Raw genomic sequence first — 72,089 nt, forward strand, 5'->3', positions numbered from 1 at the left:
TCATTTGACTAAGTCACTACAAACTTGAAGGTATAAAATGAGACTTTGAAATTCTTGTGCTTTTTGACCCAAGATATTTTCTTTATATTTTCTCTCTTTGTAAGGCCAGCTATTGAGCCACAGGGAACAATAAATGGGAACTTAATAAATATACATGCTTGGTTCAATTCTGTCCTTAACTTCTCTATGATAATGGGCAAAATATGTCATCAGGTTGGCCCTAATTATCTCATATTTAAAGGAATAAACAACTGAAAGAAAACAGCAGTTGTAAAATATTTCAAAACTGCAGAATCCTATCATCAAATAGAAGCTAATAAGGAATCCTATTAGGTAGAAAAGAAGCTGCTTTGGCCAAACAGGATTCACTAGGGAGCCCCAAGTTCTGTCCATCTGTCCATCCCACGAGTCACCAGGGCCCTGAGTGAAGTACATGCAGGATACCTATGTTGTCAAACAGTGTAAAGCTCAAACTTTACACTACTCAAACAGCAGGGTTTGGAAAAAATCTTCTCGGTCTCTGTAACTTTGCTAGACAGTCAAACTGAAAATCTGACTTGAAAAAACCTGTGCTGCCCAAGAACAAGTCACGCATTGCATCTTGCTGTGGATGCAAACGGGTGATCCTTTAGGCTAAAACTTATTGTGTTTAGATGTTTAGGGGTTAGAAAATGAATTTATAAGTGCAATGTTTATTTGGAATAATTATTTAGTTTTCCATTTCTTCTTCTTCCTCCTTCTCCTCCTCCTCCTCCTCCTCCTCCTCCTCCGTACTGGGACTCAAACTCAGCACTTTTCACTTGCCAGGTAGGCCTGGTGCCACTGAGCTACATCCCTGGCCATTCATTATTTCTTATGGGGAAAAAACATGTTCTCAAACATTTTGGTGTTCACAATGCATTTGTAACAAATTGAGTTTGAACTGAGGTTTTACTGTATTGTGAAACAGGTACCATCCAGTTCTAACATTCTAGGATTTGGAGGGTAGGGGAAAGGAGGAGAAGAGAGAATAAATTTTCTTTCAAAGCTGACCTGCTCAGTAAAACAGCAGTGTAATGTGGAATTGATGAATGATTGAAAGAAAATGAGAAATGGAGCTGCTCAAATTCTTATATCAGAAATGGTTGCAACTATTGGCTCACCAGCCCCACCTTTATCTGAACCAAACAGCTAAGTTTTGAGTTGCTCCTGCATGAAACCAGATTATGTAGAGGCTATATTTGGTTAGAAGGGGACTGTAAATTTCTGGGGTGGGGAACATACACCATACATAAAGAATGCCTTTTAGCAGCAGGACCAGACTACAAAAGGTAGTAGGAGAAGAAGTTTCAGAACTGTTCTGTGATTGCATGTCATTATTATAACTCTCACCCACAAAGAGGTGGAGAAAAATGAGCAAAAGGAAACTTCATTGATGAAAAGAATTCTGTGGCTACAGAAAAACAAAAACCACCCTGTTCTTATCTACAATCTAAACTTCACTTAATCTTGAGTAGTTTGAGATTGGCCTCTGCCCCTTAAAACTGCTTATCTTCAGCAATCACAAACTGTGATCCTATCCTTCTGCATCTCTTCCTAAACTGTGGTGCCCTGGGCCTCTCTGGCCTTCTCTATCTCCCTGCAGGAAATCTAACATGGTGGCACTTGAAAACCAACTGCAGAGCATCTCTTTTCATGGGCTCTCTACATGCACCTACCAAGGTCCCATGGCCCTTATGTGGCTTGGGCCCCTTCTTCCTTCCACAGCTGACCACAGGGAGCTGACCACAGGGAGCTGACCACACTGGAAGCTGGAAGGGGCTGACACAGAAGGGCTGGAGGGGCTACATTACCTTCTGCCTTTGGAATACATGAGTGAGTGGAGCCACCTGGCAGTCCTTGTGAGCACCAAACACTTTGCACAGGGAGCAGGTGGGCACTTCGCAGTTCAGACAGTAGATGTTGATGCGCTCTTCTTCATGCTCCTCACACATGGGCTGATCAGACTTCTTTTCTGGCCTGGGAGGAGAGTAAAGCAGATAAATGCCTGTTAACTTCTATTGGGGCAGAGCGAAATTTGCAAATCCCAGCTCATCTTGAACCCCCACCAATAATATTCCAAAAGACTCCCAGAGCCCTTATATGTGGCCAGAACTCTCCCAGCTCAGTTTCTCTACAAGTTTAATGGTGGGTATGGACAGATCTTTCACAAGTTGCTTAAGGTGGGGCTTGGATCATAGAGACACTGCTTCATCAATTTTCTGTAGTGTATTTCCATCATGGTTAGTCAAGGTATTAAAATCTGGCTAGTCATACTCTTGAAAGTTGAACACTGGGCTCTGGTCAGCAGTCAGGAGCCTGCTCCAGTTCCATGTTCATAAGCTTACAAATCACCCATGTGACACCTTTTTATGATGGGTAAAAAAGGGAAAGTTGCTAATAATTGTTTCAATTTTACACCAGTGGAGAAACTCCAACCTACCCCTCCAGCCTCTGGCCCCAGCAAACACTTTTCCCCTTACAAGAGTATGTCTAGAGAGACCTGAAAATTTCTCTGGTAAATCTGTGTGCTGGTTAAAATTAGCCATAGGTAGGAATGAGATGTTGGTGTAGCCTTCTTATACAAAACCCAGGGATTGTTATACATCCTATCTAAAAAGTATTGTGAAAACTAAAATTCAAATCCAAAAGCTTTCCTCATATTACCAAACATGAAATTATTTAGGAGCATCTTAGATATGGGACTACATTTTTTCAATTGTTATGGATATATGTTTCTTCAAAATCATAGGTTTTAGTGAAATAAAATTAATTTAGGGGATCAAGACCAGCACTATTAAAGTAAAAATAAAGTAAAATAACAAATATTGTTAATTACATATAATAAGTATTCATATGTAAAATTTTTGTTTCAGAAGCACATTTACAAATATAAGCATATGTATATATTTGTATATATGTTTCAGGTATACATTTGTATACATATGCATACATAGATATGAAACAAAAGCATATTCTATATGTATCCATCTATATATGTAAGTGGTCATTGTATTACAATATAAAACACACTTCCTTCTGTGAGTAATAAAAATGTTTGAACACCATTAATATTGATGTATGGTATCACATACTGCATTGCCAGAACTCAGAGAAAGGCAGAGAATATGCCAATATACTTAAGTCCCTAGGAGAAGTCAAGTACTTGACATGGAGAGAACTAAATGTTGGGAAAGGATTGGGTCTGGTAAGGAGGTTGCATGGATTTCCAGCTTCAAGATTTTGTAATCTGGTATTTGCAAAAGGCATTTTGGTCTGGTTCAGTAGTACTATATTTTCAAAAAAAAAATCTATGACCTCCTGACTTAACCATATGATTAGAATTCAAAAAAGAAAGTAACCCAGTAACTTGGAAGATCCTCTCCCTTACAGGCCTGTTTCCTCCATTAGAGTGTGAGCTCCTTGAGTGTAGGTGCCGTGGTCTTAATTTTTGCTGCCTCCCCAGTGCCCAGAAGAGTGCCTGACAAAAAGGGGAGGGCTCCTTAAGTATTTTTTTCTATTAAGTTTATTGGTACATTTTAGGTATACAATACAGTTACATTCATCATTAGGATCTTGTACCTTTCTTTACTTGATGTATCTTTGGTTCTTATTGTTTCCTCATTCTCCTGCCCTCCCCTCACCCCCTCCACCCTTCCCTATTTATAGACACTTTGTTTCCATGTTTTTCCATTTCCTCAAGTATTTGTTGAATGAATGAGTGAGAAAGTAAGAGAATTTGCCTAATGTACAGTATTCCAAATGCTCTAACATAACACAGCCCAGCTGGAAAAAGCATGGGAAATATGGGAAAACCCAGGGTCACATGGCACTCATGATTGGCAAGGAAGAGATCAGACAACAAAGACTACCTCAGAAGATTGTTGTGAGAATTAAAGAATTGTATATGATTCACCTGTAAAGCACCCTGAATGGTGGTATCACATATCACATAGTTTTGCTTATTATATTTTAAATTACTGTTATGTTCATTATTTATGTTAATAAAATTAATGCCTTCTCTTGCCATTCAGAATTCTAGATAAGTGCAGGGTTTGTAGAGACCTATAATCTCTAGTAGTTCTGCAAGAGATCAGAGTTGACCAGTATCTCATAGCCTATTATTGACATCCCTTCCTTTTCTATTGTTATCTCCAACAAATAGAGCTGAGCTCATCTCCCTCTATCTGAACAAGGTATATCCAAAGTTATTACAGGGTTGTCTGGTATGATCTGAAGATCAAGGTTCTATTCTATTAAGGCTGCCAGCCTCTAGAGGACAACTGGCTTTATATCCAGACATATGGCTAAGTTCTCTGGGCAACTTGTGGCTTTGCCCTCAAGTAAAAATGTACCAAAGGCAAGTCTCAAATTTAAGAAAAAGCATAAGAAGAATCTGCTAATCACAAAACACTCTAGTCCACTTAGTTATGAACTCTATTATTGGAAATTTGGTTCATTGCTTTTACGTAATTTACTTCCCAGCCCCTGGATATTGTTTTTTGCAATTGCACCAAAAATAAAAAATAAAGATTCAATACTTAAAGTAAGAACATGTCTTGTATAGTTTTACTATTGCTACACATTTTAACATCAGCTCTCCTCTGGATTTCATAACAAGTATTGTTATTTTTTCATGGTTGAAGTTCCCACTGTGACAGTGAGACAAAATGATTGCAATAAATAGAACACAGAAGAATATTTATGGAGTTGTTTAAATAGCTGCCACTATGGAGCAGCTGTTCTGTAAAAGGTACAGGTACTGAAAAAATTGTCACATAAACTTTTAATAATTGTTTGGTTATTAATTGGCTGATAAATTTTTGAAGAGACTGTGTGTGCAGTGTTTCCACTTTAAAATGATGAAATTCAATGAGATCAGACCTGTGAAGTACTGTGAATACAAGGAAAGCAAATCTGTGAACACAATGAGATCAGATCTATGATATAGTACTTTCCTTTCTTTTGTTCAGAGATTTTGGAAGCAAGGGAAACAGGTGCCTGCAGTATGTCATCAGCAATGCTTCCCTAATCCCATCTATATCCTGGTACTATCTAATTTAGTTGTGAATCTTAAGCAGAAACTAATAGCCATAATAATTGCAATAATTGCATGTTAGATTTATAGAGCAGCTTTCCTTGTAAGAGCGCAAGACTCTTAGAGCCCTGCAGATGTTCCATAAATACAAGTGCCCTAGTGAGAACGATTATGGGGCCATTTCTTCATGGCATTTATGTTGCTCCCAAATTTGTGGACCAGACTGACCTGAGAACAATTGTAAAGGGCTCTTCGCATCATGTCTTCTAAGAATATATTCCTGTAGTGTCATCTCTAGGAAAGGAAATGTACAGCCAATGTGGTTCAATGAAAATTTAATGAATGGATGTATATACTGCATATCAGTCACCCAATTAATCAGCAAGTGAATGCTAAGTGTATGCAATAAATACAATCTAGGAAACAGAGAAACATAACCTGAAATCCATCTTTTAAAAAAATCTCCCAAGTCTCTTAAACTGTAAATGTCTAAAGGCAAGATTACAGATTATACCTTGCTTTGAATTTCCCAGAGTCAATACAGTGACAAACTATGCCAGGGAATTTTGTTTTTTATTATTACCTACACAATTCTAAGGCAAAACTGACTGAATTAGGTACTGGACTATTTTGGGAGATGCCATTTCTGTTAACTTTCTATAAAGTTTTGTGCTAGAATTTTTCTCTGCTGTATAGGATCTGGAATCACAAAAGAACCATGAAGTCAAAAAATTTCTAAAACATATGTAATACGTACGTGGCTTTCAGGGGAGGACATTGCCATTTGGGATGGATTAGTTTGAGTGAATTACTTCATTCTTAAAATAAAAATATAAGGATTAGCTCCCTTTTTGCCTCCCATTGAGAAAGACTGACTTAGAAAAACTTTTTCATAAAATAATTAATTTGTGATTGATAAACAAACAATGGAGCAACTCACTAAAATATACAAACACAAGAACCACTGCAAAAAGATTTGGAAGAACTACCTGATGGACTCCTGCTTGTAGATGTCGATGATGTTTTCCACCAGAAGGTTTCTCTGAAGTCCATACACACCATGTCTGTCCAAAACCACTTCATGTCTACAGGAGGGGCAGCGGAATCGGCCCCCGGATGCCACAGTGGTACCTCCTCTTGTAGGCAAGTATGGGTTAGAGGCCTGTTCTTGCCAAGCAAGAAAAGAGTAATTGAGGAATGTGACAGAGAGCTTTTCTGAGACTTATATTCACTCTGAGACTATGAACAATATGAACCATTTTAACCCTGTCATAAGATAATCCCTTTGTGCCTAACTGCCAGTGGTCCTGAAACAGTGGACTAGCCCTTATCCACAATGTACCACTTTCAGAATGAGGTACCTTTCCTCCAGTGTTTTTATTAAAAAGTTCCATCCAGAAATTCCAATATTCATGACTTGGAAAGTAATTCATTTTCAACTTTGAAAGAGATTCAATGATTTGGGTTTCATTAAAAACAAATGTGTGGGCCAGGGATTTAGCTCAGTGGTGCTGCTGCCTGCCTCGCGAGCGCAAGAACCCGAATTTGATCCCCAGTAACAACAACAACAACAACAACAAAAAAGTGATTCTTAGAATTAAAATACCACTAGACTGGGGAGTAAGGAGGAGCATGATAGCAAATCACAAAGCAAATTATTCAAATAAACTGAAAATAAATGCAAGCTTACGAAGTTTTCCACAAGAATTGACTTCAATATTGACCACTTGATTCAGAGAAGAGGAATCTTTTCCATTTCCCAAATTCCAAATAAACCTACCTGGAAAATGTCACTGGCACATTTCCTACACAGGTTATGCTGACAGGGGAGAATGACAACTGGTTTTGTGAACATCTCTAGGCAGATGGGACAGATAAGTTGTTTCTCCAAGTTATCCATGGTCTGCTGCTCTTTGGAAAAAGACTTGTAATTCAGAGATGCACTCATCTCCTGGCCGTCCCTGAGTGCACTGCCAGGGGAAGGATGCTCCAAATGGCTTCTTGCAAGTGTTTCCTGGAAATAATTCCAAGGATTGTATGATCAAGTGTCCTTTATGTTTCTCTCGGTGGAGGACATTGTTTCAGGCCCTGGTTTGGAGCGGGTGCTAGAGCTGTTTTTAGCAGCCCAGGGTCACGTGACAGTGGGCTGACTTATCCATATAAGCCAGTGACAGGAGGATGGATCCTGACAGGTGACAGAGAGCAGAAGTCAGCATTCTTATCCCAGGGAGTGAAGAGAGTGGATGGGAAGGAGGATTACAAACCCCATTTAGATGGGGGTTGTGGAGGGGAAGGAGGTCGAAGCTGGCAGTTGTCAACAACAAATGCAAATATGCATTCCTGGTCTCTGAGCCAGGCCCTCCGTGAGCACTCAGTAAGAACTTGGTGACAAGCTTCTCCAGAAAGAGACAGTATGCAGCTCGAGCCTGACTGTATAATGAAGTTCATTTCTGTTTTAAGAGTTTAGGAAGCAAGGCATGATGGTACCTGCTTAAATGAAAACAAACAGAACATGTTTTAGAAATCATTTTATTGGTTTCACCAGGGAAGCCATTTAGAAAGACCTGCTTAATATTAAATATTTCATCTTTGCCAGCCTTTGCAGTCCGGAAAAAAATTCCAATTAAGAGCTGAATTCAAATACTTTCATTATAAAGGAATCTACCAATCAGTGACACAATTTTTAAAAAATGAGTAATAAAACTCTAGTATACTTTTTTCCTTCCATATTGGTTTACCTCTTCCCTGTCTTTCATCCTGTACCCCTGATCGGCACATGTACCCCCAAAACACAAAATAAATTTGACAGACTTTAAAATTGTAATTTAGAACAATAATCCTTCCAGGGGTACTATCTGGCATGTGGCTAGCAGACTCATGAATGCATTTTGCTGTTTATCGAGGGACATATACCAGGCCACTGACAACTGAAGTGCAGAGTCCTTCTATTCCTATGTGATCTGCTTCTGAAATACCTGTGCACTTGCTTCTTCCTCCAAAGTTGTGTTTAAAGCAATAGCTTCCTGTTGAATTCTGGTATTCATGGTCTGCTATTAAGTCATAAATGTAGATTCTGACATTGACCAGGTTTTTGTGAAAAAACTGTTTAACCAATTTGCATTACATGTAAAATTTTTGAATCAGATAAAAAAATGAAAGAAATCTGTTTTTATGTGATGAATTTGCATTTTATTTTTCCTTGATTTAAAAAATCTTAAACAAAAAACACATTCTGTTAACAATCCCTAGTGTGCACTTAATTACCAGTAAAAGGTAGGTCAGTGTGACTGGTTATGTGTGGTCTTAACACCGTGTGCACTGACAGGTTACTGACAATCTAATAAGCTTTATTACCTTATAATAAGTTCTATGTATTCATAAGCATTTCAGGAGGCTTTGGACGACTCTCTTAATACTTTCAATATTTATTTAGCAACCACATTAGAGAAAGGGATCAGTGATTTTGTTTTACTGCATTTATTGCCGGTTGCCTAGCTTTGGCAGTTAATTCTGTCTAACATTACTTCAGCAATGGAGTATGAGCATAATATGTAGATATTTTCTAGAGAAGATGAAATTTCTATTGTAAAAGATTTTGCAAACCAAAGAAAATTACTTCTATTCATTAAGATTCTTCAGAGGATCAAAACCAATAGAATGTACATATAATTCTAAGAGAGATTTATTAGATTGGCTTAGGCTATTGGAGGCTAAATAGCCCCACAATAACTATCTGCAGTCTAAGAAGTTGGAAGCCTCAGAACAAGGTAGATTAAAAATTCAGCCCCCCATCTGAGGCTGATGGCCTGGAAACTCCCTGGAGAATAGGTCCACATCCAAAAGCTAAAGTACCTGGAGTCTGATGTTCAAGATGACGGCAGCAGAAAAAAAAAAAAAAAAAGCACCTGTACAAAAAGGGTCTAGTGCGCATGAGAATACAATCTTCCTTCTGCTTTTTGTTATATTTGGGTCGTCAGTCTGTTGGATGGTGCCACCACATTCAGGGCAGGTCTTTCTTTCTGTTTGCTTACCCACATGCAGATTGTCTTAAAGACACCCTCATGTATTACCTAGAAGTGGGCTTTACCAATTTTCTAGGTGTCTCTTAATCTAGTCAGGCTGACAGCTAAGATCAATCATCACAGCATAAACTATTAAGTCAGTCATGAGTTGCTTAATGTCAAGGATACATTCTGAGAAACGTATTATTGTTGTGCTAACATCATTGTATACTTACACAAACCTGGTTGGTGTAGCCTGCTATACATGGAGACTATATGGCATGGTATGTGTTCCTAGGCCTGTTCAGCATGTTAGTTATATTTGTAGGAGGAATATTGTAGGCAAAATTTTGGTATTTCATTGTATTTAAACATAGAAAAGGTATAATGAAAATATAGTTAAAAGGATTTAAAAATTGAAACACAATGATATAGGATACTGTCTTACTTACTTTTCTCATTGCTGGGACAAAATACCCGACACCCACAAGTTAAAGAGAAAAAGTTTATTTTAGCTCACAGTTTGTGCTGGTATCAGTCCATAGCCAGCTGGCTCTGTCATGTGGCCATAGCACAAGACAAACAGTCCATGGCAAGGTGTGGCCGCAGGAAGCAGCAGACCTCCTTCTTTTGTTTTTTATTCCATTCAGGCCAGATACCTATTGTTTGGTGCCACACACCCAAAATGGGTCTTCTCTCTTTAGTAAATCTGTCATTCACCCTGAGAACTATGCTAAACCAATCAGCTGACTAATATCACACACCCATGATCCAGTCACCTCCCAAAAGTTCTACCTATGAGGGCATGTGGCTTTCGGGGGACACCTAGACCATAATAGGCATTAACTGTGAATGAAGCTTTCAGGACTAGAAGTTGCTGTGGGTGAGTCAGTGGTAAGTGAATGCGAAAGCCTAGGGCTGTAGATCTTACAAACACCACACACTAAGGCTGCACTAAATTTATAAAAGAAAAAAAATTCTTCAATAAATAAATTGATCTTATCTTACATCATTTTATTTTAAAAACAATTTTTAGACTTAATAATCAGCTTATTAAACACATTGTATAGCAGTAGAAAAATACTTTAAATACCCTTATTCTATAAACTTTTTCTATTTTTAATTTCATTTAAAATATTTTTGATAAAAGTTAAGAAACAAACACACACATTAATCTGAGTTTCTTTACAATAACACCACCACAGACGTATGTAACGTGTTGCTCATGATATTATGATGGCTAATACATCACTAATTGACATAATCTTATGGAAAGCTGCTCTATATGTATTGACCTATCAGACTGGACAAGTTGTTATGTAGTATTATACAGTGACAGTGTTATTGTACACTACATAATAATGATTGGACATTGTAGCAGAGTGTATTCTTATAGCAAGAATTCCTTCCTTCCAAAAGCATTCATGGAGTATTTACTACATGTCTCTACTATGCATAGCTCTGGGAACTGAAAGGTAAACAAAGACACAAGCCATCATCCTCCATAAACTCAGTCGAATAGAGCTAATATATGCATATACATATCCATAGTTCAAAATAAAATCTGATAAAGAGCTACAGAATTTCAAAGTGGGAGGAATGAGAAAAGGTTCACATTTGGAATAGCTTTTGAATTTTATCCACTGAGAAGCTTGGACAAATGGACATTTAGCTATGTGCTTTCCAGGGAAGGCACAGAAGCAGAGGTATGGAGGCAGAGGCATTCAGGGCATCTGGCAACATATGGTGGTTTAGTCTAGAGTGCAGGACACACTGCTGATGCTTTGGCAGGCTAAAGATTTTCTAAACATTTAATAAATTAGATAGCAGGAAATAATTAATATTTATTAAGTAGATGTGCTTCCATAGATCATGTGTTGGTAAGGTTAACCTTGGAGTGGTGATGGGGACAGATGAGTGTGCAGGCAACTTGGCTAATGAACAGATTAGAGGCTGTTGCCAAAGTCCAGGCAAGAGGTCACAAAGCCCTGGCATGGTGATGGGGAAGGAAGTAGGAAACAGACTCTAGGGTGTTATAGAAGTAGAATCCACAGAGATGACTCAGATGCCTTCAGTGTGAGCCACCAGTGATGATGCAGCGAGGGCTAGAGAGTGACTCAGGATGCAGGGTTCTCTCTAACTTCTGTGTCTGTCTCATTTTGCGGTCTTGGGAAAGTGACTTCACTTAAGTGGATTTCAGTTCTTTTTACTTATAAGTGAGTGGCATTCATAATTTAGCAATATTTGTAAGGGAAAATATCTCTGAAAAAGTATCTTTTGACATTAAAAAATTCCAAATTTTGTTATTTGATGTTCCTTCTTGCTCTCTGCCTTTCACTTTTTCCTAGGGCAGTTCCTGGAGGCTACACAGGAATCCAGAAAGAATTCTATAGTAATATGTTCCATGATGCTGAATAATACTCATCTTCCCATCCTTGTTCTCTTTGCCATTTCTTACTCTTTCCTCCTCTCAGAAAATGAGTCGGAAGTGGGACTCAAGGAGAGCTCTCTGTTCTAGGGAGCAACCAGAAAATGTAAGTCTACTGCCAAATTCTTCAAAGTCTGAGACAGACTATTCTGTAATTGAATCAGGATTTAAATAATCAAGGCTCTGGGATTAGTAGTTGACCTGAACTTCTGCAGAATCATGAAAACCAGCACAGTTTCTGCAGTTGTCCTGCACTATTCAGAAGGGGTACACTACTTACTTTCCTTCTGCTTTCACTCTCCTCACACACATTAGCACAGTGATTAAAATCAGTCAAGAACAGTTACACAGAGAAGTGCAATTTCCCTTCATTCCTGAGTCCACTCACTTGGACCAGGGATATGTTTAGACACAATGAGAAATTGAAACAAAACCACTGCCACTCTGTTCCTTAACCAGCTTCTCAATCCCCAGATAAGTCTGGGGACATGCCATATCCCTAAGAACCTGAGAGATGACAACAGAAAGCAGATTTCTATTTTTACAGCCTCTGGCTGCTAGGCCAGCTGGAAGCAGGCTTCAGGGGTAGGGTGTGGGAAGACATGGAGGCCTGGAGTCGTTCTGACACTACCTGGAGTTAGGCCAAACTTCACAAGTCAAGGCCACAGCGCTCCTTAAGACTGCCCTCCCTTCAGAATCCACCAGCAAACTCAGGGGTTTCCAGGTTCCTGCAATCTGACCAACTGGCAATAAATTGGGGTTCCCATTGCCTCTTTTAGTTTGCTAGAGTGGCACAGAATTTAAGAAAGCATTATAGTTATGAATCCAATTTTATTAGAGAAAAAATAAGTGTATGAGTCAAAAGACAAAACAAATAGCAAGGTCTGGGTAGAGCTCAAAAATGTGAACTTTCTCATCCTCTCCCAGTGAAGTCAGAATGAATCGCTCCCTGGCACAGAGTACTGTTTACCAGGGAAGATCACCAAGCTTCGGCATCCAGATTTTTATCTGGCTTTCATTACATAGGGGTGACTGATTGAATTATTGGCCATGGGATTGAACCTTCTCCAGCCCTCTTTGCCTCCTAGGAGGCTGAGCAGATATTTCATGGCTAAAAATCCCAACATCCTAATCACATGGTTGTTCTTTTTGTCCTGCTCAGGCCCCTACTTTGTCACCTTATTTGCATAAATTATCAAGGCCCTCACTGAATAACAAAGATAAAGTCATGCTTATCACTCAGGAAATTCTAAAGATTTTGAGGCTCTGACCCAGAAAACTTAGGATAAAGGCCAGACAAATTCTTTATTATACAATAAAATCTCATTATATTCTCTATCTCATGAAAGGAGAAAAGGAGATTCTAAAATTGCTTTTACTTCTATATCAGTGCAATGCAAATAATGAACAAGTATCGCATACCAACTGTTTTGTGTAATCGCTCCCTATAATCGGTGTTATTATGGTCATGGAGCCAGCTGTGGCTGAGCAAAGTAGTTGTCCAGAGTCACATGGTTGTAAAATTGTGATGCAGACTTAAGAGACCATCTTATAACTGCAGAGCCCATAATCTCACCCACTAAACTGGCACGATACACTAGAATGGCACATTATGAGAGAATTTTCTGTGATGATGGAAATATTCTGTATCTGCAGTGTACAACCTTTAGCTATATGTGGCTGCTTAGTACTTGCAGTGGGCACAATACACTAGAATGGCACATTATGAGGAAATTTTCTGTGATGATGGAAATATTCTGTATCTGCAGTGTACAACCTTTAGCTATATGTGGCTGCTTAGTACTTGCAGTGTGTACAGAGCAAGTCTGGAAATGACTTTTCATTTTCATTTAGTTTCAACTTATGTTTAAATGGCCACATGTGGAGCGTGGTTACCATTCTGGACAGCAAGTTCTATAACATAGATTAAAAAAAAACTTGGGAGAAAAGTAAAATGTATGTGAAGGATTCTCCAATAGGAACTGGGTCACTCTTTTTATGGATTCTGTACTCTGTAGCTAGAGTGATGTGAACCTACACTCACCTCCTAATAGTTAGAAGAGCAATACAAATTATTCCTCCTAACTTCCAAAATAGAAGAAATGCCTCAATGAATCAGTATTAGGAGCGCTAATTTCCCCAAAGATTCCAGAATGTCCTTGGCCTTTTATTCACACATGTTGTCTTTTGTCTCTATAGCATAGGTAAAGGCAAACGCAAGTTTACGTACTTGAAAATAATAGAGGCTTTGCTCAACAAATACGTTTTTCAAATCCAACAGGACATCTAGTCAGATGAGGGTGAAGCTGAAGGCAACGACAACAACAACAAAAAAGTAGATACACCTTAAAGCAGTGATGCAGAGTACAGACATGGTTGGAAAGAAAGCAACAATTGGAAAATTGGTCTTGCTTGTAGTTCAGCCTTTAAAGGACGAAGGAGAGTTCTAGTTTTCTTGTGTCCAATGACGTGAGAAAATTGGTGGCAGGTTAAATTCTCAAAACAAAGGGAGAATAAAAGATAATGTGGATATAGAGGCAAAAAGGTGGGTGACTGCTGAAGGAGTTCTGGAAACGATAGAAGACTAGGAAAGGCATAACCCAAGACTTTCAGGTTAAATTCCAGCCTCAGTTAAATCTACTGAAAATTATTTTAATCTCGTGCTAAATTTGAAATTTAGGTGAACTGGTGTTCCAAGTACCAAGCTCTGTTTATTAGTCCTATCAGATATAATGCGTCTCCCCATAATACATAGTTGGAGTATCATATTATTTTCACTGGATACAACTCAGGGGGTTCTTAGGGGATACTTCAAAACAATACTTTTTAACTATTGTCTTAGGAATTTGCCTCCACAGAACAACTTCAAAAGCTACTGAAGCTGAGGATATAGCCCACTGGTACAGCATTTGCCTAGCGTGTGCAAGGCCTCTGCTTTAATCCCTAGTACTAAAAGTTACTGAAAAAAATATAACCAAAAACACTCTCTCCAGTAAAAATGAGTTGTGCCATCTCCTTACACCAGAGATGTAACTCATACAATGCACAAAATACTTAACAGTTTCTGTCTACATTGCCAATGCTTTCAATTTAGCTGTCTTTTGGTAATAGACAGCTTAGATAGATAATTTAAAAGGTTTTAATGAAAAAACATTTTATGAAATTGAAAATCACAGAGAAATGAACTAATTTATGAAGCACTTAGCAGAAGATAACACTGGCATTTCTTTTATTAAATAGTTTATAAATTGAGATTGAAAGCTTTTTTTTAACTGCTCCTTCAAATCTGTTGTTTATAAATTTTACTTCATCATAAAGATCTCCGAGGAATTGTTAGAAAACTAACATATTGTACTTTCTTCTGAACACTTCTTGGCATAATTCACATGCCAGAATTAAACAGCAATAGTCACATTACGTAGCAAATACTTCAACCCAAGTTCTTTCCAATGGCAAGTGTCTGAAGTCCTCTCCTGGGTCCACGCCCTCCTTACCTCTGCCCTAGCCCCCCACCACACCGTATACCACTTTTCTCAATACCCCAGCCTCCTATGTGATTTCCCTAATACACTCTTGCCTTTTGCCATCTATTTCTCACATGTCAATCATTGTGTAAATTCCATAAATGGTCACATTATACTTAGGATAAAGCTGATAATCACTGATCTCAATGGCTTGATGTGATCTGGCCCCTGTCTATCTCTTTAAGCTTACTGCTCAAATAATTAAGATGATAAATATAAGTAAATGAGTGACAAATATGAAATATGTATGATTTTTCAATTTTCTAGCAGTCACATTAAAAAAAGTTGCAAAGAAACCTAGGTTTGGTGATGCATGCCTATAATCCTAGCACTCTGAGAAGCTGAGGCAGGAGGACTGCAAGCTTGAGTTCAAACTGGGCAATTCAGGAACTTAGGGAGATCCTGACTCATGGTGAAAAATAAAAATCAGGCTGGAGATGTAGCTCAGTGTAAAGGCTGTGCATTTAATTCCCAGTGCTGAAAAACAAACAAAAAAATTAAAAAGAAATGAAATTAACTGTATTAATATATTTTATTTAACCCTAAAATATAGAAAATATTATCATCCCAACATGTAATCAATATTTTAAAAAATGACATAGTTTCTTTTTTTATTAAGTTAGAGGTGTTTTACTTCATTTTTCTTGCCTTATTGCACTGGTTACTGCTGAAAATCAAGAATGGATATCCTTCTCTTGTTCCTGAACTGAAGAGGAACACATTCAGTCTTCCACTGTTAAATATTAGCTACATGGTTTTCACTGATGCCTTTTATCAGGTCAATGAAATTCCCTTCCTAAGTTTGATGACAGTATAAAAATCAGAAATGGATGCTGAATTTGGTCAAATATTTCTTTAACCTGTTTAATATGGCAAATTACATTGACTTTTGAAGGTAAACTGGACCTGTATTCCTGGACTAAATTCCACTTGGGCATAATATCTTTACCCAAGATACCGTGGGTAATAAATGTTGGGTTTAATTGGCTAAAACTCTGTTGAGAATTTTTGCATCTCTATTCATGAGGGATATTGGTCTATAGTTTTCTTTTCCTCTACTGTGTTTACCTGGTTTTGGTATCTGGGTTAGTAATGTTGACTTTATACAATCAGTTGGGAAGTATTGACATATTTTTATTAAATGTTCATTAAAATTCACTACTAGTCTTTGGGCCTCATATTTTCTTTATGAGAAAAATAAGTTAGCTATACATGTAAAGTTCCTGGAACTGTGTTTAGCTTATAGAAAATGCTGAATATACATAAGCTGTTAAATTTTTAAAGTCATCTATATTTGTAATTAAAAAATAATACTTATTGCAGAAAACAAAGTATTTTGAGACTTTAGGGAAAAAGATTATTAACATTTTAATGCATTTTCTAGTCTTTGTAATTTATGCTTTTTTATATTATTTATTACTTATATTGCACCATAGATACTTTGTTTGCTTAGCATTCAATTATTGACACTTCTCCACATTTTTTTTCTTAAGTATTTGGAGATTGAACCAGGGCCTTCACGCTGTAAGATTTAAAGTCTCACTTCTACTCTTGGAGCTTGAACAGCCAAGAGGCCTCCACAATGCTGGGCCCAAAAGCTCAGTGAGGCTCCAGGAGCTTGTCGGATGGCGAGAGTCACCCAGGAAGGAACACACCAGGCAAGTTGGCAAATAGACCTTTATTAGTCTGGCCAGATGGCACTTCCGAAGCCGAGTAGCTCAGAGAGGCAGCTAGCTCAGAAACAGAGGCCATTTTATATAGGGCTAAGGGGGCATTTACACTCAAAACTTATAGGAAGGGGACAAAGGCAAAGAATCAGTTGATCTGAGCTAGTGGTCATCAAGCCTATACTCGACCGTTACATACTAATGATCAGCAGATGGATTATCCATTATTCCATTTACAACTTAGATTATAATGTTCAGAACATTCAACTACTGGCAAGCAAGGAGTGGCATGATTGATGTTGGGTCTCTGTGTTCACTACAGTTTCCATTTAGTTTCCCAGCTACTTCTAAGCAGTTACTTAACAATTCACAATTAATCATTAGTTATCCTATAAGGGATGGGGGGAGTGACAGTCTCTGGGTCATTTGCTGGTCAACATGGAGTCGCTCTAGTTCAGTTAGGCTCTTACAACACTGAGATATATCACCAGCACTTTTAAATTATTTTTTAAATTTGGAGATAAGTCTCACTAACTCACCCAGGTGCTCTTGAATTTGTAACTCTCCTGCCTCAGCTCCCAGAATGCTGATATCATGCCCAAGTACAAGTTCTTAAATATACTTGTAGCTCATGAGGCATAATGCCAATTTTGTCATAAAGGTTCAGAGACATGGATGTATAATACCCACATTTATTATTTAAAATATTTCTGTTGATGAGTTATTGATTTTAATTTTATAAGCTTTATTATATTGAACAATGAGTACTGAACAGGAAAAATATAAAAAAATAAAGTTTTTAATATTTATTGAATATTAAAAAAACATCCAAATTTTAAACATTGACTTTTTTTGTGTTCCAAGCCTAAAAAAGAACAACAGAAATAAATTCCTATATGAATTATAATGAGAATACCAATAGCAGTCTACAAAAATAATTGCTCCATACACATGTATCACTTACACTGACCATGCGTGTGTTTTGTTTTCCTGGCATTTTTGTAGGACTTGACATCTTGCTAGTCTTGCTGTCTTGGCAGGAGTTTCTTATTATATTATACAATGTATAATATAACTGGGACATAAAATATCAATAAAATAAAGTATTACATTCTTAATATGTATTGGGCGTTTAGAATAAACATCAGCATTTTCACATCAGCTGTGTACTTGCTTACAAATCCTATAAGATAACATCAGATATAAATTCCTGTATGAACTACAATGAAAATACCAATAAAACTACAATATGGGCCAGGATTTAGCTCAGTGGTTCTGCTGCCTTCCTCATAACCTCAAGGACCCCAGTTCGATCCCCATTACCACAAAACAAAACTTTACAGCAAAAATAATCTTTGCTTCAATTGTCACACCCAAGGCAGTCTTCATCTGCGGCAACTGCATGTTCCATGCACACATGTTGCTTACACAGCCAGCCCATGCATTTAGTTTTCCTATGTGCCAGGCCATTCTTGTCACCTCTCTTGGTTTTGTCAGGAGCTTCTACTATATTGTAGAATGTGCACATAGCAGGAAAACAAGATATTGATAAAAAAAAATCAAAATGTAATGAGTGCTTAGACATCATTTTCACATCAGCTGTGTACTTCATTACAAAACCTAAAAGATAACATTAGAAATAAAAACCTACCCTAACTACAGCATAGATACAAACAAAAGTCTACTGCAGAAATAACTTTTGCTTCAAATGTCACAATTGGGGCAGTCTTCACACATGACAACTGCATGCCCCATACACAAGTATCGCTTATACTTATAGCACAAATATTCGTTTTCTTGCCCCTTCATATGGGGCACAGGTGACATCTTCTTGGTTTTGCTTTTATTATAGTGGGTCTTTTGATGATGCTCCTTCTTGTTCACCTGTCAGCTCACCAGTGTGCACCACAATTTTTTTGCATAGTTCCCTGGGCAGAAACATTTTGTTTTTCCTCTGCTGTAAATGTCTTCTTATGAGTTCCAGTCTCAGCCAGAGATTTCTCCATGGTATTTTTCACTTGCTTTCTTTGTAAACTATCAAACTATTTATGCACTATTTATGCTATACATGCTTAGGATTGAGTAAAATACAACCTTTGACCAATGCTTTATGTTTCAAATGGTATCATCATCGCCACATAATTCATCAATATCTACTCTGCCTTTGGTTTTGTTGTAAAACATTTCCATCTCAGGCTTCCATTTTGTTGAGGTTTCTCTAGCTGTATTTCCATAATGGCACAATGTTGACATTAGCAATACCAGTTTTTTGGTTTTGTTTTGTTGCCATATATGAGGCCAATGTAAATCTTTCTGAAATCCAAAGATTGTATTATGGTACAATAATGTTTTGAAACTGTAACATTACGTTTGGCATTTCTGCTTTGTTCCTGCATGTAGTTCCTACACTGGTCAACTTGTGCTCTGTTAGCAAATGTAACATTAATTGAAAATTGATAAATCAATTGTCAAATGTCATATTTCAATTAATCTGAGAGATAGTAACAACAAATCTGTTTATAACATTGTTCATTTTATTACTATATGAAAAAGAAACTGGTGGCTGAGTTCCAGGATGCATTTCTAAATGAAAGCATAATACATCTTCACACATACAAGGGCATAAATTTTTATGCCATATTTTGACTCACCACTTTTCCATGTTTTACATTCCTGTGATTACCATCAGAAATCTAGGCTAAGTATAGCAGCCCTATAAATGCTTTCAGTTCAGCTAGTGAGGTGTCATAATAAATACATTTTTGAATATGGCTATTGGTGCATACAGAACATTTTACTTGCATTTTAGCCTTTGTATATTTCACAACACGTTTTAGCATTTTGTCTGTTATAATTTCCAACACTGAATGGAAATGCTGGCATTCTGTCCAATAAGCTTTACCCCTGCCAAGATCCTCACTATATTTTCAAACCTAGTTCTAACACTGGTTGGTTCCCTTTGGTTGCATGGCAATTTTGCAACATTTAGACTAGTCAAATATATACTAACGCTGCTGTTTTCATCATCTGAATCAAAGAGGTCTGCATTCCCTGTGTCTGTATCAGTCTATTCTTGCTCCATTTCACTGTTACAGAACTTGGGCTCACATGGCCAACATCAAAGTCATTATCATCTTCATCATCCATGCACGAGTAACCTAATGATTCACTTTTGACTCCCTCCAAAAGTTAAAAGTCTGGTTTTTCATGTGCCATTGTACTGAACTGGCCTACTTCTACCAGCAAAATCAAAAGAAAACTTTTCATAAAACAAATCCTAAATGCACAAAAATTTAGCTATTAAAATTTCATGGATAAAACTTACCTGTTGCCGTTTTGGCACTCCTACACATGACTTACCATTCATCTGCCAGGTGGATGAATGTACAGATGTGTTTTTGCTTTCCCCAGGTGCAGCTACAGGAGTAATACATTGCATTATGGTAAAATATATATTTTCATAACAGAAGTCTGGTGTGGGACTATTTTACCCCCTGTAATGCTCAAGTAAACATACACAAAACCTATTAGATCTAGCATTATATGGGTCAAACTCTTGGTTTGACACTGTTGTACAGGAGCACACACCTTACTGTTCATCATGCCAAGTGGGTAAACACAAAGATTGCTTCTTGTATCCCTCAGGTGCAGTTACTGAGATGCACAGCTGGCTACTATTATGCTAAAGTATAACTGTACAGAAGAAAAGTATAGGATGGGTTGTTGTAAACCAGTGTTATGTCACACTTAATGGTTACACATATTCTATTACATGGTAATACCATAATGCATTTAACCATCATTCTGCATTTTTAGGATTGTTCTATCTTCCTTGCATAGTTGATCTATTAGATCCAACCATTACTTCCCTACACTGCAATATGTATATAAACATATATACAAACCTTCAGGATAATGAAGCCTTCAACATAGGTATTGTGTGACTGCCAGGAATCTAGGTGCTGAAATATGTTTCAATCTCTACATTTTGCCAAGAAAATGATCATTAATGCTTATGGCCTTTCCTCCTCCCTCCCCTCTGCTAGCATCTCATCCCTCCCTTCTCCCTCCTTTCCTTTCTCTTCTGTCTCCTACACCAATAACAGCTAATGCTTATTGTGTGCGCCTTACTTGCAAAGCTTTTGGTACCTTAAGGTACTAAGAGATTTACAAATTACATCTTTGTTAAGAGCAAGTACTATTATTATCATCCCTATTTTACAAATGAGGAAACCTGAGTAACCAAATGTCAGGCAACTTGCCCAAGGTCATACAGTGCAGAGAAGCAAAGCCAAGACAGGCCATCTGGTTTCATAGCCTCCATAACTAACCACTACGCAATACTGCTTCCTGATTTACATCTTCAAACTTTTCGTGATTTCCAATCTTCACGTGGGTTGTTGACCCTAAGATATTTCAGTTCTGACCTGTGTCAACTGCAAGCAAGCATGAGTCCTCTACCTGTAGGTCCTGGTATAGTCATTCCTATTCCTTGACTTTATCATACATTTCTTGTTCTTTTTTGCCATTTACAGTTAAAAGGATTCTTTTTATTATTTTGAAATGTGTTTTCATGAACATGATATATTTTAAATGACACACATACTTTCGATTTAAAAGCTACTTGAAATAAGATAAAAACAGAAAATGAAAGATAAAGCAATAAACTACTGAAAGTTGTACAAACACAAAAAGAAACAAAACACACAAAAACCTAACACAGGGTAAAAAAAGCATACAAGCTGCCAAGGACCCTATGGTGTACTAAAAAAGCAAAAAATTACTATTTATTTACCGTAATCTTCAAAAAAAGTTAATTCTTCTGTTGTCTGGAAGATTTGTTTTGTGTTATGGGAGACACAGGATAGCTTTAATAGCTCTTTTGTGACTTTTCTACAAACATCAGGATAAGGATAATTCATTACTAGAATGATTTGTGTGTTCTGTTGAGCCTTTGAATCTTTGGGAGAGGTGCGTGCATGCGCGTGCTTCTATGTTTAATAAAATTTCATTCAATAGGAGCCCTAGGTGGAACTTTTTTCCAATTAATTCTCCCTCAAGGCTAGTCGCTAGTTTCCAGGACATGAGCATTAGAATCCAATTCCAAAAGCAAAGCATCCCTCTCCCCTCTCCACAGGTAACCTTTGCCTTGGCCTGTACAGAGAGTACATCTACCCCAAGAGACGGAGGTGGAGTGGAACTGTTCGTCTTGTTTCGTCAGCTCAGCAAAATTTATTCAGCGTCTCTTCCCATGGTCTCTCTTTCTTGTTCTGTTTTTCTATCTTCGAGTTCCCCTTAACTATGGGCGGCTGAAGTTGTAGACATTAAACAGAAATCACACTGGAGTCGGAATGGCAACAGATATCACGGCCATTGGACGCCACGTGTGAAAGAAAAGCAACTAATTTCGTGAATTTCCTCGAAACAAATAAATCTGAAATATTTAATTTGGGATCCCAGAACGCATTGTTGTTTGTATGGGAAGTTTTACAGAAAGGTAAACCTCAAGATCAGCGCAACTTTATTTGTTTCATGTTCTGACTTTCAGCTTGAGTTCAGGCTGATCCCGAAACGAAAGAAAAGCTGGAGGATGCGGGCATCGATCCCGCTACCTCTCGCATGCTAAGCGAGCGCTCTACCATTTGAGCTAATCCCCCACTGGTGGCTTGGGCGATTATCTGTTGCTCTAGAGAAGGATCAGAACACTGAGACCCAAGAATTCTAATTGGAAACGTCTTCGATCGCATTAGTAATTGAAACCAAAATAATAAACCTACACACACACTCTCTCCTTCGAGCCAGAATCGAACCAGCGACCTAAGGATGGCCGCGGGCCAGAGCCTACAGTCCTCCGATCTACCAGCTGAGTTATCGAAAGGAACAGGGTATCGAGTTACCGGCTCGTCGTCCTAACTTTGCATCACATTTTAGGATTCCTGTGTGTCTCTATCCTGCGCCCTTTCAGACTCCTTGGGTCCTAGAGCACTAGACCCTCTTCCCGTGGGCTCTCCTGATCCCCGGTCTCCTCTCGCCGTCCTTCACAGCCCGGGGATCTGAAGCCGAAATCCCTGCTTTCCGAGGGGCCGGCGGCTAACCCGGGGCCGGCTTGTCTGCGTTCGTCCGGGCTGTGTGACTCCAGAGCTCGGGAAACCCTGGAGAGTACCAGGAACAAAGACAAGGCCCTGATTTCGAGTTTGCCTGGGGATATCCGACTTTGGGAGGGCAAAAAGCCCACCTGTGGGATGCCTCAGGACTAAACTGGAGCCTGAGTTGCTCGAACTGTTTGCTCTTGCGCAGGACGTAATGGTTAACGAAGATGCACGCCCAGAGACGGGTTTAGGGTTAAATCCTTGGCCGCCGGTACAAAATATAGTCTCCTTCGAGCCGGAGTCGAACCAGCGACCTAAGGATTTCTCCCACCAGAGGTAGTAACTACAGTCCTCCGCTCTACCAGCTGAGCTATCGAAGGGACAGGAAAGTTAGCTTGGCCCCTGCAATTCAGCACAGATTCGTCAGAACGCGCTCCGGGTTGCCAAGACGATACTGGGCATGCGCAACTCGAAGAGCGAACGGACAAATAACGCCTCAGAATGTTGTTTATGCGCGTGCGCAAAAAGACAGTTTTGCCTAAGAGACCCGAGAAGGGGCTGTAACCTCAACGTCTGGTCTGGGGCCACTTTCGCCTGCCTGTTGCACTTTTTCTTTGCCCCCCGGCTTTACCACTCATGGTGACTGCAGGGTGCTGTCCCAATAGATTGTCGTCTTGAACACCCCTCACATTCGCTCTTATGGAGGGCCAGTGGCGCAATGGATAACGCGTCTGACTACGGATCAGAAGATTGTAGGTTCGACTCCTGCCTGGCTCGTATTTTTGTCATCTTAGATTTTTTTAAAATAAAGACTATCTCCCGCTCAGTACTCCGTAAACTACAAAGCTCATCAGTAATTTTAGTTTGGGCAGCGTAGCCCGCACTCAAGAGACCCAGAGTCTCGGTGCCACCCGGGGGCTGCGCGGGGAGGGAGGCCCGGAGGCCGCTTTCCACTTCGGCTGGAGGGGAACCGCCCGGCTGTGACCGCGGCTGCAACTGATGGCTTCTGTAAATCTTAAGGCACTACACTGCCCAAGTCCCACCTCCCCTGACGATGTAGACAGATTCAAAATAAGATTACTTAAGATGTCTTTTTCGTCCGGTTCTTAATTTTCACAAAGGTATTCTCTTCCAGATAGGCTTATCCTGAGCCTGCTTGGTCGACCCGTTTCTTGGGAAATCAGAGAGGGTTAGTTAATTGTTAATGGCTTGTTGCCATTTTCTCGGGATACTGTGCTCTCCCCATGTGTTAAAGGTGGGAAAAACAACTTACAATGACTTGGGTCTTTTAACCGAGAGGTCTGATGTTGGTTTGAGCAACAGAGATTTTATTTTGAAGTTACATGAATCTCACTTTGGGGTGCTGGGATTATTTGTTAAATATCCCCACAAGATACCAAATTTGAAAGTGAAAGTTCTAATAAAATGTGAATTAGGGAAGAAAGAACGTGGACTTAGAGAAAAGAAAGGGACTCTATAAAGTCGGAATGTGGCTTTTTTAAAGCTACTTAAAGATATGGTTTCTCAAAGTTTGTTTCTTTGTTTTTAAAGATCAACTTTCCAGGACTTCAGGGAAGTGTGTCGCACCTCTGCCCTCAAGTTCACAGGCAGCATTATAAATCAGATTAAGAGAAACAGAGACTTATTTCTACTTTTTCCTTGCTTCACAAGGGTGGTAAGCAAGACATTATCTACAGAGGTCAGGGTCCTGTCAACACTGCACTGTGACAGAAACCATAACTCCTTTGTCTACAGCTAGGTAGGTAACAGGTTTCAAGGGGACTAGGATGCACACGGTTTCTGGCTCTTTTACTTGGATAGAAAATGGGAAATATCTTCTAAGGCATCCGTCTATGGAAAGCAATATATGTACTGAATAGATGAGAGATTCAGAAGACACAACAACTATCTAATAAGAGTTTATAGAAAGAAAGCAGAGACAATGCAGGGGAAGGGAAAGAAGATATTACTCATGGGTTCAAAAGGACCATCCAAAAACAACTGTTCCTGGACTCAGCCTAGTGAAATTTAAAAGCATTGAGCATATTCATTTATGATGGTCAAGGTAATAACTAGCCTCTGCATACTTTTGAGAAATTCTGTACATCACCACTTAATCAAAGTATGACTGAATCCAGTGTACAGAACAATGGTGTCTTTTGACAACTCTGGTATGACTAGGTACTGGCCCAGGCCTCCTTATGAATATAAATTCCATCAAAAATGAAAACGGAATATAAAACTGGTAAAGATTTATACAAATTGGACAAGCATAAGGCTTATCCTGCTATCATATGCTTTTTACCCAATGGGAAGGATATCACTACTCTTGATTCTGATAGAATTTTTAGGTTTTATCTGTTAAATTCTTTGATGAATCATTAAATATGTTTACTAAACTGAAACAAAAGATGAAACAAAAGCTACTGGACTTGGAACTTGTCAGATAAGTGGCTACAGAATGTCAGTCGGAGAAGGTGGATGCTGTAAGATTAAATAACATAGTTTTGATGTAACTGGACACAGTGCTATATGGAAAAATACTGGACTTAATGTCCAGACTTAATGTCTTAATAAATATAGAAAAAAAGGCATTGAGCATGAAGGCAAAACCCTAAAAGCTTGTACCAATGGAAATAAAACAAAACAAAAAGAAAAAAAATAGACTACCTAAAGAAGACTAATTAGATTATGATAAGACTTCTTATCAGGAACACTGGATGTTAGAAGACAGGATGGCGAGGCCTTCACAGTTCTGTAGGGAAATAATTTTGAATCTAGAATATCAAAATAGAAATACATTTGAGGGCAAGCAATTCATATCTGCACTGTCTCTAAAGTTTAAATTCCATGATTTAGTTTTGAAACAAAAATTAAACATTAGAGGATATATCAGTTGGGTTCTTTAGGAAGCAGAAGCTGAAACTGAATTAGAGTGTGAAATTTTGCTGGGGAGTAACTTCTATCAATGGAAAAGGGAAATAACGCATGATTGGCTAAGGGTAGTCCTCAGAGAGGTATGCTGACTCCACAAAGTTTATGCCAGCCCTTTTGGGAGCTCCCTCTTGGTAGAGCAAAGATTTCCCTTTAGAGGAGTCTCAAGTTGGGCAGAAATGGTTGAGCTCAGTGAACCTATGGCATAGGTGTTATTGTATTTTTCTTTTAAATCAAAAGATGCTAATGTAGAGTTGTTCTTCCTAAATTAAAATCTCAATATTCAGTTTTAATTGCACTGTTTATACTTTGTGGTAAATAAGTAGGTTTGGGGTTGCAGTTTGGCACTCAGTCTCTAAAAGGTTCACCATCACTGCTGAAGAGGATCCTGTGGGCTGTTGATTGACTCCTCCTTGCATTTGGGCATTGAGTCCTTCCTGAAAGACAATCTTATAGCATGCCTCGGTCTCTGCCACAGATGTACTTCTCGTAGTCAAAAGTCCAAGTAAAAGGCAGTCACAAGATTTAAGAGAAAAGGGACCCAGGAACTGCAAGAAAATAAATATCAGGCTGACAGTTGCTATGGTTTTGATGCCATTTGTCCCCTTAAAGGTTTACATATTGGAAGTTTGGTCTCCAGGGTAGTGGCATCAGGCAGAAAGAGTGGTGGAGCCAAGTAGGATGTTCTTAGGTCTTGGGGCTACAACCTTGGAAGTGGTTTTGAGGCTCCAGTCTCTCTCTGGTTTCCTGTTTAGAGATGGGATCCTTCTCACAATCACAATTGCTCTGTCATTTGCTATGGTTGCCATAACTAGAGACTGTGCCATGTTGTTTGGACTTTCAGTCATCAAAACTGAAAGTTAAACCAATCCCTTTGTTTATAAAGTTAACCTGCCTCAAGGATTTCATTATAGTAGCAAAATTCTGACTAATACAATAATATAACCAAGACACAGCAGGCTAAGAAATCAGGACAAATTGGGCATGGGGCAGGTCAGAAGTTGGAAGGAATATTATCTTCCAGGAAGAAAATGGTTTCTTTTACAATAGTAGTGATTAAGGACTTGGAAAACCTTAAAGATACAATAAAAGCACATGTTGCTCAAAAAGACAAAACAAAGTTACATAGAGATTTATAAAAAATATAAAAGGCTTATAAAGAAGTATGGCTGAAATATAAAGCAAATTGAGATCTTTTAAAGAAATTGGTGACATATGTTAGCAGTTGAACTATGTCATCCCCTCCATACACACAAACTTGTGCCCTAACTCCTGTACTTCAGAATGAGATTGTATTTTCAGAAAGACTCTTTAAAGAGATACTTAAATTAAAAATGTAGTCATTAGGGTAGGTCTTACTTAATCCAATGTGACTGGTATTTTTTATAAGCAGAGGAGATTCATTTGTAGCCTTGCACAGGCCATGTGAAGACACAGGGAGAGACAGACATCCTCAAGCCAAGGTGTAAGAAAAAAGGTTAAAAAGGTGAGAGTCATGTGGACTGCATATGTTCACGAAATGACCTGATTACCTGCCTTTCTGCAGGGAAGATGACCATCTCCTGAGAAAAGAGTGTATAGAGATAATTGTTAACACCCAAAGGTCTGACCATTTCCAGGCTCTGGCCAAGGCTGGGAATGATCCCTTCCAGCGACTCAGGCCTATAGGCACCAAGTCACTTTTATCTGAATGTAGAACATAAGAAACTGAGAAAATGGATGTAATGAAATGTTTTCTCTCTCATGGAAGGCTCTGTCTCATGTAAGATCTTTTCCTAGAGGATTCCCCTTCATCTTTGGTGCTACCTTCTGCCTTGGTGTGTGGTTATATGTTGTTTGATTATTCTCATATTTGCTATACTTTTATAATAAACTTGCTTTCATCTTTTTAAGATCATTGTGTGGCTCTTCTCTATTCATGCAGATCCAAACCTCAAATTTCAGTGACCACTTACATGTGACTGCTTGGTGCCACAAATTGGCCTAGTTTGCAGGATCCTCTAAGACAAAGTGATGCTTTTTAAAGAAATCTGATGTTAAATACATTGAGTTTGATATTCTGGGTCAGAAAGACTTGCTATATTTACAGCTTGCTCAAAAATGCTCAAATGGGATAGGATTGTGTACAGATTAAAATAATAGATTTGTAATGGGACTACCACCTTGGACCCCATCCCTGTTGCCACCCTGAGAGTTGAGCCTGAACTTTGCCCACACCAGCCTCCTGCATAACTGCCACAGCTGTTGACACCCATATCACCCCAGCCCACAGGTAAGCCTGGCTACCAGCAGCAGCATGGACTGAAAAGATACAGGTCAAAGCAGGGTGGTTCATTGCTGCAAGGCCAAACAAAAAACTTCTGCTCTCCCTGTGGATTACTTGCTGTACAAGACACCCTGCTGATAAGTTGAGGGCCACTAAAATTATAACAATGGGCCCTGACAACACTGTGACTTATGTATTCAGGTCAAGATGCTCCTGAGGTACAGTTACTAATCATCTTTTCCTTTGGAAATAGCTTTGCTTAATTTATAGTCTGCTCCTGCCATGTAATGGCTCTAGGAACTTTGTTGAGGTCAACTGAGACTGTCCCTGGACTTAAGAATGCCACTACTCTTTGCCAACAGGACAGTATTATACGTGCTGCCATTCATCCTTGCTTCTCTGTCAACTGGATATTTAATATCCTATTTGGATTGACGCTCTATATGTACCAGGCAGACACTGTTGGGGTACTGTTAAAATATATATTCCCCACAATGTCTCTGTGCTGTGTCCTTTTCATGTGCTGCCTATTACTCTTAATCAACATTTTATAGTTCCTCAAATCATTAAAAAATATGTGGATGCTAAAAATGTTACTTATCCATTAGATACTTGTGTGCCTACTGATAAGGGACCAAATTATTTGAAATTAGTCAGAAAAATGAAACCATGCCTTCTTAAACTTTTTAGTAGTTTGTGTACATTTACTGTATTTCCTGTGTGTAACTATTCTGTATTACATGAAGTGGGACCCTAACGTGTGTTTTGCCAACAGTGATGTGACCAGAAGACATTATCAGAGTACTGTTGAACTGTATGTTCCTAGTAATGTATCCGTGTTGTGTTCAACATACGTGTTTTGCTGGAAGTAGTATGACTAAATTAGTGCTAATGGGTCTGAGTTCCCCTTTCTTGAGATGTGTGCAACATCTTGAGCTGCTCTACTAAATGGGTGATGTATTTTCTTTGTCCCCAGACCAGATAGATGATGTATCCTTTACCTAGACTCATAAATTTTCACCTCTGCTACAAACTCGTATAGTTAATGGAAAATTTAAAAGATATATCTCAAGTAATTGTTACTAACACTAATCATCACTGGTACAACTTCTTTTTTAAGTCTATTTCTGTATGATACTCTCAAGCTTTGCTCAGCCCCTTATTGATATTCTGTGTTGTTTTAGTACTGCTTACTATGTTTAACTGCTATACATTTTATAAAGTCAAAAAGATAAAGAACATGATTGTACAGCAATGTATTTCACTCACAACAGGCATTCTGCTGGCTTCAGGGCCAAATGTCAGGGAAAGAGTTAAAATAGTGAGTTAGTGAAATGCAGTTGTTCACTGAATGAACTCTGCTGCATGTCATTCCTCATAGAAAAACTATTTACGTTGGGGGATAAATGTTATATAGAGGCTATAAAGATAGCCCTGAGTGCACCATGAGAGTGTCCTTAGTCCAACCCTACTGGAGGCACTCTACTTTGAGACACACTGCTCCCACTTTGCACCACTGTTCGCACTTTGTGCGAACTCTGTATATACAACTGGAAAAACTCAAATGCAGTGTAGTAACCCTCACCATTGCCAGCTGAAGGCCCTGCTGCCCTGAGCAGGATGCTGTTGGTATGGATCTGAACCTCACTCTTCTGTGGCTACAACTTGTGACTCCTTGTTATCACACAAGGAGAGAGGTCTCAGAAGAAATTAAACCTGCTGACACATTTTTCTTGGGTTTCTAGCATCCAAAACTATGAGAAAATAAACTTTCTGCCGTTATAACGAATCAGTCTGCAGTATTTTGTTATGGCAGCCCTAGCAAACTAATACTGTACAGGGATATAAGGAGTAAGAAATTTACATTTTTATTTAGCCATATGTAAGTTATTCTATATAATTTTTACAGAGCACAGAGTCTCATAATTGCCATCTAATAGAGACGTCTTATAAAAATTGGTTTACAGGGAAGGAACTAGTACCCAAATATATGAAATGATTTTCCTAAGGTAACAGAGTCCCTGTTAGATCTCCTCAGTCACAGCTGTGACTCTACTCAACATTGCTTTGTTTCCTTGTCCCTGTTTGAACACTTAAGTTAGGGAGACTGGAGGATTGGCTGCCACCCTGGAAGAAAGGATGATGAAAAGCAGTTTCTGATGCCAGGCCAGGGCAGACATTGATCAAGACATTTTGAGAGTAGCAAAGTGTTCCATTAATTAACAAGGACCCTATTCTCATCCTAAAAACCCAAAGGTAAAATTTTAAACAATGGATCTCTGAGGAGATACATCAATACTCTATGATCCTTGAAGAAAGAAAAAGCCATTGTTCAACCTAAAAAATTATACCTTACACATAAGCATATTAAAGAGCTTTAAAGTTCTGCCTTGCTGCTTGTGAAAAGTTTACCCAGAAAGTTTCACAGTTTGTTCAGATTGATCATTAATCATCCAAGTTGGAGAAGCTGGGCTGAGCTCAGGTTTATATTCCTCATCCATGGCTTTCTTTACCTATGTACTCTCTTGGAGAAGTATGATTGTGGAAAAAATAGAACAGTAGTGTTTTCAAGATCAGAAAGGGAACCATTCTGGGGAATTCTAGGGGAAATCAGTCACTTCTCACTACTGTCAGTGTTCAATGGAGTCATTGCAAAAAGTCTGTTAGTCTAACCATTGCTTTCAGGAGAAATACAGGGTTAGGTCTCCTACATGTCTCTGGTTAAAATGTTTCAACTGATCAGTATATAACCTTGTTTTATGTATATATTGAAAAACACTTTATTTAATATATACTGATGATCCATTAATTTTAAACTCATGATAAACTCCTCTGTAACTGATGCCTGAAGGGAGCTCACAGGACATACATGTTTCCTTAGTTAGGCTTCTTGCACATATCATTCCTTGAGTACTAGATAATACTTTAGTACTATTCTAAAGTGGGTCATTTAAACAGAAAAATGAGCAAAACACAAAAATTTTAAAAAAGATGGCACTAAATAAACCATGGGAAGAGCACTTGTTTAAAGAAAGAGAGGTAAAACAAGCAAAAAATACTGAGTGTTGCCTGTTCAATCTCAGCTGGGAACTGCCATGGGGAGCTCATGCTTTTTTGTTGGTCTGTACATGTCTCTAAATAAACAACAAAGTGTTATATTGGTCTTTGGTTTACAGATAAATTTTAGCCAGAAGGATAGATGAAAATTTTTCTTTCCCTAGTCTTCAAGAGGAAATTTGTCTTCTCTTGAGGCAAATCTACAAATATGGAATCTGAGATTAATGAGGATTGATTATTATGAAACCAAACTAAATTCTGAATTATATGCAAAATCATTACATCAAAAGATTTTATTGAAGCTGGGCCTGGTGGTACATGTCTGTAATTCCAGCACTTTGAAGGCTGTGGCAGGAGGACTGCCACAAATTCAAGACCAGCCTGAGCTGCATACTGTCTCAAAATAAAAAATAATAAAAAAAAGAAAGAAGATCTTACTGAGACCAACTTCCACCTTCCATTCAATTTAAGGTTAACAAGTCTTTTGTAATACAGGGAGATGATGAGACCAATCCACCCAATCCCAGGGCTCCTAAATCCCTACAATCTCACATGCAATCTTTTAAATTCAGGTAAAATCAGACTATCATTTTGTTTATTTCACACCTTTTCCAAAGGTTTGAATTGGGGTGGGAGGAGAATGTGACAGGAAGGTTTTCTTTGGAGACATTAATTCCTTTATCAAATATTTATTTAGTACCTGTTATGTGCTAGCCACTGTTTTAGAGCTCAGGATACAGCAACAAACAATATGTACACAAATCTGTCCCGACCATGCACACATTCTAGGCAGGTAGACAATAAATTACATGAAGTAGGCTAAACAGAAATGAGTGACAAAGAGAAAAGCATTGTAGATCCAGAATGTGGAGGGTATTTGGCTTCTCACAATGGCAAACTAACATAGCCATAAATTGCTATGGGATATGTAGGCACACATAAACAAAACCACAAGTGCACACACATTCTTTCTTTATATTATTATTATTGTTATTGTTGTTGTCATTGTTGTTGTACTTGGGATTGAATGCAGGGCATTGCTGCTGAGCTTCATTTCCATCTCATTTTTTAAAAATTATTTTTTGAGACAGGATCTTTCTATGTTGCTCAGGCTGGTGTTGAACTTGTGATCCTCCTGCCTCCTACAATGCTAGAATTATAGGTGTGCACCACCATGCCCAATAATACTCTTTATTTTATTTTATTTTATTTTATTTTATTTTATTTTATTTTATTTTATTTTATTTTTTGAGACAGAGTCTCACTTTGTAGTTTATAGTGTCTCTAAACTCACTGTGTAGCCCACGCTGACCTCAAACTCACAACGATCCTCCTGTCTCAGCCTCCTAAGTACTGGAATTATAGGATACTATGCTCAATTGTTTTGTGTTTTTTGAGACAGGATCTCACTATGTAGTTCATGCTGACTTTGAACTCACTATGTAGCCCAGAATATTCCTTATTTTAAGGGACAGCAAATTCAAAGTTCTTTAAAAAGTTAAAGTTTGCCAAATTGTATTTATTTTGTATTGTGAAGAAATAATAAAAGATTGGTAATTTAGTAGTCTGACAGAATGATGGTATATTTTTACTAATGGAAACTTCACATTTTTATCTTATTTTATATAATAGAGAAATTAGCCATAATTTCAATTTTATTATGAATAGATAACATTTAAAGTCATGAAAGGATTTTTACATCTCATTTTATGAGTGGTATTGAAATACCTTATTTTTACTGGAAAAGAAACAGATCTGAGGATCAGTAGAACAGATTGGAAGACACAAAAACAACTCCAGATGTACTCAGCTACCTCATCTTTGACAAAGGAGCTGACTGTCCCTACTGGAGGAAGGATGGCCTCTTTAATAAATGGTGTTGGAAAATCTGGATCTCAACCTGCCACAGATTAAAACTGGACCCTTATCTTTCACCATACAATAAATTAAAATCCAAGTGGATTAAAGATCTAAATATTCAAACAGAAACACTAAACTTGCTGGAAGATAAGTTAGGCAGAACTCTGGAAGACATTGGCATAGGAAAAGACTTTATGGACAGATCCTCAGTAGCACGGGAACTAGCAGAAAGAATCAACAACTGGGATCTCATCTTATTAAAAAGCTTCTGCACTGCAAAAGAAACCATCAACAGAACTAAGAGACAACCTACAAAGTGGGAAAAAATTTTTACCAGCTGCTCCTCAGACAAAGGACTATTATCTAGAATATATAAAGAACTCAAAAAATCAGGTCGCCCCCAATATAAAGACCCAATTCAAAAATGGGCATCTGAAATGAACAGACATTTCTCAGACAAAGAAGTAAAGGCAGCAAGTAAATATATGAAAAAATGTTCCACATCACTGGTCATTCGAGAGATGCAGATGAAAACAACACTAAGATTCCAGCTCACCCCACAAAGAATGGCTGCTATCAAGAAATCAAACAATAACAAATGTTGGCAGGGCTGTGGGGAGAAAGGAACCCTTTTCTATTGTTGGTGGGAGTGCAGACTGGTGCCACCACTATGGAAATCAATATGGAAATACCTCAAAGAGCTGGGACTAGAGGTTCCATTTGACCCAGCCATCCCTCTGCTGGGTATCTTTCCAAAAGAATTAAAAAGACTCATACCAGAGTGATATATGCACACCCAATTTTATAGTAGCACAGTTTGTAATAGGTAAAACTTGGAAACAGCCCATTTGACCATCATTTGGAGATTGGATAAAGAAGATGTGGTTTTTCTATAAAATGAAATACTACTAAGCCATAAATAATGAGAAACTAGAGTCATTCATAGGAAAATGGATACATATTGAGGATACACTCCTAAGTGAAATAAATAAGTCACACGTGTGTAAATACCAAATAGTTTCTCTGGTGTGAATAAATTGTAGTAGTACATAAGATCCTAATGAGATAACTGACATTGTGAAATGGGAAGAAAAGGGCTAAAGGTATAGGAAAAGTGGGAAGGATAGGGGAAATGTGATAAGGGAAAAATTGTGAAAAGGAAAAAAATGGAAATAAAGTGTTTTTAAATGGGGAGGGGAGGAGGGGTGAAGGGAGGGCAGGGACATGGGGAAAAATGAGAACCAAGACCACCTGTCATGTAAAGGTTTAAGATCCCAATAATGAATGTAACTGTATTGTGTATCTAAAATGTACCAATAAATCAATAAAAGAAAAAAATGAAATACCTTATTTTTATGTATGATAAAAATCTTCACATCCTAGTTTTATGGACTCAGAATAATGGAACTTGGATTTATAGAGCTATGATTTTTACTTCAAGTAAGAGAAGGATGAATTAGACCATATTACATGTAAACATTATTTTGTCATTTAAAAAGCAGTTATATCTAACTTTACAGAATTCAAATATGTCTTAGGGCAATAAGCTGGGTAGTAATTAAATAGACTTTAGAGCAAAACTACTTGAGTCTAAGTGCTAATTCTTCTGTTATCAATACTAATGAGTTCATTAATGGCTCTCTGACCCCCAGCTTTCCCACCTGTGAAACAGGAAATTATAAAAACATTGACCTCAGAGGGTTACATGAATCAATTTAAATGAAGCCTGTAGGGTAGTGGTTGGCTTATAGTAAGCTGCCTGTGTGTGTCTTTTATTTTACAATAGGCTTAAAGGTTTTCTTAGCACTATGTTAACATCCTGGAAATTTATGAGAAGAACTTTAAAAATTATAATTATTTATTTTTAAATTTGAGTTGGGATAGAACCCAGGGTCTTGAGCAGGCTAAGCATGTACTTTTCAAGTACATTTTCAGCCCCATAATTCTTCATCACAGCTAACGATTCTAGAATCACTTTTAAAATGAAAAAGCCTGGTTTTCACTCACTTGATTAATATTGCGGCTATTGGTTTGTCAGACAAGAGAAAGACACAGAGACCCAAAGACTTTCCACAAAGACTTTCCACTTAAGGAGGTCCTGAAGGCAGTGAGGAAGGGAAGAAGAAGAAGAGGAGGATACGAGGAGGCGATGATGGGAGGAGGAGGAAGAAGAAGAAAGGAGAATAACAGGAGATGAAAACAGAGGAAGTCTTCCAACTTGTTATTGAGAAAGTCACGGGAAGTAAGGGAGATTCCATAGAGGAGTCTCCCTGAGCTGTCAAAGGTCTTTGAAGATAATGGTAATTACTAAAGGGAGTGACAGGAGTATATTCTACTGAAAGTAAGTTGTAGAGGTAATGAACATAATTAGTTTTTCAAGAAGGACACTGATAGCTGGAAGCAAGATTATCCTGGTGGGGCAAAATAGAACAGTTTCTTAATACTGTGGCCTGAAGGAATCAGCCTATTCCACCCCGAACTGGTGAACTGGACCAAGTTATTTAACCTGGCTCTGTTTTAGTTTCTTACTCTGAAAAATTTTAATGGGCAATGGCAGTAGTACTTGCCTTATAGGTTTTTGGGAGTATGAAATGAATCAATATAAAGCTCTTAGAGCAGTGTCAGGTACAAATTACTTTGATTACTGGCAAGTGTTCAGATTTGTTTTTATGAATAAATGAATAAATGAATGGGCTTCGTATATAAATAAATACACTTATCCTAAAGCCACCAAGCTCAAATTCTTTTGCTTTGTAGGATGGGATCTGGTGGGCAGTGGTAAGAGAGAGACTTAAGAAGTGGAGTAGATAAACTGGAAAAATAATATTTTTATTTCCATTAAAATTTTAACCTCTTGTTCAGAATAACATAACCCTTTCAGGTTTTGATAGCTAAATTTTTTTTTTATTTTCTAGTATTGTAGATTATTTAGTGATTTAAAAATAATTTCATGCTATATACAGTAAATAAATATTTTAAATGAAGACAATTTATATAAAATTATTAGGATAATAGATGAATCAATATATAGACTCTACTTTTTATCTTTCCCTGAAGCTTTCATTTGTTACCTTGAAACCTAATTAAGCTTTAAAATATTGTTTCTAAAATTGTTGCAAATACTTCTGAAAACTCCAATTTGAAAACTAGTCAATGTATGCATTCCCAAATAGGTCATTTTTAAAACTTAAAAACATGTCAGAATTTCATTTTTAAATGGAAAATGTGTGCTAACATATTATCTTGGAAACAGCCCAAGTGCCCATCAACCAATGAGTGGATAGAGAAGCTTTTTTTGTCTTTTGTTTTGTTACCAGGGACTAAACTCAGGACCTTGCTCTTGCCTGGCAGGGTGGTACCACTGAGCTACATTCCTGGCCCTACATCTGATTTTTAAAAATACAGTAGAGTACTACTCTGCCATGAAGAAGGATAATTGAGACAATTTTAGGTAAATGGATGGATCTTGAGACTATACTCTTAAGTGAAGTAAATTGGATATACATGTTTAAATATCTGTTTCTCTGGTGTAAGAAACCAAGAGAGTAAGTAAAGACTAAAATGCATTACAGATATTGAGAAATGGGAAGAAGCGTTCAAATGGAAAGGGGAATAAGCTGGGGGGAAGGAAGGAAGAGAAAAGAAAAAATGAATAAAAAGAAAAATGGAAACAAAATTTTTGTAAATAAGGTGGGGGAGAATGGTTGAAGGGAATTGAGGGGATTGGGGAAAATGAAGAATCGAGATACATCGCGTCCAGGTACAAATTCCCTATGATGAATGTGATCATTGGGTAAATATAAAGTGTGCCAATTAAATTAATTTTTAAAAAGTTAGAATTTCATCCTTAAAGGGAAAAATTGCACTAAAACATTCTCTCATTTGTTCTTCAACTGAAAAGAAAGTGCATTGTAGGGGTAATGTCAGAGAAGATGAACATCTCAGCATCAGAGTGTCAGAAGTGGAGTCATTTGTGAATGGACAATGGATGCACCTTGAATCTATAATGTTGAGTGAAATGAATCAGACCTATAAACTTAAGTCATATCTTTTTCTTTCCCGTGAGACCCATAGTATAAATGAACTAAAGAGCAAAATAAAAGACAATAGGAAACAGGGAGGTAAAAATTTTGCAAATGGGAAGAGGACTAAGAGATGGAGGGAGTGGGGGAAGAAAGAGAGGAAGGGTTATAAAAAGAATTAAGATATGTCACATACTAGCTACCCACAATGAATATATTGATTAGGTATTGCAAAGATATACCAAGAAAAGAAGAAGAAAAGAGGAGTGGAGATATTTGGCTATCAGAGCAGATGAAGTAAAAGAAAACAATATCCTCACTAGATAAGACCTTTTTTTCCTGGCCTGGGAAATAAGGATGTACCTCATGGGTTTTCAAGCATTAGAGAAGTTAATAATCAGATTTCCAGCTATTAGAAAGCTCCCTCGGCCGTCCAGTAGTGACCAGAAAGTACTAACTGCTGTCTTATAACTGCTGGTTTGATTCTAAGATTTTAATTTTGCTCCTTGAGTACAGCCCTGGAACATCATAAGTCCAGATAGTTGTATCATATTTTCTTATTCATTTGAGGACACTTAGGTCTCCTTTTGGAGAAAAATTTTTCTCAGAAATGGCATATGTTGTGAGAATTATCAATTAATGGGTAGATATTTGTTAGTTTCTTACTTTATTTTTAGCACTGTGCAAAATGCAAATGTATGAAGTGTGGTCCAAAAAGTACAGTGAATGTTTAAATTTTAAAAATTTTATTATAGTAAAAAATACATTGTAATTAATCACCCTCAAAACATTCCCTGTCATTTCAAACATAGTTCTTTCATCATTCTTGTCACATTCTGAAGCAGTTCTGGAAATCTTTTGTGAGAGTCGCTAGGCTACCCGGGCTGCCTGGATACCTGAATCAATTCAAAATGTTTGTTTCATGATCATTTTGGCTTTGGAGAAGAGCCAGAAATTGCATGGTAGCGGATGTGGTGAATTAAGTGAATGAGAATACATGGTAATGTTTATATTTGATAGAAATTGCCATAAATGTTTGATCAATAAGGGCTGATCATAAAATATGGTAAATGTTTATATGAAAAAAATGTATTATGGTAGAAGACATATTGCCATAAATCCTCCTCAAAATACTCAAAATGTACCCCTCACTTTGAACCATTTATCCCACTCTTCTTTTAATTTGCCTTTTCCTGTAATAAAGTTTTCTCTCAATTTAAGCACTGTATCTTTCAATCACCCCCTATAAACTTGACTCTGCATGTAGTTTTGGAAACATTGTTAATTTGAGTCATCTTCAAATTGACAGTAGCTTTTGCTTCACAGATCCAGTTATATTTGTAGTTGAGAACTCAGGAATTTAATAAAGATGAGTGTTTCTTAGGTGCTCAGGAAGGCTACAGGGTGAGGAAAGTAATGCTGGAGATGAGGATATATGTGAAGGCTTTTCTCTGCTTATAGAGAAAGGTAGTATTCTTGAAAGGAATGTTTGCCTTAGTAGGGATGAGAGAGTGCAGGCTGCTGAAATGTCTATAGATGATAGCTCTGTAATCAGGCAAATAGGAGATGAGTGAAAATGGGCATTTCTTTTCCATCCTCCTCTGAATTTCAAAAGAATTTCATATAAAATAGTAATGTGCCCCCCCAAAAGAAGAAGAATGCTAAGCCCCTGTGAAAGAGAGAGGCTTTAGCAACTTTTGCATTTGTAGCAAGCAGAATTTTTAATATATAACACAGTTAAACACAAACTCATTTAACAAATATTCCTTAACCATCTACCATGTGTCAGGCATAAAAGCAAATAAAAATCCTTGCCCTCATGGCGTGGGAGACAGACAACAATCAAGATGGAGAAGTATGTTAGTAGAAGGTGCTGAGCAGAAAAAGTAGAGAAGGAGAATAGGAAACACAGGGCTCAGGGAGGTGGTCACATTTCTAGACAAGGAGGTCTGTGCAATCGCGAGGTCCCAAGTTGGATCCCCCATACCAAGAAAAAAAAAAAAGCCTTAGACAAGGAGGTCTGGGAAGACACCACAAAAAAAGAGATATGTGGAAAAGATCTGGAGGAAGTCTCTTTATCCTCCAAATTATTATATGCTCTAAATTAATCTAGCTATGGCTCAGAGCTGCAACTTAACAGGGTAGCAAGATATTTCACCTCATCTGGGCTTTAAATACCGCCCTTCCAAGGGTTGTCAGCTCTGCAAAGATTTATATCTTTGGCCTCTGGTGAGTTCCAGCCTTTGTCTTGCTCTTGAGGATTCTGTCGAAGCAGGAATAATTGTTTGAGAGACAACTTCATCTGTTAGGGCTCTAGACCCATACTTTAATCTTGTCACCTGGTCATCCAACAGCCACCCTATAATGAGAATCTTCTGCTATGGGGACACAAGCCTGGGCTAGTATAGGAACTCCTAAATCTCTCAAAACCGTCTTCACTTTGAGAATCCTCATAATGGGGATTTTCCTCCTCACATTTCAGCAGGCCTTTTCCAATAGCCCTTCTAACAGTCAAAGCTCCTAAAGACAAGCCTGGGTAATGGAGAACACCAGTGTTATGTGAAATAAACTAGGAACAGAGGGCAAAAATCACATGATCTCACATATGTGAAATCTAAAAACATTGAATTCAGAGGAGCAAAAGTGGAATGGTAGTGATCAGGGCTGAGGAACATGGGAGAAGTTGATCAAATGAAAATGAAAGAAAAGAAAAGGAAAAAAATGAAAAAAAGACAAGAAAAGAAAAAAGAAAAGGAGTCTTGGAGATAGTTTCAAGGTATCTGGCTACTTTTGTTTTGAACACCAAAGGCTACTGGTAGCAAAGAATAACCTTTTTTAGGCTTAAATAACATAAATTTATTTTCTCAAATTCTAGAAACTAGAATTTGGTGAGGTGTTCCCAGGGTTGGTTTCTTCTGAGGCATCTCTCCTTGGCTTGTAGATGCTCTCCCTCTCCCAGTGCCTTCACATGGTCTTCCCACTCTACACATCAGTTTCTGAATTTCTTTTTAGAAGGACACTCCAGTCATATTGTAGGGCCCACATTAATAGCATCATTTTAACTTAATTAATAATTTTTTTTCCCCTTACCTCTGCCCTCCCTTCACCCCCTCCTCCCCTCCCCATCTACAAACACTTTATTTTCATCTTTTCATTCTCTCACATTTTTTTCTTTTCCCTTTTTGTTCTTCCCCTACGTATCACACCTTCCCTACACCTTTAGCTCCTTTCCTCCCATTTCTAAATGTCAGTAATCTTATTAGAATCTTATGCATTGTTGCAGAATATTCACACCAGGGAAACTATTTGGTATTTACACATGTGGGACTTATTTATTTCACTTAGGAGTATATCTTCAATATGTATCCATTTTCCTATGAATGAATCTATTCTCTCGCTCTTTATGGCTGAGTAATATTCCATTTTATAGAAAAACCATAACTTCTTTATCCAGTTTCCAACGGATGGGCAAATAGGTTGTTTCCAAGATTTAGCTATTACAAACTGTGCCGCTATAAACATGGGTGCACATACTTTAATTAATAATTTTTTCATTGACTTTATTGGTACTTTTTAAGTATACAGTACAGTTACATTTATCATTGGGATCTTGTACCTTTCCATGACAGATCTAGGTTCTTATTTTTTCCTCATACCCCTGTCCTGCCTTCACTTCCTCCCCTATTTACAAAGGCTTATTTTCCATTTTTTCCTTTTCTCATTATTTTTTCTTTTCCCTTCTTTCCTTTATCCTACACTTCCCACTTCCCCTACAACTTTAGCCCTTTTCTTCCTATATCACATTGTCAGTTATACAATTTGGATCTTATTTACACTTTTAGTTTTTCACACCAGGGAAACTATTCAGTATTTACACATATGTGACTTATTTATTTCACTTAAGAGTATGGCCTCGATATGCATCCATTTTCCTATGAATGACTCTAGTTTCTCATTATTTATGGCTGAGGAGTACTGCATTTTATAGAAAAACCACATCTTCTTTATCCAGTTTCCAACTCATGGGCAGATGGGCTGTTTCCAAGTTTTAGTTATTACAAACTGTGCCACTATAAACATGGGTGTGCATATATCACTGTGGTATGATTCTTTAAATTCTTTTGGAAAGATACCCACATAGCAGAGGGATGGCTGGGTCAGATGGAACCTGTAGTCCTAGTTGTTTGAGGTGTCTCCATATTGATTTCCACAGTGGTTGCACCAGTCTTCATGCTCAGCAATAATGGAGAAGGGTCCCTTTCTCCCCACAGCCCTGCCAGCATTAGTTATTGTGTGATTTCTTGATAGCAGCCATTATTTGTGGGGTGAGGTGGAATCTTAGTGCTGTTTTCATCTGCATTTCTCAAATGATCAGTGATGTGGAACATTTTTTCATATATTTACTTGCTGCTTTTACTTCTTTGTCTGAGAAATGGCTGTTCATTTCAGATGTCCATTTTTGAATCGGGTCTTTATATTTGGGAGGCCTGATTGTTTTGAGTTCTTTATATATTCTAGATAATAGTGCTTTGTCTGAGGAGTAGCTGGTAAATTTTTTTCCCATATTTTAAGTTGTCTCTTAGCACTGGTTTCTTTTGCAGTGCAGAAGCTTTTCAATAAGATGAGATCTCAGTTGTTGATTCTTTGTGCTAGTTCCTGTGCTACTGAGGATTTGTTCATAAAGTTTTTCCTGTGCCAATGTCTTCAAGAGTTCTACCTAAATTATCTTCCAGAGAGTTTAGTGTTTCTGTTTTAATATTTAGATCCTTAATCCACTTTGAATTTAATTTAGTGCATGATAAAAGTTAAGGGTCTAGTTTTAATATTTGGAAGGTTAAAAATCCAGTTTTTCTAACACCATTTATTGAAAGAGGCTATCTTTTGTTTTGTTTTATTTGGTTTGGTTTTTGAGACAGGGTCTCACAATAGAGTTGAGACTGACCTGGAACACACTATGTAGCCCAGGCTGGTCTCAAACTAACAGCAATCCTCCTGTCTCAGCCTCTTGAATGGTGGGATTACAGGCATGAGCCACACACCTGGCTAGCTTAAAGAGGCTATCTTTCCTCCACTGAGGATAGTTGGTTCCTTTGTCAAAGATGAGGTAGGTGAATACATCTGGAGTTGTTTCTATATCTTCCAATCTATTCCAATGATCCTCAGGTCTTTTTCTTTGCCAGTGCCATTCTGTTTTTAATCACAGTAGCTTTGTAGTATAGTTTCAAGTTGGGGATTGTGATACCCCCTGCCATGTCTCTGTTGCCTAAAGTTGCTTTTGCTATTCTAGGTCTTTTCTGATTCCAAATGAATTTTTAGATTATTTGCTCTAGTTCTGTGAAATGTACTGTTGGAATTTCGACTGGGATTCCCCTGAATCTGTATAGCAGTTTTGATAGTATGGCCATTTTCACTATGTTGATTCTTCTTACCCAGGAGCAGGTGATATCTTTCCATTTTCTTGTATCCTCTTCAATCTCTTTTCAGAGTGCTGCAGTTTTCAGTGTAGAGGTCTTTTGCTTCTTTCATTAGGTTGATTCCTAGGTACTTCATTTTTTGTATGCTATTGTGAAAGGAATTGTTTCCCTAATTTCTCCCTTAGTGAGTCTATTATTTGTATACAAGAAGGCTATTAATTTTTGAGTTTTGACCTTGTATCCAGCTGCTCTGCTAAAAGTGTCAATTAAGCCTAGAAGTCTTTTGGCAGAGTTTTCTGGGTCTTCTGTGTAGAGTTCATATTGTCAGAAAATAATGACAGTTTAACTTCTCCCTTTCCTATCTTTATTGCTTTAATTTCTTTCTCTTATCTAATTGCTGTGGCTAATGTTTCCAGAATTATATTCGAAGAGGAGTGGTGATAGTGGGCATCTTTGTCTTTTTCCTGATTTTATTGTGAAGGTTATAAGTTTTTGGCCATTTATTATGATATTGGCTTATGGTTTTTCATAGCCTTTTTCAAGTTGAGATAAAGACCACCTATTTCAATTTTCTGCAGTTTCTTTGTTTTATCATGAATCGTTGAATTTTGTCAAATGCTTTTTCTGCATTGAGATGAGCATATGGGTTTTGTCTTTGACTCTGTTAATATGGTGTTTTGCATTTATTGATTTACATATGCTGAACCATCCTTGCATCCCTGGGATAAATCTAACTTGGTCAGGGTGTATGATCTTCTTAATAACCCTCTGTATTCTGTTTGCCAGTATCTTATTGATGATTTTTGTATCTATGTTCATTAAGGAGATTGGCCTGTAGTTCTCTTTTTTGGTTGCATCTTTCCCTGGTTTGGAAATCAAAGTAACACTTGCTTCCAGGAATGAATTTGGAAGTATTACTTCCCTTTCAATTTCATTGAAAAGTTTAAAGAGTAGTAGCTGTAGTTCTTCTCTAAATGTCTTGTAGAATTCAGCAGTGAATCCATCAGAACCTGGGCTTTTCTTTGTTGGTAAACTTTTAATTACATTTTCAATTTCACTTATTATATTTGGGGTGTTTAGAATCTTTTTATCTTCTTCATTCAACTTTGGTAATTCATAAGTATGAAGAAATCTGTCCATTTCTTCTGTGTTTCCATTTTATTAGAGTATAGGTTCACAAAGTAGGTATGGATAATCCTCTGTATTTCTGCTGGATCTGTTGTGACTTCACCTTTTTCATTCCTAATTGCATGGATCTGAGCCTTTTCTTTCATTTTTTTGACAAGGTTGGCTAAGGGTTTATAGATTTTATTTATTCAAAAAACCAACTCTTTGATTCATTGATTTTTTGTATTGTTCTCTTAGTTTCCATTGAATTGATTTCCGCTCTGATCTTCATAATTTCCTCCTTTGTACCACTTTTGGGTTTTTCTTCCTCTTCTTTTTTGAGGAGCTTAACATTCTGCATTAGGTTGTTTATTTGAGTTCGCTCTGTTTTCCTAATGTGGGCATTTACTGCTATGAATTTTCCATGTAGAACTGCTTTCATTGAGTCCCTTATATTCCTGCATGTTGTATTGATATTTATCATTTATTTGTGAAAAGTGACTAATTTCTTCTCTAATTTCCTCTGTGCCCCATTGATTGTTCAAAAGAGTGCTGTTCAATTACCATGTGTTTGTGTTGTTCTTTTGTTTTTTTATGCTAATGATCTCCAGCTTAATTGCACTATGTTTGATAATATACATGGGATAACTTCAATTGCTTAGAATTTATTTAAACCTGTTCTATGAACTAGTATGTAGTCCATTTTAGAGAATGACCCATCTGCAGCAGAAAAATATGTATATTCTGATTTTGTGGGGTGGAAATGTCTATTAATTACATTTGTTCAAAAGCTTGGTTCAGTTCTAGTATTTCATTGCTGTTTTTTTGCCTAGATGATATGTCTATTTGTGATAGTGGGGTATTTAGGTCCCCTACTATAATTGTATTAGTGTTTATTTGGTTTTTTATGTTACTTAATATTTGTTTTATATAGTTGGGGGCATCGACATTTGGTGCATATATATTTATGATTATCATCTTTTCCTCTTGGATTATTCGCTTTGCAAATAGCTAGTTGCCTTCTTTGTCTCTCTTAATCAGTTTTGGTTTAAAATTTACTTTGTGATAAGATAGCTGCCCCTGTTTTTTTCTGGGCTCCTCTCATATGGAGAACTGTTTTCTATCCTTTCACTTTCAATGTATGAGTTGCTTTTTGAACTAGGTGTGTTTCTTGTATACAACATGTTGTTGGATTTTGCTTCTTAATCCATTCTGCCAATATATTTCTTTTGATTGGTGAATTGAGGCCATTGACATTAATAGTTATAACTGATATGTATTGACTTATCATTTTCGTGTTATTTTCCTTTTGTTGGCTCTTTTTAATTTCCCCCCCTCTCCCTTTAGCTTCTTGCCTTGCCTACTTGATTTGCTCTGTTGGGCCTTATGGTGCTGTGACCTTCATTGTCTTTTTCTAGGATATTGTTTAGAATTGTTTGGAGTGCTGGTTTAGTATTCATGAAGTCTCTCAGGTGTTCTTTGTCATGGAAGTATCTTATTTCCCCACCCATGTTAAAAGAGAGTTTTTTAGGATACATCAGTCTAGACTGGAGTTTGTTTTCTCTTAGGATTTAAAATACCTCACTCCAGGCTCTCCTTGACTGGAGAGTTTGTGTGGAAAGGTCTGCTGTGATTCTGATGGACTTTTCTTCGTATGTAATTTTTTTTTCCTCTAACTTCTTGTAGTATTTTGTTCTTCTGTTAGGATTCTGGCGTCTTGACTATTATATGTCTAGGTGTGCATTTTTTTTTTTATCATGGCTCGTTGGGGTCCTATATGCCTCACTTATCTGCATGTAAAATTCTTCCCCTCTGTTTGGGAAGTTTTCTGTCATTAATTCTCTGAGTAGCTTTTTTAAGTCATTTGTATTTTCTCCTGCTACTTCATGGATTCCTATATTATTATGTTATCTAGTCTTATGTTATCCTTCTTTGCATCATCTAGGAGTTGTTGCATTGATTTCTCATGATCCCTTACTATTTTTAAGAGATCTCTCTTTTCATTGTCACTGACTTCAATCCTAGCTTCTATATCTGAAATTCTATCTTCTTATTTGTTTATCCTGCTGCAAATGCTTTTGATAGAGTTTTTAATCTGGATATCTGAATCTGTTTCATGGATTCCATTTCTTTCCTATGTTGGGCATTCATGGTTTCCATTTTTTTTCTTATTCTGGGCATTCATGGCTTCTATTATGGTCCTGAGCTCATCTACTTTTTTGTCAGTTTCTGTTCTAGTCTCTAATCATATCTTTCATTGTGCTCAACATCTCTGTAGTTATCTAGGAAATTATTTGTTTGGGGTTTTTCTAGAGCCTGATTGATTTTTTTTTTTTTTTTTTTTTTACTTCCTGGTCTATGAGTTCAGGGTGTCCTGGTGGTTCATTGTCAGACTTTTCCACTTCATTCCCCTAGAATTTGCCATTGGTGAACTGGAAGTCTGTCTTTGTTCCTTGTTTATGTGTTTTCTCATTTTTACTTTTGTTGCTGGGCTGCCTTTGGTTTAATTCCTGGGCTAGTACTTTGATCTTCCTGATATAGCTACTCTTCAGGGTTTGAGTGTCTAATGACTCATAGACACTCTCATTTTCATAATATAATAAAGGCAAACTCATTAAATCAATCACAACCCTTTAGCCCAATTGATACAATCAGCAACACACTAGCATCAAGCACAGCTTAGGAATTGACCATTTGTGATAGTTATTAATCTATTGCCTTTAAACTATGTGAATTAAATAAAAATCAAGGACCAGCGCAAAATATGTTTATAGTGCATAAACTCTTCAATATAGCAACTTTACCCTTCAGGATGGTGACTTAGGAGGAGTTAGGAGGAGAGGAATAGATAGGTAGAAAAATAGGAGAAGGTTTCAGGTAAAGCCAGAGCACACAGGATTATCATGCCAACTCTAGGAAACTAGTGAAGACAAGAGGGAAAGACAGAGCGCAACAACTAAGACAAGAATAGAACAACTTAACAGTATTAGGGAAGCTATAAATTATACTCACTTTCCTTTGAAACTAATGACACTCAAGGGAAAAGAAAGAAATCTAAGTTAGGGCAGGAGCAGGAAAAAAAAGGGAGATGAAGAATAAAGTGGAGTAGCAATAGACTGGGAAAAAGAAGAAAGAAAAAAATGAAAAATTTGCAGAATGTGAAAAAATAAAAAATTTAAAACTAAAAATTAAAAACTAAAAATATGAGGAAAAGAAAGAAAGAAAAAATTTTGAAGAGCCTCTTTCAGGGTATGTCTCTGCTGTTGCAATAGACAATGTGGGCAGCAATGTGAAGAACTAAGACAATTAGTCTCAGCTAGCCAATGGCAGACTCCTGAGATTCAGGCTGAATTCTGGCTGCAAGGCCCAAGATGAGCTCCCTGACCCCCTTCAGGGATGAACTCTGCCAGGTTCTACTACAGGTTCTCACTGACCTTCCACCAAAAATAGGCCAAGTTCTAATGGAAGGTGGTGATCCCTCCAACTTACCAACTATGGATATCTGATGTCCCTTTAGTGGAGTTATTCACTTCTGCTCTATCTTCTGGAGCTCATTAAAATGGCCTTTATGACTATCTGTGCCTCTGCAGTGTGGATCCATGTACTGGCACAAGCAGGAGGCCCAAGAGCACAGAGGTGGGTGAGGGTGAAATGCTGCAGAGGTGCCTGTGTGGCTGGGTGGTTCTCCCCGGACTGTTCCAATGAAGGCCCAGGGTGCTGGAGAGCTCCCGGTTCAACTGGGTGGTCCTCACCTGACCTTTGATGAAGGCAAGGGTGCTGGCGAGCTCCCCGTGCAGCTGGGCAGTCCTCACCAGACTGCTCTATGAAGGCCCAGGGCTCTGGCAAGCTCCCCATGTGACTGGGCGGTTGTCACCAGACTGCTCTGATAAAGGCCTGGGGTACTGGCAAGCTCCCCATGCAGCTGGGCAGTCCTCACTGGACTGCTCCAATGAAGGCCTGGGACACTGGCAAGCTCCCCATCTTAATTAATTCTATAAAGATCCTATCTCCAAATACAATTATATCCCAAAGAGTGAACTTTTTAAAGTGAGACTCAAAATGAGAGTGTTATAACCACTACGGAAATCATAGATTCCTCAAAAAACTAAAACTAGAAATTTTTCTGTTTTAAAAATTGAGTTTATTGGTACTTTTTAGGTATATAGTACAGTTACATTCATTACTGGGATCTTGTACCTTCACATGACAGGTCTTGGTTCTCATTTTTTCCCCTTGTCCCTACCCTCCCTTCTCCCCCTCCTCCCCTCCCCATTTACAAACATTTTATTTCCATTTTTTCATTTTCTCATATTTTTTATTTTCCCTTATTACTTTTCCCCTACCCTTCCCACTTTCCCTATAAAACTACAAGTTTCACTTGACCCAGCCATTTCCATTCTATATATCTTCCCAAAATAGTTAAACACATCAAATTATAGTGATACATGCATACCCATGTTTATAGCAGCACAATTCATTGTAGCTAAATCTTGTTAGCAGCCTGTATGTCCATCAAGAATAGATAAAGAAAATGTGGTATTTCCATACAATGGAGTACTGTTTTGCCATAAAGAAAGATAAACTTGAGTCATTGCAGGAAAATGTATCTATCCTAAGACCACAATGTTAACGTGAAATAAATCTGATATACAAGCTTAAATATCACATGGTTTCTCCTATATGAGAAAAACAAATTTTAGATAAAGAGTAAGGTAAGAGATAAATAATAAATAGAGACAGATCTTTCTCAAATGGGAAGGGGATCAAGAGATGGAGGGAGAGAGAGGAGAGGAAAAGAGATGAAAAAAGGAGTTAAAATGTGTTATGGACATGTAACAACTTCACACAAGGAATGTAAACCTTTTGAGCTGTGAACATGTACTAATAAAAAAAGTCTTCATTCTTTTTCATCTCTTAAAGAAAAAGGATAAAACAAATGATTATCTCAATAAGTTACCGGGCCGTTACATTCAAATAATGAATATCATCACTGCAAATTATTTATGTTTGTTATTACATTGAAAAATTTATCAGAACAATACATTTGTCCCCCTTTGCCTATTAACATTGTGACTATTTGTGCTTGAAGTTGAGGGTGGGAGAGACATTCCCTTAAGAATATTATTTTTATTTCATTTTTTAACATTTAGTTTTTTTACTAGTGCATGTATGTAGTACATAATGTTTGCATTTCTGTGGGAAGTTGATACATGTACATAACAGACCTTAAGTTTTTTCATCCCCTTTCCTCTTCCTTCCCCTTCCCTTACTGAGGCTTTCCTCATGAGCCTGGGGAGATTCACAACAGTTCAGTTTATCTGTGGACCAGCATGTAGATATAATGTTCACAATAGAGATAAGAGATTAGGAAACTAAAACAAAGAAATGTGGGTCAGATAGAAGAAAAATGGAAGTGAGAGAAAGGACATAGAAGGAGATGTACTCATGAAATAGGGGAAAGAAGGGGAAAAGGAGGAATGAAAAACAGACTCAGAATGAGGGATTGAAAAATGAAATATAGAATAAAGAATATGTAGGACAATGAAGAAACAAGTGAGTTGCATCCACATTGTTAAAAATCAGGTGGTTCTTGGGGAAGGGGATTTAGCTCAGTGGTTCTGCTACCTGCCTGGCAAGCCCAAGGTTCCCAAGTTCAATCCTCGGTACAAGCAAAACAAAACAAAACAAAAATCAGATGGCTCTGAAAGTCAGAAGTATGAGAGCCAAAAATCTAGGTGTTGCTGGTAGGTATTGTTTCTTTCTGGAGACCCTATCAGAAAATCCATTTTCTTGAATTTTCTAGGTTCTGTAGGCAGCTTTCATTTTTTTGGCTAATGGCTCCCTTTCTTATCTTAAAAGCACCTCTCTGATCACTCTCTCAGGTTCAGTGGCATCTCTCTGATCATTCATTTGTAGTCTCTCCTTTCTTGCTCTAGCCTCTCTACCCTTCCCCTTTATCCAGGAAAGCAACTTCAGGGATTTATGTGGCTACACAGAAATCCCCATCTCAAGGTCCATGAAATCACATCTGCCTAGGCTCTTTTGTTGTAAAAGCTGATATATTCACAGGGGCCTGGAATCAAGATGTGTACATCCTGGGGGATCTTCATCATGCCTATCACAGAGATTCTACAGCCCTAGTTTAATCTTCCTCCACTTTCTACAAGTCATAGAATCAGGCAGTACACTATCAGGGTAAGTGCATTTCCAGTCTAGGTAGGCCATATCCAACATGTTTTAGGCTATTTACAATTTGAAATGTAGAAGAAATAGATGTAATTCTCAAAAAAATTAAAATACTTATTTTGGTAAATATAACTGAATATACTTTTTTATTATCATATAAATCTATAACTTGCAAAATTTTTAATGAAATCTCCCACTCTAGTAGCACGGTGCCCAGGAATAGGTAGGAGCCTTTGAGTGGGGTGTTCATTTGCTATGCTTGACAATGGCCAAGGCTCAGCATATCCCTTTATTCCTTGACCTTTCCCAGCTAAAGTGCTATGGATTCACAGTGAATTTAGGTATTTCTGGATGGCAGCTCCTGATGACCTCCACAAGTTGCTTACACATCTTCTCAGATGAAGACTGCCACCTTTTTTTTCCTTTAGCTGAGGCGCATTCTTCAGCCTTCATTCCCTCATTCATGGGTGGTTATGTACTTGAATGGTTGTAACCAGAAACTGGCTCTCTATGGAGAACATTGGCTAGAACCCCCTGGAATTTGATTCTGCCATCTGATTCTGTTTCTGATTCATCCACTGTTGGACCGGCTCCCTGGAAAAGCTGAGACTGGGACTAAAAATTTATGTGAGAAAGGAAAGGAGGCCTGGAGGAAAAGAGCTTAGTGTTGTGAGTTGTCAGTTGCTATTCAAAATAAGCCTGACTTTTGCTTAGAGAGAACACAGGAAGGAAATAATAGTGCCTGAAATTATCCACAGATTAGGCTATCTAGCCTGTTATTTCCGCCAAATGCAAAGTAGCATTTGTTTGTTGAATACAGAGTTCCAAGCATTTTGGTAGTTATTACGGCTATTAGTACTGATATCTTCATGGGTCTCAATGGGTGACAGAGTTTTTTTCTGAGCTAAATCCCCAGCCCAAGATTTTTAAGCAAAGATGTGTGCATCATAGATTCAGTTTTGGAAATTAATTGCAGATAAATTGAACCAAAATTATTTCAAGTAAAAATTTTGAAACTACGTTATTGAAAGATAATGAATGGGAGTGAAAATCCCTTTGACAGTTTTTTTTTTTTTTTTTTTTTTGAGACAGGGTCTTACTTCATTATGTAGCCCAGGCTGATCTCGTAATCACAGTGATTCTCCTGCCTCAGCCTCCCGAGTGCTGGGATTACAGGCATGCACCACCACAGACAGAGTTTTTATGTGCACAAGAAAGCACATTATATATGTCTGTGTTAACATATCCATATTCATGTAAAATCATTTCACATTTCTTAAACACTTGACTTTTCAAGTTCTTTCATGTCAGGTATTTCGTCAGGACTCACAGCAACACAGAAAGTCAGTGCAGATATGAAATCAGAGTCACAGGGAGATTAGCTTTCTCATTATCACCTCACTGGGGCCAGGGTTAGTGAGTGGTTAGATCAGAATGGGTTTCTCAACTTTCAAACCAAGGCTTTTCCTGTTTGGTTACGTAAAAATAATAATTTCAGTAATTTAAGAGTTTGAATAAAGTTTTAATGGCTTCAGAACTGTCAGAACTATAATACTAATTTTCACTTACAATATATATTTAGCAGTAATTGACTATAATTTGGTGATGGAGGAATAAGAAAGAAAAAAAAAAGAAATAGCATTTCATGCAAAATTGTATAAAAATATAACAAGATCTTGAAAATGCAATATTATATAAAGAACTAAGAAAGACTCAGTAAAAACAGCTTTGCTGCTGCACCATTTCAGAAATAGCAATGGTTTCTACCACACGATGACTGGAAGAATCAAACAAGAAAATGCAGACATGACTTCTGAGTTTAGATTTGCCCAAAATGCACAATGCTGAGCATTTTCTGCTCAGTGTAATTAATTCTATTAAAAATGGGATGATATGCCTCTAAATATAAATTTATATTATTGAGTTTAGAATTCTACCCTTTATCTCATATATTTCCTTTCCTTAGAATAGTTAATCTTGGCCAGTTATATAGATTATTCTAGTAAAAAAAAAAAAAAAAGGTCAACACATTGGGGCTGATACAGGCTTAGGACAATTTTCTGGATTATATATAAGATTAAGCCAGGTTGAAGTTTTTGTTTTTAAGCTAACTAAAGCAGACACAAAACCTTTTTCTTGGTTTTACTTGTCCATTTTCAGTAAATGCCAATTTTTAGTCTTCTAAAAATATACTTTAAACATGGGATCTGCCTTTTAAATTTAATCATCTCTTTCTGCCTTTTGAAATATTTCTGTTACATGCTGAATATTGCGAGTTCCATGTGCAAAAATATCTTTCCAAATTCTCTTGTATATTTTTCTGTTATTTGCAGCATAAGCAAATACTGCATTTAGTTAAATGGATGAAAAGTGTTTTTTGTTTGGAAATACTACTTTAGTCTGAGACAAAAGTCTAGCTCACATGAAGGGTAGTTTCATAAAGACTCTCCCATGCCATGGTCTAACCTCACTGAAAGACCATAAAATGAGCCTTTATTCAGCAAAATTGAATGTGTTTCATTAGGAAGTTTTACTCAAAGAATAAGTCTGCATTCTGAGAAAATTACATAACAATAATTTACTCCTAACCTAAAGCAAAACACAAATTTCAAAAAGTTTCCAGCATTTCACGACCTTCTCCTCCTCATGTCCACCTAGAGAAATAACTGAATAGAGAAGAAGTACTGTGGACCCTCAGGAGACTAGGAATCAAGAATCTGTGCAATAACTTCGAGGTCCTTGGATTAGCTGTGTTTTCTCATTTGCATTTGTAGGCTGAAGAACAACTGGAAAGTCCACATCTAAAAATAAACAAAGAGAAACAGTAAACCCTCCTTTTACTAACTTACATTTCCTTTACTGGGGTAAATTTTTGTTGAAATGATAATTAACAAATCAATTCAATTCCTAAGACCTTAAAATACCCACCCTCTAAAGGACTTCAAAAGGGGGAGAGATAGTATATTCTTCATTCAAATTCTGTCTGTTACAGAATTATAAAGCTGAAGCTTTAAACCCTGCTTTCACCAGTGCCAGTGGTGATGATTGTGGTGTCTGAGTCACTTACCTCATAGCTGAGACACAATACCTGATACCTGCAACTAAAAGGAGAGGTTTATTTTGGCTCATGAGTTGGCTGGCTCCAAGGCCGGAAGCATTGGTGGAGGAAAGCTGCTCACATCATAGCAGCCAGAAAGAAAGGGGATGAGAGAGAGAGAGAGAGAGAGAGAGAGAGAGAGAGAGAGATCCTTGCAGTTGATGTACACAGATATCTGCTGCCTCTTCTGACCAGACCCCACCTGCTAACAGTAAGTCAGGTATAACAAATGCTTCTGTAATTCAATCACCTTCCAAAGCCTTGCTTTTGAGTGCATGTGGCTTTGGGGTGGGGGGCATCTACATATAAATCATAACACATAGGGATGAAATAGGGCCACCATATATAGTTATGCAGACTGGACACTGTAGAACTCCAGGAATCACTTTCATTAAGAACACACACACACATACACACACACACACACACACACACACACACACTCACACACATTTGAAAGCTATCTCTTAGAATTTCATAGTGTATAATTACAAACATGGTCCACCTTGGGACAGGAGTCAAGACCCAGGGCTTACTTAGGTGGAGAGTCTCACAGGAAGCTCTTCACATAAAGCTAGTGATCTCAAGCAGTTATGTTCTCTCTAAGCCACTGTACTCTTAAATTTTCAAGGAGATTTGTTAGTCTTGAATTTTGGTGCTGAGTTAAAGGAGCTGTCCTAAAAAAATGTTTAGTGGCAAGTCAATGAGCACACCAATTGGCAAAGTTTTCAATATCCATGTGTTCTAAGAAATCCTAAAACGATAATTTAGCTTAAAGTAATACATGGAAGATGTGCTTCTAGGCACCTAGCAGAAATGAATGACCTCACATGGACCTAGTTCAAAATGAGAGAGATTCACAGAAAAACAGAGATATATGAGAGAGTGATTAAAACATCTGAAATAAAAAACCTTGATGAATGAGTTTAAAAGCTGGAGAGTCAACTAATGAAGTAGAATACATTTCTAAAGAGATTATCCAGAATGTAATAATGCAGAGCCAAAAAAATAACATATGCAGAGGATAAAATAAATGAATAGAGTGATAAGATCTAACCTGTGTCTAATATGACTTTCAGAAAGAAATAAAAAAAGAGAGGCAGTATTTGAGGAACTGATGGCTGAGAATTTTGTAAAACTGAAAAGAAACCAATCTACAGGTCCAAGAATCAACCATGATAAATTAAAGAGAAATCCATATTTGAAACACCTTGATGACAACAAAGACTAATAAAGACAGTGGTTTTGAAATCAGTCTACTCAATAGCAAATATGGAAGTCAAAAGACCATGTAATTTTATTCTAATTTGCTGAAAGGAGATAACTATCCATCTAAATTTGTTTACAAACTCATAGTTCCTTTTTAAAAAGCACATATAAAGATATCTCCAGGAAATAAAAACTGAAAATTTGTCACCAGAATATTTCATTTTAAAAGATGTAACTTGAGCAGCAAAAGAATGATGAACAAAAAAAAACTATAAATATGTGAGTAGAAACTAATTATTGACTATACAAAGCAACAATAGTAATTTGGGAAATTTAAATTGAGGTAAAACTAGAATACAAAATAGTATATATCAGTATTAAATTAATAGAAAAATCTGTTTTAGGAGGAAGGTAAAATAATGAATTTTAAACTTTGATAACTGAAGTATGCTTTTAATTTTCTAAAGTAATCCTAACAGGATAAAACAAAGAATAAAGTTTCTAAACCAGAGAAGGGGAAAAAAATGGAATAAGAAAAATATACTCCATCAAGCTGAAAGAAAGGAGAACCATAGAAAAATGTCAATTTGCAGTGACAATAATAATAAAAAAAATATTAACAAGAAGCATGTGCTCAGCACTGTTAACCATATTTTATGTTCATTAATTCACTGTACTGGTGAGCTTTCCCATTGCCAGGAACAAATACCTATCATTCACAACTTAAAGGAGAGATTTACATTAGCTCATGGTTTCAGAGGGTTTGGTCCATGGTCACCTGGCTCCAAAGCAGAATATCATGGTGGAATGGCTTGGTGGAGCAAAGCTGGTTGCTTTAGGAATCAGAGCCCAGGGAAGGATAGCCAGGACAGATACACCCCCCACCAAAGGCATGACCTTAATGACCCTCCCCCCTCTGGACTCCTAATAGCACAGTCAGCTATGAACATCACTGGATCCTTTCACTGATGAGTATAGCATCCCCATGATCCAGTCACCTCTCCAGGAGTCTTTCAATCCAGTCAATTTGACAGTTAAGCTCCATTGTACTCATGTAATAGTAATAGCACTATGAGGTATGGTGTCTATTATACCCATTTTACAGATGAGGAAACTTGTGAGGAGCACTGACTGTTGTCTCACTAGCCTGAAGTTTCACTGGTAGTAAGTAGTAGAGCTGGTATTCATTATCTGGGCAATATTTCTCAGAGCCTGTTCTTTCGAAGACTAATGCTGTTTCTCACAAAAAGAAAGTTAGAAAAATCAAAATCTGTCATGTGCTGTACTTAATGCTCCATTTAAAATTTTATCAGCTATATTCTATTTACCAAAGACATGTTTAAAAAAAACGTGAAGATACAGATGTAAGTAAAAGGATGGAAACATATTTACCACATACTCACAAAAAGAAAGCTGATATAATCTCATTTTAACAAAACAATATATAAGACCAAAGCATTGCTAGAGCTAGAGAGTGACTGCATAATAATAAATGCTTGATTAACTAAGTAGGTATAAATATTCTCAACATAGATACTCTAATAACATAACCTTGAAATATTTGAGGTGAAAATTGATGGAATTTTAAATGGAAAAATCTATCATCACAGTAGAAAATTTAAATGATTCTTTCAGTAAGTGACTGATGAAGCAAGCAAAAAAATTTTTTTAAGGGTATGAAGAATTTGAAAAGTATATGTTATGGATTGAATTGTGTCTCTAAACTGAATTTATCTGTTCTAACTGCCATTATCTCAGAAAGTGACCATATTTGAATAATAAACAGTCTTTAAAGAGGTAAATTTGTTAAAATGAAGTTTTTAGGGGCAGGCTCTAATTCAACAGGACTGGTATTCCTATAAGCAGAGGATATTTGCATTTAAAATAAAGCACCCTGTTAAGACAGATGAAGGTTACCACAAGAGAAGGAGAGGTCTTGGAAGAAATGAACCCTGTTACTTTCCTTGATCTCTGACCTTCAGCATCCAGAACTGTGAGAGAATAAATTTATGCTGTTTAAACCACTCAATCTCCAGTACTTTGCTGTGGCTGCCCTAGAAAATGACTACATACAATAAATTAGCTTTATTTAATAGGTGTAGTATGTGGAACAATGAACTTAACAAATGCAGAATGTATTGTCTGGAAGCAATATAGAACATTTATACATATTACTAAATTCTAGACTGTAAAGCAAATCTCAACACTTGTTTGTGAAAAATGTTCCACATTTTGAAGTATTCACATGGCATTGTCAACATTCTCTATCACAGTAACATTAATCTAAATAAAAACAAAAAAGAATCTAGAAAACAGCCACAGTCTTTAAAAACAAACACACAGAGGCTTAACCTATAGATTTAAAAAAACACAATGGAAATCAGAGAATATTTAGAATGCAGATGATGGAACAACATAAGAATTCTGTGTGTGTGTGTGTGTGTGTTTCTGTGTGCATGTGAAGCTGCAGTGATTCTTATAAAAATTTATAGCCTTACGTACTTAAGAAAAGAACTTGAAAATTAAGAAGTCTAGGCACATCTCAGTTCAATGATTTTTTTGCATGTATAGTCTCTGCACAACTTCTGCTCCATTCAAATGTTTGGTCAAACTTTTCAGGGACACAGGCTGATATAACTCCACCTACTTTGCTTCACTTGTATCAAGATTCATCCCTCTGAAGATTCTCCATCTGTATAATGCCCTACTTCTTAACACCACATCGTTTAAGTCTCTTAGGCCTTCCCTGGAGAAGTTGTGCTCACCCGCATCCAGGTCAAGCCCCCTAGTGCTCACCTTCACAACACCTGTGGTACTTCGTTTGTAGGTTTATTCTACCTATAAATGAACTGGCTCCTTGAATATTATGAATTTAATAGTTGTCTCCAATTGTACTCTGCTAGATTGCAAGATACCAGGAATCAAGTCATTTCTGTAGCACCTAACATATTGCCAGGCAAAAATTAAGTGCCCAATAAATACTTGCTTTTGAAAGTCTATCTCAATAAACCTCTCTGGTAAAATCACACTTTAACCCTGACAGTCAAAAAATCAAGGAGACTCGAGTGCACTTTAGGTTGCTTTGTTAGGGACCATTCCAAGGTGACTCTCCTGCCCTGGCCCTGGTGCCTTGATACTTGCTTGACTCTTGCATACAAAGAAAACACGTTTCTGAAGTAGTTGCAAGAATTATTTTCCATGTATTATTTTTAATTAATAAATTAGGTACTAGGGTCTGAACTCAGGACCTTGTGTTTGAAAGGGAGGTGTGGCACCACTGAGTTACATCCTGGTGCTATCCATGGAATATTTTTAGAAATTCATTCCTCTTGACTGAGGGGAGAGGGTAGGAAGAAGGTTGAATAGGGGCTGGCAAAAAGAGGAAGGATGAATTTGATTTCTTCCTTGGTGCCCTTTTCCTGGGCAGTCAGATGTGATGAATGCTGAACAGCAAGTAAAATAAATGTCTCAATATCTTGGCCAAGAGCAAGAACCATATGGCTTCTACTGCTTAGTGGTTGTGAATTTATTTGGGTTTTATCCAGGTAAGTGGCAAGAACAGTTAAGGAATCAACAGATTTTTCTGGGCACTGAATCATATAATTTTAAATCCAAGGTCAGTACTATAAAATCTCCTCTCCTTTAGATGCTTTATTCCCCATTGTGAGTCTACAAGATTTTTAGGGTTCAGCTGGGAATTTTGGTTCGATTTTATTACATTGATTTCATCTTAGATGAAAGAAAATGAACTTAGCCCTTACATTTTTTGTTTGCTTTGCCAGAGAAATGAATTTTGATACAAGTGAAGTACTTGGAAGTCTTCTCCTAAATCTTTGTGGATAAGATGGTGAATGGTGCTCTAGATGCCAACCAAAGCAGGTGGAGCCTTAGGCTGTGCTGAATAGTTTTGTCAAAGAATTGAATGAAACAGGATTTGTGCAGTGACTATGTTTGCGAAGAACCCCATCATTTCAGAGATAACTGAAATGGTTCAAATTTAGGCTATTGCTTTTGTACTCTATTACACTGTTATAAATATATACCTATAGAAGTTTCTATCCCATGATGGTCTGTAATGTCATCTAAAGAGTGGAACGCTGATGTCATTGTGATCTTCAGCTGACATCATCTTATAGGGTACAAATGAGCTTATTTTAAATAAACTACTCAAGTCTCAGCTTCTAATTTTAGAACCTGTGAAAGTCAGGGAATTAACCTGGTACATATTTTAAGTTAGTTGTCTGGTACTCTTACACTACCTTTTACTATATTTATCAGATTTAATTTTTCCAAGGGCAAAACAACAACAATGAGAACAAGAGAGAGGAGTGTCATTTCTCTATTCCCAGAAGACACTATCTCCAAGTTGATCTTGATAGATTCATAAGAGTAATAGAATTTTTCTAGAATCTCATTAGAAATATGTTTTTATTTTGAGGAAGAAATGGAAATCCACTAACAAGTTCTGTAGTTGCCACTGAATATTGAAAATACCCATTGTTTGAACTTTTCATACTTTATTTCTTGACAGTAGAAGCTGGTTTACACTCTCCAGCGTAGCTAAAAAAAACAAAATAACCCCAAAAATCTTTTCTCTCTGCTGCCAGTCTCTACCCTACAACACCACTCCTGAACAGAGACTCATTCATGTTACACCATCAAAAAATCTTAGACTTCAGCAAAGGTCAAAAAATAGAGTATAACTGAAATAAGCCCATAATAAATGTATGCAACAAAAGATACTTAGAAGTAAAAATAGGCTTGTTAAATTATCTCAAGGAAAATGCAAAACATTTCTAATTTTTTTATAAGTCAGTGGGTAAAAAAGATTTGATGTTCCAAATTTGGATTTTCATAAATTAAGAACAATAATGCTCTATGTGTCTTAAAAGTGAAATTTGAGGTGGTTAGTCACTAAATTCAAATCAGACGTGTTGTTTTCTATTCAACCCTTGTTCTTTCCTCTTCTTAGTCTTATAAAGTATAAGACAGCAAAGTATTAATCAGGTATTATTTCTATTCAGGAGAGAGGATTACCTCATGTTAGTTTTATTATATCTTATATGTTAGCACTTCTTGATAAAAGACAATAATAGCTGAATAAATGCTATACTTTATTAAAATTGATATTCATTTATGAAAAATGAGCTTCCAGCTATTATCTTCCATATACTGATTAAATCTCTCAGCACAGTATAAGCTGAAGTTCAGCTTTTAGGTGGACAATTAATATAAATCCCTGGTTCTGCTTACTCGTCCATATTCCTCCCAGCCTCATCTTTGTTAGCTTCCCTTTTTCTATTTCTAGAGAAATATTGTTAGTACTGTATAGATAATTTATAAAAACCCAGTGAAAATAAAAATATACTATAATTAATTATAATTAAGAATTTTAAAAGCTGGGCTCAGTGGCACACATGTGTAATTCTAACTACATCGGAGGCAGGGACAGGAATTTGAGAATAAATTGGGGCATCTTAGCAAGACCCTGTCTCAAAATAAAAGGAATTTAACACAGTGACAACAGAACAGAAAACCAAATGCTGGAAGTCTTTGCCAGTGTGTTAAGGCAGGAAAAAGAAATGAAAAGTACTCAATGGACTCATTGGGTCCTTTCCAATTACATAAAACCCTAGGATTTTGTGATTAGATATAACATAAAAATTAAATATGCCCCAAGTGAGAAAATTTTGCTATTTTAAGTTTACTTTTTGTAAAATAAAATTATCAAAGCCACAATATCAATTGCCTTTTAATTTTCCCATTTTTAGTGCCTTTACATTTTCTTTTTGCATCCTCTTGATGTATGATGCTTATTATTATCATAAATAATTTGATATCCAAGTGGCTAACACCCTCTTTTCAAGTGTATTTTCTTAAATAACTTTAAGTGGGTCCCATATGCTCAACAGTCCAGAAAGTATAGTCTTCAGATGAAGTCTGCTTTTCATCCTTATTGGTCTCAATTGAATTAAGTTTACCTGTTAACTACATCAAACCTCTGAATTAGTAGAGCACAAATATGAAGCTAATTAATGCAACTAGCTATAAATGAGGCAAATATTCTAATAATGAAATGGGTTTACTATATAATTGATGAAATTTAAGCTTCAGAGGTCCTCTTTGCACAGACCCTTCCAACTGCCCACTTTCATAGAGTGGGAGAAAAATATATTTTGATCACTCAATCAGGGAAAACATTGTCTCTTTCCACACTGACTTTGTTCTTCACAAATGATGACAGAAGGCTTTGGGGGGATCTAGTTAAGGGAAAATAGAGGTGAGAATAAGTTTTGTTCGAATTTTAGTGTTTTTGTGGTTTATAGCAACTCTGTGTACTGTATACTTAGCCATGTGGATGTAGGAATGACTTCAGAAATACTCCCACACATAAAAAGAAAACCAAAAAAACCATTCCCACAATTCACTATAGCAATTCACTTACTAAAGGAACATGAAGATCCAGGCCAGAGGTTATGTCATGTAATATGCATATATTTAATGGGTCTGACCAAGAGTGTTGGGTATTATAGAGGCAGAAAGGTTTGAAATAGTCAAAGTCAAAAGTAGCCTATGGAAATTCTTTGATAGCTTACTTCTTGTGTATAAAATAAATTAGGTAGTTTTCCAAAATTTCACAACAATCCCCAAAATTTAGACTTTATCAATAATGACTTGAAAGAAACCTTTCTAATTCATCAATAATAGAAAACAAATTTGAATCAAATAATTACAAGAAAGGCAGAATTATTTTTATATTTTCCTATAGAAAATTCTATTTCATTCTTGTCTTATTCCTGATTTTAACATGAAGGTTTTCAGTTTTGGGCCATTTAATATGATGTTGGCTGTTGGTTTTTCATAGATAGCCTTTATTAAGTTGAGACATAGACCTACTCCAATTTTTTGCAGAGTTTTGTTTTGTTTTGTTTTTTTGGTACCAGGGATTGAACTCGGGTCCTTGCGCTTGCAAGGCAGGCCACCGAACCACTGAGCTAAATCCCTGGCCCTTTGCAGAGTTTTTATCATGAATGGGTGTTGAATTTTGTCAACTGCTTTTTCTGCATCTATTAAGAGGATCATGTGGTTCTTGTCCTTGACTTTGTTAATATAGTGTATTATATTTATTGATTTACGTATGTTGAACCATCCTTGCATCCCTGGAATAAATCCAACTTGGTCAGGATGCATGATCTTCTTGATGATCACCTGTATTCTGTTTGCTAGTATCTTATTGAGGATTTTTGCATCTATATTCATTAAGGAGATTGGCCTGTAGTTCTCCTTTTTAGATACATCTTTCCCAGGTTTGGGAATGAAAGTGATATTTGCTTCCAGGAATGAATTTGGAAGTATTGCTTCCCCTTCAATTTAACTGAAAAGTCTGAAGAGTAATGGTAGTAGATCTTCTCTAAATGTCTTGTAAAATTCAGCAGTGAATCCATCAGGACCATTATCTAAAATATATAAAGAACTCAAAACAACCAGCCCCCCCCAAATATAAAGACCCAGTTCTAAAATGGGCATCTGAAATGAACAGACATTTCTCAGACAAAGAAATAAAAGCAGCAAGTAAATACATGAAACAATATTCCACATCACTGGTCATTTGAGAGATGCAGAGGAAAACAACACTGAGATTTCACCTTACCCCACAAATAATGGCTGCTATCAAGAAATCACACAATAACAAATGTTGGTGGGGCTGTGGGGAGAAAGGAACCCTTCTCCATTATTGCTGAGCATGCAGACTGGTGCAACCAGTATAGAAGTCAATATGGAGATACCTCAAAGAACTAGGATTAGAGGTTCCATTTGACTCAGCCATCCCTCTGCTGAGTATCTTTCCAAAATAAATCATACCACTGTGATATATGTGCACCCATGTTTATAGCGGCACAGTTTGTAATAGCTAAAACTTGGAAACAGCCCATTTGCCCATCAGTTGGAAACTAGATAAAGAAGATGTGGTTTTTGTATAAAATGGAATACTACTCAGGTATAAAGAATGAGAAAGTAGATTCATTCATAGGTAAATGGGTACATTTTGAGAATATACTCCTAAGTGAAATACATAAGCCACACATATGCAAATACCAAATAGTTTCTCTGGTGTGAAAAACTAAAATAGTACTCAAGATCCTAATGGGACAATTAGCAATGTGAAATAGGAAGAAAAGGACCAAAGATGTAGGGACAGTGAGAAGGATAGGGAAAGGGGAATAAGGGAAAAGGAAAAAAATATGAGAAAATGTAAAAATGGAATTAAAGTGTTTGAAGGTGGGGAGGGGAGGAGGGGGTGAAGGGAGGTTGGGGACAAGGGGAAAAATGAGAACCAAGACCTGGCATGTAAAGGTACAAGATCCCAGTAATGAATGTAACTGTACTGTCTACCTAGAATGCACCAATAAATTCAATTTAAAATTAGAAAAAAAAGAGAAAATTCTATTTCACAATTATTGTTATGTGAAGAGGTGATCAAAGACTATGCAGCCATAGAGAAAAGTATTTACACAGATATGCTAAGCAGCTAATTATTGCTGTTTTCTAGATTTTGTGACATGTATGGCATTTGTCAGTTTTTAAGCATTGCAATTTGTTGTGGTAATTTTCTCATTTTAAATAAATATTCACTTTTGGATTGTATTTTGTGCTTTTTTTTCTGAAGAAAGGGCTGCTCAAATTGAATTTCAGATCCCACAACATCTGAATCATCCTTGAATAGGAACTTTTAAACATTTAGAAGTAAAATGGAGTTTTTTAAGGAATCTTCAATAACATATTCAGATGGAATTTCAGAATCCCACCTTTGTAGCAAATTGGCAGCTTTGGGTATTAGAATGGAAAACACTTAAAGGGATACAAATCCATCATCAATCACCCAGCAGGCAGGAATCCTAGGAGCATTCTGGCACCTAGACTGGACTTCTGTTCCAGAAAAGAAATCTTCCACAAAGAAGGTCTACCAAAATGACCTGGTGGAGCTTTTATTCCATTTAATGAGGAAGGACTTTGAGGCTTTTCAGAGAAGTCTGATCCACTGGATTTGGGATAACTAAGTTCATGTCACTTAGTTTGGGTTTTTCCACTGCAAGGAAAAAGTTAAGACAAGGTTAACAGTGGATGACAATGAGTGATAATTCTTCTATCTCACTGTCCCTTCTGTCCTCAGTAACTGAGTACTTGGCTGGAGTGATGGAAGTTAGGGGGAGATCTTACGGCCATTGTAGCCAGTGACCCTTGACATGATTTTATAACCATTTGTCCCCTTTACAAGAGGGGTCGATCTACTGGCATGATAATTTGTAAGTTGTGGTCTATTCACCAGCCATTCCCTAAAGAAAAGTTTCAAAGCAAATATTGCTGCTTAATCCACTTATTAGTAATCCCACTTGCTTGATCTTTTGCATTTCTTCATTAAAAGATTAATTTGCCCTTTTATATCCCAAATAAAGCAGAAGAAAATTGTTGTACAAGTTGTATTTTACCATGAGCACAAAATTTGTTTCCAAGAGAAATAATAAAAAAATGGTCAGAACACCTCCTCTGGTTGCCACCCCATAGTGAGAGGTCACAGATTTCAAGAAAACTCCTTTTGTCTTCTCCAAGGTCCCAATTCTGAAGGAGTTTAGGTCTTGGTTACCATTCACCACCTGACTGAATACTCCTTTCTTTGATGTGGAGTGCAGATGGGTAATATTGGGTATTACTGACCATCGTATTTGTTAGGAAATTAAAGCCAATGTAAGCTTTTGAATAGTTTCTGGTACTTGATATCCTGGTTCTTATTTCATTGTGACCAAAGAATCAGCCTATGGTACATTCCAGAGAAGTTCAACAACCTGATTCCAGTAGTTTTGACAGAATTATCAAGAAATTGCTTTTAGTTTGCTGTTTTTTAATTTTAGTGATAAAGTCTGTAATTAAGAACAATGATACATTCCACAGGAAAAAATAACAATAGGATTGTGGCCACAGGACAAAGTAGGACAATGGTAGGTTTGACCTCAAACTGCTTAAACAAAAACATTTCTCAAAGAACATAAACTGTCACCGGTGTTGCGAATTCTCCAAGATCTTATCTTTCTTTCCATTTTTTTCTTTTTCATTTCTGGGTAGTATCATGCATGCACATACACATAAGGAGGTGGCTTAGCAAAGCAAATAGTCCCATTCTTGATGCTGCTTTGAGGTTAGCCTCAAATATATTTAGAAATAAGCTATATTTCAAGGGAAGAAGGATCACTCTATCTCACTCCTGCCCCAAAATCATTATCAAGTAATGCAAAGAAGAAAGTCAAGGGTTGATGGCTTTTTTTGATGATCATTTCCTATTTCAATTGAGATCCTAAAGGGAAAGGCTAAAATGTTTTTCCTGGGAGACATTCTTACCTCACGTCTCCCTCCCTGAACACACCCAAACCTCCATGAAGGCACAGCCCATCTCCTGTAATGAGACTGAATTTTACTTCTTTCACATCAGCATATTATGTGATTTCTTTCTAATAGTGTCAGTGTCAGCTTTCTCTTCCCTTCATCATCTCCAAAACACCTATCAATGCTGATAGTCGGTGAGATTCCCCCATTTGGTGGTTGGATTTCTCTCCACTTTGGCAGAATGTGATCCTCAGTTAAGTCTATGAATGGATACCCATTACCTCTGCTGTCATCTTTTTCCAGGTCAGTATTGATCTGCTCCTCAAGGTCTTCTGGTGATACATAGACATCTTCTGGCATTGATGATTTGGGCTGGCAGTGGCCACAACAACAGTTGCAGCAGCAACATAGGCAGCAACAAAAATAGCAGCCAGTCAAAAGGCCAATGATGATGAATAGAGTCTAGAAGAAACAAGGGCAAAGCAAATGGGGGTGAGGGGTTATGGAGGTTTGGGCAATCCCAGAACCCAAGTGTGTAACCATGCATCCCCAAGTCCTGAAGATATCAGAGTTCTTTACAGATATACATACTGAATATCTACCTTCATTATTACCCCTGTAAGAACTATCCTACAGTTTCTAGAATATCAATTTCTTCATAAAGTTGTTCCCAATAGGAAATATGACTTGTAGCTACATTAATGAAATATATAGTATTTTCTTCTTTATTTTTAAGGTATTGCAATCTTTTTTAAGAGCAGAGAAAAACAAAACAAAAACCAAACCAAGTAATGAGCAAGACTTTCACAAGTCAAATAAGAAGATCACTCTACCTTGGTCACTGAAACTGAATTACTGTCACCAAAGAAAAGCTAAATGGTACCCCTTCTGCCACCCCCACATTCCTGTTAGTCACCCTGTCCTCTAGTCTCTCCTTGAGACTTCTTGTATCCTCCCATAATCTCTATCATGGGGCTTTCTTGTTTCTGCCAATTTAGCCCATTTTTTTGTTTGTTTGTTTCTTTGGTTTTGGTGCTGGGGATTGAACTTGGGTCCTTGCTCTTGCAAGGCAGGCCACCGAACCACTGAGCTAAATCTCCAACCCATGAAGCACATTTTGTGAATTGAATAAAACATACTGAATTATATGACACATATTCAATTGTGAATTATTTAAGACATTACTTAAAATGGAACATGGATTATACATTTTATCTAATTAACGAGCAGGGAGATAAAAGATAAAGATTACCTGTGTGCAACACAAACACATACTTTGTCAGTAATTTAAGCAGAAATCTTTAATGTTTGATGAATTTCACTTGCTTCCTTCTTTCTGACCATTCTGTGAATATTACCTAGTCTTTACCCTCAAGAATTTCTACTCTTCTTTATGCACCTTTGCCTTTTAAATTTTACTATGCAATTCCTATATTCTCTTCTCTGAAAAATCCCAATTTCACTCATGCACTATTGAGTGTGTGGGCGTGAGTGAGAAAGGGAGGGAGAAAAAGACAGAGGAGGTGGGGAGGATGGAGATTGAAACCAGGGCTGTCACACTAATTTGCTTCTCCAGCCCTTAAAAAAATTTTTGTTGTTGTTTTAATTTGAAACAGAGTCTCATTAAGTGACTAAATTGTCCCAGGCTGAGCTCAAATTTGGGATACTCTCAGCCCCCAAAAGGCTGGAATTATAGGCATGTACCACCACACCTGGCTCCACACTGTTTTGTACTTTAATCCTTCCGAATTGCTTGCCTTTTGTGTGAAATGACCTTGCTTCATCCCTTGCAGTGCTTAGCACTCTACAAGATACAAATAGGTATCTGGTACTTTAAAAACTATATATGGGCAGATTATATATATGAGTATCTGATGGATGAATGTTAGGCCATTCTGATGGGCTCCATATATTGTGCTTTGGCACAAGTAAAGAGGGAAAGTATATATTTTTTAGTTTTATTTTCAAAGAATCACATCAGGAACAGTTTGTATATCTCTTCACTACTGGGTAGATGCTTCTTGTGTATCGGATTGTAGATCAATCTCATCAACTTCCTGGGCAAAGAAGTCTATTTTTATTATCATGTAGACAGATCATAATGTTCATGCATATGTGCGTGCATAATTAATTATCTAGAACTGTAGATGTTCCTTCCCATGAAAAAATGTCATGCCTGCAGATTACGTTCCCACAAAAGCCCCAAAGTCCATACATATTGTTATATGAATGCTAATCATCATACACGATGCTGTCAGTGTGTATACTTTCATCCCAAGTTTCAGATCCACTTAGCAATATTTGACTTCTTAAATGTTCCACAAAGCAAGATTTCTGTGGGATTCTCAGATATATTCCTAAAGAATTCTGAGATAGAGTTTGCAGGAGCCAAATGAGACTTTAATTTGCCATTTTTGTTTCATGGTTATGTACCACAACGTAGTCTCTCTCTTTCTTCATATACAAAACTCTTTGACTTAGCAAGATTTAATGAAAGTAAACAGTAGTTAGAAACGAGCACAAAACCTTCCATTTTGGAGATTTGTTTTTTTTAAATTATTGCATCTCACCACTCATGTGAATGTTAACAGTCTGCAAAATATGCTAATCAACAATATGCCTTTAAGTAAAGACTTTCATCATAACATTAATTTCATAAACAAATATGACTAAACGTACATAATATTAGGTATCCCTGGCAAACTAAACAAAATTGACTGTATAAAAGTGAATTCTGATAACCTTAAGTCCTTACAAATTTTGCCTTTTTCTTGCGCAGAGATCCATTTTCTCTTCCTCCCGTTGTCTTCCCAGCTCCATCTTCCACTACTTTTGTCTCACCTTTCCCTTCACATTTCCTTCTCCACTACCTCACAGCAGGTTCCACATGAGCCATAACATAATCACCCCCAAGATCTGTGTTTGCTGATGTCGTCTATGCTATAGATAGTAAAGTACATGGCTAATTTTGTTCTATAATGATGTATTAAACATTTGTCACACTAATTAATTATTTTTGGTTTTCAGCAATGAGTCAGCTCTTAATTAGTCACAACAGAGGAAGGGAGGCCAGTCAGAATTAACCTGAAGCTCCAAATTCAAATATAATTAATGTCTAGGAGGATCTTAAGTCAAGCTGGATTTTATAATTAATTGATGAGCTAAAGCAAAAATGATCCCCAAATAACAAATCTCAATGGAACTAATGTCTCTTTTTATTTAAAAGAGATTAAAGGTACTAAGATTAGTATGTCTTTGAAATAGGAGCTTAAAAAGTGAATAACACCATGATGTTCTAGGAGACTGGTTTTGAAGAAAAAACAGTGTGATTCACCTTTGCCCACCAGCTTGACAGCATGAAGTAGGTATTGACATTTTCCTCTCCAAATTGCTCGGCCACGTAGAGTCCCAGTGATCCGTACTTATCGTATATGTTTCTCTTTGATGTGTCAGTCAGTATGCTATGGGCATTGTTGATATCTTTAAACTTTTCTGCAGCAGCTGGATCACCTGGATTCTTGTCTGGATGGTGTTTCAGGGCCAGTTTTCTTTTAAAATAGAAAAGGGTGAGGAAAAGGGTTATCTGACAAAGATTACAATGAGATCTTAGAAAAGCAGAGTTCATTCTTTGTACAAACACCATGAAATGATGTTTCAACTGAGTGGTTATTTAACTAAGAAGAGTAAGTGTTCATTAAATGGTGTCCCTTGTTTCTAATGTACAGGAGAAACTGTGTTATTTCTCCCCTCATGTTTTCAGAGGAATTCTCACAGTATAATTGTCGAGACTGAAACATTTTTGTTTGACAAATATGTGAAGTTTATCTTTACCTGGAAGCTGGTCAGTAGCCCATCCAACATGCGGAGAACTTTAAGAGCTCTAGCAACAGGTTTACTTTGCATTCAAATTCCATGTAGAACTGGAAGACTTTTCCAGAATTGTATAACTTTATGTCACATTTTAAAAGTTAATTCAAGTATAAAATAAAAACATCGAATTTTTATTTCCTTTTATCACGACCCTTTCACAAATCTCCTACAAATCCTAACTCTCCTTTGTGCATCTGAACAAATACTGTGACTACTCTTGTTTTCAAATATGAGTATTTGTAAATGGGGAAGGGAGGAGGGGGTGAAGGGAGGGCAGGGACAAGGGGAAAAAATGAGAACCAAGACCTGTCATGTAAAGGTACAAGATCCCAATGATGAATGTAACTGTACTGTATACCTAAAATGTACCAATAAACTCAATGAGAGAAAAAAGCAAATATAAGGACTATGATAAAAATACAGTGAATGATTAAAGTTCATTACAATAAAAGATAAATTATAATTAATTTCCCTCATAAAACTCTCCCTTCCTTTGAACATACTTATCCCATTATTTTTGCCACTTTCTGAAGGAGTTCTGAAAACACTCTTACAGGTCTTTAGTTGCACCGTCTTAGCTTGATGTCTTGAATTGATTCAAAATGTTTACATTTTGTGGTCAACGGTTTTTGTAAGTGTGCATTTCCACTGGATGGCACTCAGAAGGAGCATTAAACCATATTTTCTGATCACATCTTACAAAGATACTCATGAAAGAGGACTTCCAGAATTGCTTCAGAAAGTGGCAATAGAAACAGCATGCTTCAGAAATAGCATGTTCAAAGTGAGGGGAAGTATTTTGAAGGGGATTATTGACAGTTTATCTTTTACTGTAAAACATTAAAAATTTAAAAAATATTTACCAAATATTTTGATCACATTGTGTATGTTTGACCTTTTTGCAAATAGTAGGTCTTTTCACTTCAAATAATCTGCATACATTTACTTATCATTCAGTTTCTTCTCTATCAACCAAAAATAGATCCTGAGGGTATGGTACATGCTCTGCATTTGGAGGAAGGGAAAATTAAGTATGTCCTTTGCTCTTCAAGCATACTCAGGCGTAAAAGGAACCTATAAAATTGATGTAAGAAGTCAGATGGACTCCTGGATGGTGGCCATTTTTCTTGCTTTCCCATAAAGACAATTTAAATAATGTTTAATGCCATGTTCAAAATTGAAGCTTGCTATTTTTTCCACTAAAAAGTCTATTTTATTACTCCCAACTGGAAATCTCACATGGCTACTTACTCCCCTGTGCCCATCCTGGCAATATGAAGGTGTCATAACCTTCTGTTTGTTGTTTTATTCTAGACAGAATATTTTAATTATCAGAGTTATGAAATTCCAGACATAGAGCACTAAAGTATAGTATATCTTAAAAACTAATCTATATGGTAAACTGAGCAAATTACATGTATTTGGAGTTGGAGTATTGCTAGTTAATAATCAAGTGAGCAAATAGCTCAGTGTCTGCATGCTTTAAAAGTACCAAAATATTTAAAGGTATAAATCACAGTATATAAAGCATTCTAGCTCTGAACTCAGAATAAATAAAAAGCATAAAACAATAATAGGGGAATGAGTATGATCAAAATATGTTATATCCATGTGTGAAAATATCACATTGAAATTTAATATTTTATAAAGTTAATATGCACTAATAAAATACATTTAAAAAGAGCCATATTTGGTTAGCTTCAGAACTCTTTGGAGGAAAAAAAATGATGGTGCATTTAAATTTGTTTAACTGAAATATTTTTCATCTTTTGCTTTAAGAGGTGTTTTGAATCTCTCTGAATTTTTATGGATGAAGCCACTGGCATCATGATTTTATACACAAAACTTATGACGAAATCTTTTACTAACAGAAAGAAATGCCTATTTTGTCATTTTTAAATGTTTACAATGTTCACTAAATGCTGTCACTAATAAGTATGTTGCAAAATGAATTCATTAATTCTCATAACAACCACATAGGTATTATACTCATTCCATTTTACAGATGAGGATATTTAGGCACCAAGAGATTGTCTTGCCCAATGTCATGTAGCTAATAATTAAATTAAATTAGAGCCACACCTTAGACACAGGCAGGCTGACTGACCACATGCTCTTAACCATTGCTATGCTGCCTCTTATATTTATATTTTTAAATTTAAAAAGTAGGACATACAGAATGTTTAGTGGGCCATTTAAAGGACTTTGGCATGAGAGGTGATGTGAGAGGAAATTGGGGTATTTTGAGAAGTGCAATTTATCTGATTTTAGTCTTAGAATGATCTTGAAAGGGTGAGAAACTAAGCAACTATCTCACTAAACAGTTGTGTGATTTGGGGAGAAGACAAAAGCAAAAGTGAGAGAATTTTTTTTTTTTCTTCTACCAGGGATTGAACTCAGGACCTTGTGTTCGCAAGGCAGGTGTGGTGCCACTGAGCCAAATTCCCCAGCCAAAATTGAGGGAATTTCTTAGGAGAGTCTTCTGATCAGGGAAAAAGTGATTTGGACCAGTGTGGTAGTAGAGGACATAGTGAGAAATGGTTGGATCATATATATTTTTTGAGTTATAGCTAGTGGTTTGGATGTGGGATGGGAAAGAAAAAAAATGAGAATGGCGGTAAAGTTTTGGCCTGAGCAATTGGAAGTTGAAAATTACTATTTAACAAGATAGCAAGAAGGTTTTTTTCATAGTAAGAACTGTTTTGCTAGGATGCAAGAGTTCTGTCTGGAGGTGCCTACTAAACTTCCAAGTTGGAGACAGAGGTGGAGTGATATGAGTCTGAAGTTTGGGCAAGAGTCGTTGCAGATACTGCAGAATCACTGTACTGGAGTTATACTTGTTTATTATGAAAACTATACATATTACTCCTATTGTTTTCCCTAAGAATTTTAAGTTTCAATGACATATTATGCTCTCTTTAGATAGCTGAAAGTTCAGAGCTTGTTCCATTAAATGAAATGCAGAGGTTGTTCCCTTAAATGACTCATTATCAACATGGCAGGGAGCGGGGTTAACTGAAAGGAAGGCCCTCAAACTATAACAGCAAAATGAAAAAGCTCAAGTTGATTTTTAAAGCATATTTTAATAGAATAATATTCTTGGAATTCTTGTTCTGTTTCCTGGAATACTAACTGCAGCATTTCTCCCAAGAGTTTTCAAAGATGACATGGCTAAGCCAATCAAATGAAAGGGCTGTTACTTCTACCTTTAAGGGAAGAAATCCGTGGAAAATGCCTCTCTGCACACATCTCCTTGTTTTCAAGGCTCAGTTGTACGCTCATACACACTACCCAAGACTTAGCCAAAGAAGCGTGGCTTCTTGTCATTTTTAAAAGCTGTTTGGATCTTCTTCAGCTCACAAGGGCAGACGTACTTAATCCATTTATCACACGCCTCTAACAATGGAGTTGGCAGATTTTGAGGGCTGGAACACCTCCATCTGTAACAAATCCAATTCCTGGTTGTCATCAGCATTTTGATTACTCTTGGCAGATACTCTTGGTTCCAAGGAATCCTTGGGAAAGATGACAAGCAGAGGCAGCTGCCAAAATTATTCAACTGCTCAAGGAGGGAGTTGCTTAGTGTGCCACACTCGTGGTATTGTCTATGGAAAACCTCTCGGGAACTTAGGGTTTAAGAAAATGCTTAGAATACATTTTAAAGTATTTCTTGTCATGTCTAATTTTGTACTTAAAAATGGCATGATATTCAGCCAGAATGTGAGTTTTTAATTCTAAATCTCTATTATTTCAGTCATCTGTTAATCTAACATGGCTGTAACTAGTAGTATTGAAAAAACTGTACTACCCCATACCCTTCATTTCCACTTCAAAAGCCAGTGAATTAAAATGCATAGTGAATTCAACAAATGACAGAAAAGACAGATCACCATGAAGTTTATAATTGTAATTATGTAAAGTGCCA

At 37.0% G+C, this 72,089-nt stretch overlaps 2 protein-coding genes and 3 non-coding genes across 10 annotated transcripts in view; 1 reads left to right on the forward strand and 4 right to left on the reverse strand.

Moving 5' to 3' along the window:
* Window positions 1–7,204, reverse strand: part of Trim55 (tripartite motif containing 55) — a 41,684-nt gene extending 34,480 nt beyond the window's left edge. Inside the window, exons 1-3 of one of the 2 annotated variants that reach the window (XM_033760664.1) lie at window positions 6,837–7,204; window positions 6,046–6,218; window positions 1,833–1,998 (exon numbers count right to left, since the gene is read on the reverse strand). In XM_033760664.1, the coding sequence (XP_033616555.1) occupies window positions 1,833–1,998; window positions 6,046–6,218; window positions 6,837–7,004 (507 nt within the window). In that variant the 5' untranslated portion in view covers window positions 7,005–7,204. The remainder of the gene's footprint in view (window positions 1–1,832; window positions 1,999–6,045; window positions 6,219–6,836) is intronic. The other variant, XM_010611446.2, reaches the window with a different exon arrangement.
* Window positions 7,205–22,260: 15,056 nt separating this feature from the next.
* Window positions 22,261–22,333, reverse strand: Trnaa-agc. Its single transcript has one exon. It is a non-coding gene; the product is annotated as a tRNA-Ala (tRNA).
* A 718-nt stretch (window positions 22,334–23,051) lies between these two features.
* On the reverse strand, window positions 23,052–23,145 carry Trnay-gua. Its single transcript has 2 exons — window positions 23,109–23,145; window positions 23,052–23,087 (listed from the first exon to the last, which is right to left on the reverse strand). It is a non-coding gene; the product is annotated as a tRNA-Tyr (tRNA).
* A 324-nt stretch (window positions 23,146–23,469) lies between these two features.
* Window positions 23,470–23,542, forward strand: Trnar-acg. Its single transcript has one exon. It is a non-coding gene; the product is annotated as a tRNA-Arg (tRNA).
* A 28,603-nt stretch (window positions 23,543–52,145) lies between these two features.
* Window positions 52,146–72,089, reverse strand: part of Dnajc5b (DnaJ heat shock protein family (Hsp40) member C5 beta) — an 88,250-nt gene continuing 68,306 nt past the window's right edge. For 4 of the 5 annotated variants that reach the window (XM_010611442.1, XM_010611440.1, XM_010611441.1 and 1 more), the window contains 3 exons: window positions 67,629–67,842; window positions 64,576–64,756; window positions 52,146–52,412 (listed from right to left, as the gene is read on the reverse strand). In XM_010611442.1, coding sequence (XP_010609744.1) covers window positions 52,321–52,412; window positions 64,576–64,756; window positions 67,629–67,842 — 487 coding nt within the window. In that variant the 3' untranslated portion in view covers window positions 52,146–52,320. Of the gene's footprint in view, window positions 52,413–62,892; window positions 63,006–64,575; window positions 64,757–67,628; window positions 67,843–72,089 lie in introns of all 5 variants that reach the window. The other variant, XM_010611444.2, reaches the window with a different exon arrangement.

Source organism: Fukomys damarensis, unplaced genomic scaffold (assembly GCF_012274545.1).
Source record: "Fukomys damarensis isolate Sample0158 unplaced genomic scaffold, DMR_v1.0_HiC HiC_scaffold_5, whole genome shotgun sequence".
In the NCBI taxonomy this organism is placed as follows: Eukaryota; Metazoa; Chordata; class Mammalia; order Rodentia; family Bathyergidae; genus Fukomys; species Fukomys damarensis.